This window comes from Lipotes vexillifer, unplaced genomic scaffold, assembly GCF_000442215.2.
Source record: "Lipotes vexillifer unplaced genomic scaffold, Lipotes_vexillifer_v1.1 scaffold450, whole genome shotgun sequence".
In the NCBI taxonomy this organism is placed as follows: domain Eukaryota; kingdom Metazoa; phylum Chordata; class Mammalia; order Artiodactyla; family Lipotidae; genus Lipotes; species Lipotes vexillifer.
In genome coordinates, this window is record NW_006794180.1 from 1,247,299 (window position 1) to 1,319,387 (window position 72,089).

General features: G+C 40.3%; 1 protein-coding gene across 1 annotated transcript; it reads left to right on the forward strand.

Annotated features, from left to right (window-relative positions):
* The first annotated feature begins 28,013 nt into the window (after positions 1-28,013).
* On the forward strand, positions 28,014-28,787 carry LHFPL3 (LHFPL tetraspan subfamily member 3). Its single transcript, XM_007467063.1, has one exon. It carries the CDS (start codon positions 28,014-28,016, stop codon positions 28,785-28,787), a length of 774 nt encoding a protein of 257 aa, XP_007467125.1.
* The last annotated feature ends 43,302 nt before the right edge of the window (positions 28,788-72,089 follow it).

The window sequence follows — 72,089 nt, forward strand, 5'->3', positions numbered from 1 at the left end:
GGCTTACAATTAGAGTCTTTCTTCCATAGGCATTTAATCAATCTTTTGGACAAATTGGAAAGGCTTTCTTCAGTAGTTATTGAAGTTGTCAGAAGAAATATTTCTCCAAATACCAAACTTAAACATTCTTATCAAAGAAAAAATCCCCAGGATTATATTTTAGATTCACTCTATTTTTTTCTGCCTATTCTTCACCTCAACTTCTCATAAACATGAACATGTTTTCATTTCTGGATGATTTTATTCTTCCCACTTGACAGATAACCATTTTTTTTTTCTTTCTGTGTGTATGTTTAATGGAGCTTAGATTAACACAGATACTTTTGCTTGACAGCTTCAATTTCTGAAGCTTCTTATTATAACCAAACATCTTTAATTTAATGCTATATCAGCCATTAGGAAAGAAAAATTTTTATGATGGGGGAGTGTATGTCTCATAGTTACTATTGTGAGAAAGAGAATAAAAGTAATTCACCTGATCTCACAAATGTGCTGAAAGTTTTACTTTAGGCAAAGACTGCCTCTCCCCTGTGCAAGGATTGAAGGGAGAGCCTCAGAGGGTCTGATGCTATGTATAAGCCATTCCATTCAGCCTTCACATCAACTCTGGTGGAGGGAAATGGGACCTCGACACTCTGCATTTCCAACAACGCCCTTACCTGTCCTCTTCATCCACAGGCACAGACTGTCCTGCCTGCTCTGCTTTAATAATCCCGAGACTAATTTCATTATGTTCATCTCTGTTTACTTTAATTATTGGTAGAAGCCCAGGATGCCTCTCCTCCCACCCACTCTAATTCCCAAGCAATTCTGCACATCTTCCTTTTAGATTCTACTTCATGCCTTTCCTTTCCACCAGCAATCTGAAACTCGTGTTCCACTATAAGAAACTCTCCTTAGTCTTCTCTGAACATTTCCTTCACCTTCTTGCCCTCATTAAAAGGTGGTAATCCCCTCAGGCCTCTGCTTCTGCTTTGATCCTCTCAAATGGAGGCTGTTTTCTCTCCCACACTCCTGTGCAAGTGGGATTGCAGGTTGTCCTAGCTTCTCATTGTCTTTTGTAGATGGTAGACCATTCTTCCTCTTTCCTCCCTCCCACAAAATACCAGCTTAGAACTTTGAGTCATCAGAATCTACTACCCACTACCTCACTGGTTGATATCACCTACCAACTCCCTCTCATTATTTAAAGACTTTACCTCAGGCTTTATTTAAGGTTCAGGTTGCCCATGAAACAGACTCTCAGTGAGATATTTGTATGCAGGAGACCTATTGGGAACTGCACTATGAAACAACTCTTGTAAAGCAGTGAAGGAAGCAGGATTTGACTGAGGAGAAATTGATCCATGATGTAGCTGCAAGAGAAGCTTCAGCTCATTTCAGGAGAAGCAGTGGAGTTGGTATGTTCCTTCAGATTGTCCCCAGTTGATGGAAGGGGGCCAGGACTTTGTACTTCATCATCACTTTCACGCTGGAGTTTGTGTTCTCAATCAAGGCTTCCAATATACTTAGCATTTCTTGTTCAACCAGTCTGATGAACATGATCTCATTGATACATGGATACAGTGGACCTATGTGATATTCTACAGAATGTCCAGATGCTCTAGGTCCTTCAGACTATGACAGAGAAAAAGAGAGTTAATATAGCCCTGGATGAAGGCATAAATTGTACTGTGGTCTATGCCACATTTATATAAACTACTCCTGATTCTTCTTCCTGATAGGGATGAAAAAGAATGCATTTACCAGATCAGTGGCTGCATACCACATACCTAGGCTGCATTAATCTGCCCCAGCAAAGATGCAACATCTAATACTGCAATTCCTTCTTGGTTGAGTTTGCAGTAATCTACCTTCATCCTCCACAATATATATTTGATTTTGTAGGGACCAAACTGCTGAATGACATGAGAATAAGATGGGAACTACCACCCCAGTATCCTTTATGTTTGTAAGAGTACGAGTAATCTTGGCCATTCCCTCTGGGAGGGACAGTATTTTTTATTTATTCTCTTGGCTGGGGGAGGACTCCTGAAGGCTCAGTCCTTCTGTTACTGTTGAATGCTCTCACCTCCAGAAAACTTACCTCTGGTCTCTATGTGGAGGATTGACTGAAAATTTTGTCTCCAGAGGGGCAGGCAGCCCAGTGCAGGGGCAGGAATTGTAGCCCCAGCTGCATGTCAGACTATATGTGATATCAGTTCTAGAACTGGCCATGGTATGTATCCATTACTGTTAGGTCATAGCCTGGCTGGATTAGAAGATTTATGGATTTAGAGAGGGCAAGTAGATGAAAGAGCCAACTTGTGGAGGACTTGAAAGCAACATAAAGGAAGTTGCAATCGATTGAACTAACAGTGAGGAAACCCTTGAAATTTGTTATGCAGAACAATGAGTTGATGAAAGCAGGGCTCAATGACATCAATATCCTGGCTGCAAAAGGAATGGAACATGGCAATCAACTGGGCCAAGTATGATGGAAAATATTACAGTAACAGAGGCATGAAGTGATAGGGTCATGAGCTAAGGTGGTAGCTGTAGGAATTGGAAGAATGAAATGGGAATAAGATACATTCGAAAAAAGATTTAAAAGATCTTGATAATGTAATAGGATCAGTGGATGGAGGAAAGATAGTTATTAAAAAGCGATTCCACCTTTTCACCCTGAGTGATGGAGGAATGCTATTTTCTTTAAGGTAATTCAGAAATGAAGGAGGGGGTGGAGAAGAAAAGGGGGACATTCAAAACAGAGGAGGATGAGCTTGCTTTGGAAATGTTGAGTGTGAGTTGATGGTAGAATATCCTGTTGGAATTGTCCCTTAACAATTGTAAATCTGAAGTTATGGATTCAGATAAGCATTCAACAAAACTAGAAACGTTTAAACCTATAAGAGAACTCTTTTACTGAGATCAATTAGAATATATTCAGGTGCTATAGTGAGGAATGACAGTGGTAGTTTTTAAGAAGTTATAGAATGTTTGTGAAGTTTACACCTGGATAATATTTGGAAACATTATGTCATCCCCCCAAACCTTGGTCCCCGCCCCAAACACATACACGCAGCATTTTCCTGTTCATTTCCTCCCATTAATTCAGCAGTAGACTCCGTGCTTCATTGCCTCAGGGAGAGTAAGGGGCAGGTAGAAAGTACAAAAGTGGTTTATAGGACCTAGTAATCTAAAAGCATAAATCCATTAGAAGTGGTATAAGCAAGGAAAGTGGGCTGAAAGAAACAGAAGCGAGAGAGGGTCTCCCTCTGATTAAAAGAAGACACTCTTGGGATGATGGAGAGCTGAGAGGCCTATAGGTTTCTTTATGCTTTATTTCCTGATAGCACACAGGGACTGCTAGACCCCAGAGAGAAATAACTGGATGGATTGTCCAAGGCAGTGGTGCTCAACCATGTCTGTATATCAGGTAAAATCTGGAGAGAATTTTTTGTTTTTTAGTTTTTATACCAATACCGAAGTCCACCTCCAAAGATTCTGATTTAAATGGTCTAATTTGGGCCCAGGAATAGGTATTTTTCAAAATCTCTCCAGCTAATTTTTATGGGCAAAGTTGCTGGTCTAGAGCAGAGTTTCTTAGCCTCTGCACTATTAACATTTCGGATGGATAATTCTTAGGTGGTGGGAGGGGCGGGGGACTGTCCTTGCGTTGTAGGATGTTCAGCAGCATGCCCGGCCTCTACTCACTACATTTAAGTAGCACCCACCCATTCTAGGTTGTGACAGTCAAAAATGTTTCCAGATATTGCCAAATGTTCCTTGGGGACAAAATTGCCCCAGTTGAGAGCCATTGGTTTAGGAAGACCGTAACCTCTGAGGTTCCTGGCCTCATCCATGAGTGACATGAAACTGCAGAGAGCTGGTGGACCTGGAGGACACGGTGGCCAACTCAGGGGAGATGACTGAAGACATGAGCATTGCAAACCAATGACTGATGATCAGAGTATCCTCCTGCTTCTTCTCAAGCCTAGTGCTACTCATTGTGAAAGCTTCGGAGGTCTTGGCACAACCTCGAGGTGGGGATGGAGGATGGGGGACTGGAAGGAGAACTCCAAAGGAACTAGTGTGGAATTTCCTCCCAACTTGGTAGTATGGGGGATAGAATTAAAGATGAAATATTAAAAGAAAGAGAGGGAAGAATAATATTCATCGTGTACCTGAGTTTGTGAGCTGATTTTTATGTCTTGTACAAGTTCATGTCATTCTGTCCTGTTAGTTATTAGAAATATATCACACAAAGCTCTACTATACACGCACCTCCATGACAATCCTGCAGTAGACTGGAAAGCCAAAGCAAACTGGCTAAAATGGAAGCAGAGCTGTTGCAGTGACTGGCTAAAAAGTCCATAGGAGACATCTAACCTTATCCAAAAGATATATTAATTACATTGCAAAATAATTGCTGGAAAACAAAGACCTTTGGGGGCATTTTCAGCAGCTAGAGCAATCTAGCATGTCTTGCCGGGTCCTCCAAACTCTCTTGCTGCCTGGAAGCTCAATGATCTCAGTTGAACAGCTCAGAACTCAGGTAGACAACTGAATGAGGCACCCTTTTCCCTAAGGAAGAGAGATTATTATTCCCTCAATAATCCAAGAAATTCATTTGACCCAGACAGCCTGTGCCCTCTTTTAAAGAACAGAGTAGTTTCTGTGGTGGTTTACTATACCCAGGGCACCATGTGATGACTCTGCAAGCTGTGTCCCCTGAATCCCTTCAAGGACCTGCTTCTTCTGAAGTGAAATTTCTGAGGTTTGAAGGTTTGGTGCCTCTTGGTTTCCAGAGACAAATGAACTGAGATTGAAAGTGTGGAAAAGATGGGAACAGAGCTAGTTGGTGGAGCTGTGACCAGAGCAGAAGTGGAGCCAGAGTGGAGTCAACAGGTAGCCTCAGGCACTAAAGTTATGTTGGAGTCAAAGCCAGTGGGTCACGGGACAGTAGCAATACCTCCTCCTTCTTCCAGTAGAAGTTGGAGCTGGTGTGGCGTGGGAGGTCAGCCACTTCCATGATCTGTCCTCCTTACTAGGACCACAGCCTTTGTCCCATCAGTCTTACCTAGCTCAGTTCTGGAATATACTAGGAAAACAATGAACTTAAATGAATCAATCGGGTATTCAAAGAGTTTACCTCCCAAGTACATTCGCATTTTATAGAGGACTCTTTATGGAATTAAGTATTTATTCAGACCTACCTTCCTTGGACTTTAAAACAAATGAAAATGCAGACTTGAAAAGAAGCAAAAAACAAATTAAAAAACTTTAATTTATGTTTAAACATTGACAAGTTGACAAAATTGTAGGGAACTGTCAGACACATTCTGAGAGAAAGCCTGGTCCCAAAGAGGTAAGGAAAGTCACTGAGCCCCAACGCTGCTTGAGGGCATTTGCCAGTGTTAGAAAAGATACCAGGAAGCTTGAGCTTTGATTCAGCAGCCTCAGGGGTAGGGAGACAGAAATCAAATTCTTTACCAGAAAATTCTGCTAAACGTTCAATAATGAAATATTTCAATGATGAAACAAAGTGGTTACAAACTCTTCCAGAGAATAGAAAGAGGAAACATTTTCCAACTCCTTTTGTGAAGTTAGTATATCCTTGATTCCAAAACTCAACAAGGATTGTAAGCAAAAGGAAAAATAGAGGCGAATCTCAACACATGAAAATAGTTGCCCAGGAACTAAAAACCCAGGAATGTGAGATTGGGTTAACATTAAAATCAATCAATGTAATTCATCACAACAAAAGATTAAAGTAGAAAAATCATGTGATCAACCCAAAAGATGAAGAAAATACAGCCCAAATGTCCATCAACAGTAGAGTACAATGGAATACTATACACTAATGGTAGTGAGTTAACTATAGTTAATCATTACAACATAAATGAATCATATATAATGTTAGCAAAAGAAGGAAAACGTTAAAAAATACCTATAATTCCATTTATATAAAGTCTTTTAAAATAGACAACATGTAATTATATTGTTTAGGAATGCATACACAGCTGATAAAACTATAAAGAAAAGAAGTTGTTACTGTAAATATCAAGAATGCTGTTACCTCTGGGAAAGAGAGAAGGGGCTATTAATTGTTTGTTGTTTGTTTTGTGTGTGGTACGCGGGCCTCTCACTGTTGTGGCCTCTATCGTTGCGGAGCACAGGCTCCGAACGCACAGGCCCAGCGGCCATGGCTCATGGGCCCAGCCACTCCATGGCATGTGGGATCTTCCCGGACCGGGGTACGAACCCGTGTCCCCTGCATCGGCAGGCAGACTCTCAACCACTGTGCCACCAGGGAAGCCCGGGGCTCTTAATTGGATAAGATACAGGGAGTGCTGTCAGGGTTTTATTTCTTGATTTCAGTGATGGTTTCTCAGGTGTTTACTTAGTAACTACTGTAATTGTTAAACTTTATTTATGGCTTATGCACTTCTAAATATGTATCTTGTATTTCACCCGCCCCCAATTTTTTTTTTTCTAAGAAAACCTTTCATGACCCACAGAAATAAAGCTCTAATAGTGGCATTTCAAGCACCATGTCTGACAAGCATCAGAAGAGATATTTTTGGGTAAAGTAGGCAGACTCATCATCCCTTCAACCACATTAGACACCCAGTTTATCTATTCTGCTGCTCAGATGGGCAACCTTGCCCTCCACAATCTACCACACTAGCCTGGAAAACCTGGTCCTGGTCATTTATGCAGCAGTTTATTGATTTAACCATAATCTTTCAGCACCAGCCAAACCTGTTGTCTTATGATTTTATATTTTATGGTTAGTTCAACCATAACACATCATAAATTTAAATTGAAAGCACAGTAATTATTTTCATGTCTGTTAAAAAATTTGAATTACACAAACCAGTGAACATGATCCCAAAGCAACTAAGATGATTATTCACGCCTTGTAGTTTTTCTGGTTATGGGTCATAAGAAATAAGAAATAAAATACATCCAAAAAAGTCAATAATAGAAAATAAAAACACAAAACTTATTTTTTTTTTTGAATGATAGCAACAGCTCATCAGTGAAGAGCCTGGGTGTTGTCATGGCAACAGTAATATAGGAATGTGAACCTCTAGCCTCCAAGTCTTCTTTTTCTTTTTTCTAGTACTGGCACTAAATAATAAAGAATGGTCCCAGACGATGTGTAAAACCCATAATGTTTATAAATTAGTCTCAGTAAACAGATACAACAACCTTGAGTTTCTAAACAAATAACATGCTGATGAATGTTAAGAGAGTAGAGACATCTTTGATGAATGTACAATGCATCCAGGTCCCATAAAATAAAATAATAAGCATATGGTTGGGTTTACTGGTGGCCTCTCCATATCGGGCCTGATTAGCATGATGTGTACTTTCCATTTCTGAATTTTGCTCTATCCTTATGACACTTTACTGGAATAGCTCTCATTTTAGCCCTCCTATATAGACTTTCATCCATGATCTCCAATCAACATACACTATCTGTTGTACAATAAATATGTAGTAGAGGATACTGGTTAAGATAGAGTTTGGGACCAAATAGACCTCAGCTCAAATTCTAACACTCTCACCCATTTATTGGGCAGTCTGGGGTGAGTTACTTAACACTTCTAAATTTCAAATTCCTCATCTGTAAAATGGAGATAACTATAATTATAATCCCTCTTATAGGGTAGTTGTGAGACTTAAATGAGATAATGTGTGTAAAAGGACTTAGCGCAGAACCTGGCATACATTAAACACTCTAAATACTAGTTTTTTTATTATTATACATAAAATACTGTCTATGGCCTATAATCATAGGTATTTCAAGAAGTTTTTTAAAGTCACAGAAAAAATTTTCAGCCACGTTTTTTCTACTTCTGTTTCTGTTCCTGATTTAGTATGATTTATTTCTCAGTTAATACTTGGGAGCACTATTCAGAGACCACTCAGCCAGGTTTCCTCTGTAGCTCTCACTGCTCTCTGATGCTTCTGCTCGAGCCCAGTCTCAGTCATAACTAAGAGTGGCAAGTTCTGAGAGACAAGGCTTAGTTTAACTCCTGTTTTGGCTGTAGTTTGGTAAGTGAGATAAATAGAGGGTATAAGCATGTCACGTCTATGAGTATAAAAAAATAGGAGATCGGGCAACAGCTGGCAAAAAGCTCAAACCAATAACGATAATGTGAGATGACAATCCCACAGCAAGAATTAGTCCAAAATGTGCAGAAAAAGCTTGGTAAGGTCTAATGAGTAGAAGCAGAATTACAGTAAGGCTTAGAGTGTCCACTCATTCTCCTGTAGAAGGCTAAGAAAGGTCATAACCAGCCAACTAAGGTCACAGTCATTTGGTTTCAGAGCTTTTAAAAGTATAACAGAGTAGGATTTGGAGAACAAAGGGTGTGTCTTGATCTCAAAATAAAACCTTTACCATCATCTAACAGCTATGGATTCGGGGTATAGACTTGTGCCAAGTTGCTTGCCGTAAAGAAAAAAAAATTGAAGTATAATGTACATACAGAAGCAAAGTATTCTGTGCACAACTTAATGAATTTTCACAAAGTGAGCACACTCATGTACCCAGATTTAGAAATAGAACATTATCTACCTTAGGCCACTTCCCAGTCATTACTGCTTTCAGCAGTAACCATTTTCCTCTCCCTGTCAATTAGATCTGCCTATCTTTTAACACTGTAAACAGAATCACACAATGTATACTTCTGTCTTCGGTTTCCTTTCATCAACAATATTCTTGTGAGACTGTGATATTGTGATTTACAGGAAGAAATATATATTTGGTCTTCAACCCATTCCTGACACACAGCTCCTAAAACTCTTGGAAATGCCTGGTAAGAGCCCAAAAATTGTCTTTTGTTATGTTAGTGAGGTGACTTCTGGAAAGTTCTTTGGTAATCTAAGGATGGGGGCTGGTTGCCAGGGGAACCAACAATGTGATTAGAGGGTTGGAACTTTCAGTCCCACATCTCCAATCTCAAGGGAGAGGAGAGAGGCTGGAGGTTGACTCAGCCGCCAATGGCCAATGATTTAATCAATCAGGACTACAGAATGAAGCCTCCATAAAACCCCAAAAAGACAGGGCTCATAGAGTCTCTGGGTTGGTGAGCACACGGAGCGTCTGGAAGAGCAATGCTCCTGGAGAAGGCAGGGCAACTCTGCACCCTTTCCCCATACCTTGCCCTGTGTATCTCTTCCGTCTGGTTATTCCTGAGTTATATAGCCTTTTATAATAAGCCAGTGATCTTGCAAGTAAAACGTTTCTCTGAATTCTGTGAGCTGATTAGCAAACTAATCAGACTCAGAGAGGGGTTCGTAGGACCTTCCAGTCTATAGCAGGTAGGTCAGAAGCACACATGACAATCTGGACTGGCAACTGGTATCTGAAGTTGGATACCAGGCAGTCTTGTAGGAGTGACCCCTTGACCTGTGGGATCTGATGCTATCTCATCAGATGCTATCTGTAGATAGTGTCAGAATTGAGGTAAATTGTAGTGTTTGAGAATTTCTTCTTGTTGTGTGGAACTGCCCCTCTCCCCACACACGTTGGAATTGGTGACCAGAACCTTTAGAGACTCACCCATGTTGTGTGCAGTTGTGGTTTGCTTATTCTCATTGTTATAGAGTATTCCATTGTATGAATATTAAATAAAAATTTAAAAATCCATTTACTGTTGGTGGGCATTTGGGTTATTTCCATTGGGGGAGTTTTACAGCATGGTGCAATAAACATTCTTGTATGTGTCTTTTGGTATACATTTTTTTTTTTTAAATATAATCTGCAGATTGCTTTCATCTTGTGTTATTTATTTATTTATTTATTTATTGGCTGTGTTGGGTCTTCATTTCTGTGCGAGGGCTTTCTCTAGTTGTGGCAAGTGGGGGCCACTCCTCATCGCGGTGCGCGGGCCTCTCACTATCATGGCCTCTCTTGTTGCGGAGCACAGGCTCCAGACACGCAGGCTCAGTAATTGTGGCCCACGGGCCTAGCCGCTCCGCGGCATGTGGGATCTTCCCAAACCAGGGCTTGAACCCATGTCCCCTGCATTGGCAGGCAGATTCTCAACCACTGTGCCACCAGGGAAGCCCCTGGTATACATTTATACAGAATCCCCTGCATTTCTGTTAGGGGACATACCTACGGGTGGAAATGCTGGATCACAGAGTATGCAAGTGTTTAGCTTTAGCAGATACTGGCAAACCAGTATCTTCACTTCGACAAAGTGGTTTTGCCAAATTGCACTCTTGCCAGCATAATATTAGACTTTCAGATGCTTTTCATCCTCACTAACACTTGGTATGTCTATCTTTTTAATTTTAGCCTTACTGGGGGGTATGCAGTGGTATCTCACTATGGTTTTAATTTTTATTTTCATTTTTTAAAATTTATCTATTTAATTTATTTATTTTTGGCTGCGCTGTGTCTTCGTGGCTTCGTGTGGGCTTTTCCTAGTTGCAGTGAGCGGGGGCTACCCTTCGCTGCAGTGCACGGGCCTCTCATTGCGGTGGCCTCTCCCACTGCGGAACACAGGCTCCAGGCGAGCAGGCTCAGTATTTGTGGCTCGCGGGCTCCAGAGCGCAGGCTCAGTAGTTGTGGCGCATGGGCCTAGCTGCTCTGCAGCATGTGGGATCTTCCCGGACCAGGGCTTGAACCCGTGTCCCCTGCATTGGCAGGCGGACTCTCAACCACTGCACCACCAGGGAAGCCCTATTTTCATTTTTATTTTAACATTACCTGTTTTTATTTATTTTTATTGAAGTATAGTTGACTTACAATATTGTGTTAGTTTCAGGTATACAACAAAGTCATTCAGTTATATATATACATTTTTTTCAGATTGTTTTCCATTATAGGTTATTACGAGATATTGAATATGGCTCCCTGTGGTATACAGTAAATCCTTGTTGCTTATCTATGTTACATATAATGATTTGTATCTGTTAATTCCATACTCCTAATTCATCCTTCCCCTCCTCCCTTTCCCCTTTGGTAACCATAAGTTTGCTTTCTATGTCTGTGAGTCTGTTTCTGTTTTGTATATATTCAATAGATTCATCACACTGAGCAGGGCTGTTCTTCACCTGGTGAACTTGTAAAACTGCAACAATCCTGAAGACAACAGAAGTGGGAAGGGGAATGTTTTTTTTTGTCCTACCTGGTTACATGGAGATCTTTCTTGCAGCTTTGGTTGTATAAGAGATCTTCTGCTACTTTTCCGCTGGTTTTCTGTGAGACTTGTTCCACATGTATGTTTGTGGGAGAGGTGAGCTCCGTGTCCTTCTACTCCACCATCTTAATCCCTGACTCTGGAAGGGGAATGATTTGATATGGTGAGAAGTAGTCTTAAAAATTGTAAACTGACTCATTTCTTTCAAGATTGTTTCACACACACCATCTTTCCCTAAGGGTCATGCAGAGATTGGCCATCTAGAATGAAACCGGAAGCAATGAGTCATGACACATACAATGCAAGCATTGGACTTACTGAGCACTTTTTATGGCCAAGCACCTGTTCAATGCTTCATGTGAATTATCTCTTTTAACCTCCCCAACAATCCTCCAGAATGGGTACCATTTTGTACCCATTGTAAAGCTAAAGAAACTGAGCCTTGGAAAGAATAAGTGATTTGCCCACAGTGACATAATTAATAAATGGTAAGCTAAGATTCAAACCCAGGTAGCCAGACTCAGGATCTGGCATTCTTTATTCACAATATACTATGCTCTCTTTGCATCCTGTCAGTAGACATTTAACGTTTGAGGGGAGACTGGAGCAGGGCTTTTCAAGGTGTACTCCAGAGAGAAATTAGTTATATGCCCCCTATCACAAACATGATAACCTTATCAGCTTAATCAGCAGCCGTGTTGCAGAGAATCCATGAAGTTCCCCAACTTGCATATATCTAGTAAGACACATGCCACAAACATGCAAAAGTAAAATCAAGACCCTAAACAATTCCAGACACTTTTGTTCAGAAGAGATGTTGCTGCAAATTCATTTGATCAGTTATTTCTATTATCCTTGTAATAATCTTTTAGCTGTTTCTCTACCGATCACAAAATTATCATTGCAAAAATTGGAACAAGACAATTTAGTAGATTTAAATAGCATAAGATAGGAAAGACTAAAGAAGAATAAAGGAGTGGACAGAAATAAAGTATAGAGTTGGGATCTAGACTGGGTGAAAAGGCATAAATCCTTTATATTACTATGATTTCTCTGTGACTTTTTAAAATTTATTTTTTATTGAAGTATAGTTGAATTACAACGTTGTGTTTTTGTGATTCTTTTATGTGCTGTTTTGATGGTTGCTTTGCTCTATTCCATTATTTAAATGGTTGATTGAAAAACACTTTATGAGTGACCAAATATTCATTCTGATTTAGCGATCTTGACAACCTAATCTGGGTATCTTGTCACTTAAGTATGAATCTCTTTTACTATATGTTCCAGTTATCTCTTGATGTGTAACAAACTACCCCAAAATTTCCTGTCTTAAATCAATAGCAATTGTTTATTTGGGGGGCAGGGCTTTGCAGAGGTGGACTCATCACTGCTCCACATAGTACAAGCTGTGGTGGCTGAACTGGGGGCTGCAGGGTCCATTTTCAAGGTGACTCCTACACTGGATGCAATACAGTGCTGGCTGTCAGCTGGGAGTTCAGACAGGGCTGTGGAATGGGGGGTCTCAGTTCTTCATTGTGGACTTTCTCATGGCTTGGTGGCTGAGTTCCAAGTCTAAAAGTCTCAAAAGAACCAGGCAGCAGCTGTTGCCTTTTATGGCCTCAGAAGTCACATAGCTTCATTTCTGCTGTAATCACATGCCTTCCTGGACTCAAGAGGAGGGAACACAATTACCACCTCTCAACAGCAGGAACATTAAAGCCACACATTAAGAAAAGCGTGTGGGATGGGGGAGATATTATTGTGGCCAGTTTTGGAAAGTGCAACCTGACACACTGTATGCGTTCATTCATTCATTCAATAAATCTTTATTGATCACTGGATGAGGAGTTAAGTTGTCAGTGGTGAGGAAAAATATACATTTACTATCTGGTGAGAGAAGTAGGCATTATTCAAACATCACATAAATTGATATATGATTATAAGTCTGATAAATAGTGCAAATGAGAGATCATGAGGGAGTATAAGGAGGTGTAAGAGGTCGGTAAAGGCTTCCTTCTGGAAGAACAAATAAGAGTGAAACAAATAAGGTTGAGAAAGTTAAGTTTCTCCAAGAGCATTCCATGCACAGCGGACAGCATGTGGAAAGGCCCTGTGGTAGAGGGACAGGAAATAGTAAGAACAAAGACATGAAGGCCTGTGTGGCTGAAGAAGTGAGTGAGAAGGACAGAGTCAAATAAATTGAGGCTGAAGAGGCTGGTAGAAGCATCCAGACCAGGCAGGAGCATGATAAGACATTTTGCCTTTAGTCTCAGAGAAGTGAGAAGCCACTGAAGTGTTCTAAACAGAGGCAATGGCTTAATCAGATTTGCATTTCAAAAAGTACTCTGTCCTCAGTGTGAAGGATAAATGGGAGAGGGTGAAAGCAAGGAGAACAAAGATGTGGCTATTGCAGTAGTTCAGGCAAGAGGTGATTAATAACTTAGCCTGGTGGTAAAGAAGGAGAGAATTGAACAGATTCAAGAAATAGATAGGAGATCCTGCATTTATTTAGGTCTCTCCTAAACCACTGGACTCCGGTTCCTCTAGAGTAATGGGGGTCAAATCTTTATAACCTTTGAATCCATACCACTTAGCCCAGCATCTGGAATTTAAGAGATAATTTAACACTGAGTATTTGTTGGATGAATTGATGATGGATGGATGGAGGGATGAATAAGAAAATGGGCACATCTCTCTTCAGTTCCAAGTTCCCTAGTTCTTTCCTGCCTTAATGCCTTTACCGGTTTTGCTGCCTCTTCTTGTAACATCTTCCCTGCTTGTTCTCACCTCTCTCTATCCCCTCATCAATCCATCCCTCATCAAGGGAGCTTTCTTGGATTTAAGGCTAGTTAGATGCTTCCCTTCTGTGCCTTCAGAATGCACCTCTATCCGATGTTGGAACTTACCACAATGCATTGCAATACTCAATTTGTCTCTCTTTTACCTGATAGTGTGTGCCTCCTCAGTCAGGGACTGTATCTCGCTTACATCCATAACTCCAACAATTAGCACACTGTACAAACTACAGGAGGCACTAATTAGTATTTGTTTATGTCAATGAATCCGATGTGTATAAGACCCCCAAACACAAAGGTGTCAGGGCTGACATTCTGTGGGGGAAGATTAGGAGTACAACTAGTCTTCTTCCCCAAGGGGTTGCCATTGCCTCTGCCAATGGAAGAGACGAGAAAGTTGCTGGTGAGCTGTCTTATTTATTTATTTTTTTAAGACCTCATTCTTTTTTTTTTTTTATCTTCACTTTTTATTTTTAATTTTTTTTGGCCATGCTGCACGGCTAGCGGGATCTTAGTTCCCTGACCAGGGATGGAACCCACGCTCTCAGCAGTGAAAGCATGGAGTCCTAATCACTTTACCTCCAGGGAATTCCCCAGTGAGCTGTCTTTGTTCCCTGCACGGCTAGCGGATCTTAGTTCCCTGACCAGGGATGGAACCCACGCTCTCAGCAGTGAAAGCATGGAGTCCTAATCACTTTACCTCCAGGGAATTCCCCAGTGAGCTGTCTTTGTTCCCTGCTCTCCCTCCCCAGTGTCCAGCTACCCCTCCACCGCTGGTCAAGAATCTGCTTCAGCATTTGAAGAAATACTCAACTGAGATTTCAGAATTCTCCATAATAAAACACAGTAGGAATGAATCAAGCCTGAAAAATCATTAAAAGCATGGGTTTTCAATGAAAAAATGTATTAAGTAGAATACCCCTCCCAACAGAACACTTAGCTGGAGCACTATTTCATGCTTTTAGTGAGGACACTAATGAAATATAAATGCTCATGAAACTGCAGAATACTGTCAGGTGAAATGTGTAATGATTTAGGCCAGTGCTTCTTTTTAAAATATTTTATTTATTTATTTGGCTGCGCCAGACCTTAGTTGCGGCATGCAGGATCTTTAGTTGTGGCATGTGGGACCTAGTTCCTTGACTAGGGATCTAACCTGGGCCCCCTGCATTGGGAGCATGGAGTCTTAGCCACTGGACCACCACGGAAGTCCCTAGGCCAGTGCTTCTTAAACTGAGATCCACACAACACATTCTTCAGCCTTTTTGAGTTCTGTAGAAGAATTTTTAATTTTAGTTTTTAATTAGGTGCTAATTTAAAAGTTAATACAAGCATATTTCAAATTATCTGATACACTTATTGTCTGTTGAGGAGACAGGCTGAAAGACTGCACTGACGAACAGTTTTAGATCAGGGGAGGGCTCCATATTTATGATTGCATTTATGCTGAGGGATCCACCAAAGAGTTTAGTTTTAAATGTGTTGGTAAGGATGTCCAGCCCTACTACACATCCTGATGTCAAGAAGATAACACTTATCCCACAACTACTATTACACAACTCTTATTAGTTTCAAATACAGGGAAAAAATTTCACTCTTCTTTTTTACAGTGATAATTTGCAATTGAAAATCATTTTCATAGAATAAAATGTTGATTTCTTATTTAGTGACTATGATACTGTCATTTGAAAATGGTACATAAAAGGCCTGTACTCAGAAAACTATGACACTAATGAAAGAAATCACAGATGACACAAACAGATGGAGAGATATACCACGTTCTTGGATTGGAAAAATCAATATTATGAAAATGCCTCTACTACCCAAAGCAATCTACAGATTCAATGCAATCCCTATCAAACTACCAATGACATTTTTCACAGAACTAGAACAAAAAATCTTAAAATTTGTGTGGAGACACAAAAGACCCCAAATAGCCAAAGCAGTCTTGAGGGAAAAAAACGGAGCTGGAGTAATCAGACTCCCCAACTTCAGACTATACTACAAAGCTACGGTAATCAAGACAATATGGTACTGGGACAAAAACAGAAACATAGATCAATGGAACAGGATAGAAAGCCCAGAGACAAACCTATGCACTTATTATCAACTAATCTGTGACAAAGGAGGCAAGGATATACAATGGAGAAAAACCAGTCCTTCAATAAGTGATGTTGGGAAAATTGGACAGCTACATGTAACAGAATGAAATTAGAACACTCCCTAACACCGTACACAAAAATAAACTCAAAATGGATTAAAGACCTAAATGTAAGACTGGACACTATAAAACTCTTAGAGGAAAACATAGGAAGAACACTCTTTGACATAAATCACAGCAAGATCTTTTTTGATCCACCTCCTAGAGTAGTGGAAATAAAAACAAAAATAATAAAATGGGACCTAATGAAACTTAAAAGCTTTTGCACAGCAAAGGAGACTATAAACAAAATGAAAAGGCAACCCTCAGAATGGGAGAAAATATTTGCAAATGAATCAATGGACAAAGGACTAATCTCCAAAATACATAAACAGCTCATGCAGCTCAATATTAAAAAAACAAATAACCCAATCCAGAAATGGGCAGAAGACCTAAATAGACAACTCTCCAAAGAAGACGTATAGATGGCCAAGAGGCACATGAAAAGCTGCTCAATATCACTAATTATTAGAGAAATGAAAATCAAAACTACAATGAGGTATCACCTAACACCAGTCAGAATGGCCATCATCAAAAAATCTACAAACAACAAATGCTGGAGAGGGTGTGGAGAAAAGGGAACCTTCTTGCACTGTTGGTGGGAATGTAAATTGATACAGCCACTATGGAGAACAGTATGGAGGTTCCTTAAGACACTAAAACTAGAACTACCATATGACCCAGCCATCCCACTACTGGTCATATACTCAGAGAAAACCATAATTCAGAAAGATACATGCACCCCAATGTTCATTGCAGCACTCTTTACAGTAGCCAGGTCATGGAAGCAACCTAAATGCCCATCGAAAGACAAATGGATAAAGAAGATGTGGTACATATATACAATGGAATATTACTCAGACATAAAAGGGAATGAAATTGGGTCATTTGTAGAGACATGGATGGACCTAGAGACTGTCATACAGAGTGAAATAAGTCAGAAAGAGAAAAACAAATATGGTATATTAACGTATATATGTGGAATCTAGAAAAACAGTACAGATGAACCTGTCTGCAAGGCAGAAATAGAGACACAGATGTAGAGAACAAACGTATGGACACCAAGGGGGGAAAGTGGGAGGGGGTGGTGGTGGGATGAACTGCGAGATTGTGATTAACATATATACACTAATATGTATACAATAGATAACTAATAAGAACCTGCTGTATAAAAAATAAATAAAATAAAATTTAAAAATTAAAAAAGAAAAAGAAGTAAATGATACAGTACACCAGAGTAATATTGTGAAGTAATAATACATAATAGAGTGGTCTTTATGTGTAAAGTCACTCATTTATGCTTTTGATATCTGCAATATGCCATGTACTACCGTTCTATGCTTTGGGGACACAGCAGTGAATCAGAAAAAGTTCCCGGTCCTGTGGAGCTTACATTCTAGTGAATGAGGTCTAAGCACCAAGTAAAGCCAAAGCACATTATGGTTCAACTGTGCAAGGGAGAGTTTTGCAGTAGTTTGGAGGGAGAAAATTGGTGAGATAATTGAGTTGCCACAGGGCACATTGCAGTCCAGGCATTGCAGCCTCTAAAAAACCTGTGCCAGATCAACCATGGCCAAATTTATAGTGAGAGAGGACTTCTTGAGTTGATCTTGTCTTTATGCATATCAACTTGTATTAGTATAAGTGAATAAATAATATTTAAGAAGATTTTCATTAGGTGGTATCTTTAAGTTTCTCAGTTGTGTCCTAGAAATGTTAATTTGAACTTTATTAGTTTGGTGATTTGACTATATTTAATTTGTAGATGACTTTTGGATTGGTAATTGTATGAGTAGGTTTCAAAAGAAGTATAAGAATAGGGACTTAATTAAACTTAATTTGGTAAACAGTTTTATTGAAGTATAATTTACATGCCATAAAATTCGAGCATTGTAAATGTGCAGTTCCAGGATTTTTTTTAGTAAACTTCTACAGTTATGCAACCATCATCATAATCCAGTTTTAGAACATTTAAATTTCCCCCCAAAGTTTTCTTGTGCCCATTTGAATCAATCCCTGCTCCCACCTCCAGCTGCAGGCTATCACTAATCTACTCGCTCTAGGTATTTTACTTTTCTGGAAATTTCATATAAATGGAATCTTTTGCAACTGGGTTCTTTATCTTAGCATAATGCTTTTAAGCTTCATCCATCTTGAAGCGTGTATCAGTAGCTTTTTCATGTCTGTGGTTGAATAAATTCTGTTGTACAGATAAAAACACATTTTGTTTATCCAGTTCACAGACGTTTAGATTGTTTTCTAGCCAGTCTGACAATCTCTGTATTTTTATTGAGGTTTGGTCCATTCACTTTGTTTTTTTTTTTGTTTTTTAAGTTTAAATATGTATATCTTTACATAGAATTTTTAGAATTAAACTTTTTATTTTGAGATAATTGTAGATTCACATGCAATTATAAGAAATAATACAGAGATTCTTGTGTACCCTTCACGCAGTTTTCCCCCAGTTGGTAACATTTTGCAGAACTATAGCACTACAGCACAACTAGAATATTGACATTGATACAGTCAAGATACAAAACATTACCATCAATACAAGGATCCCCTCCCAATTACCTTTTTATAGCCACACCCACTTCCCTCAGATACCCACTCCCTCCTTAACCCCTAACAGCTGTTAATCTGTTCTCCACTTCTATAATTTTTTTAATTTTAACAATGTTATATAAATAGAAGCACAAAGTATAAAATCTTCTGGGAATTCCCTGGCCACCCTGACTCCACCCTCCCACTGCCAAGGGCCTGGGTTTGATTCCCTGGTCTGGGAACTAAGATCCCACAAACAGTGCTGTGCGGCCCCCAAAAAAGTATATACAGTAATCTTCTGGGATTGGCTTTTCTTCACTCAGCATAATTCATTCAAGCTACTCCATGTATCAATAGTTTGCTTCTTTTTTGAAATTGCTGAGTGATATTCAGTTTTGTTTTTTGTTTTTTTTTCTTTTTGGCTGCATTGTGTCTTCCTTGCTGCATGCGGGCTTTCTTTAGTTACGGCAAGGGGGGGGCTACTCCTCATTGCAGTGCATGGGCTTTTCATTGTGGTGGCTTCTCTTGTTGCAGAGCACGGGCTCTAGGTGTGCAGGCTTCAGTAGTTGTGGCTCACAGGCTCCAGAGCTCAGGCTCAGTTGTTGTGGCACATGGGCTTTATTGCTCCGTAGCATGTGAGATCTTCCTGGACCAGGGATCAAACCCGTGTCCCCTGTGTTGGCAGGCAGATTCTTAATAACCAGGGAAGTCCCGATATTCAGTTTTGAAGGACAGCTTCCCTGAATATAGACTTCTTGATTCACAGTTATTTTTTCTTTTAGCATATTGAATGTGTCATCCCAATGCCACTGGCCTCCATTGTTTCTGATGAGAAATTAGCCATAGATTGTATTGTTCCAGTGTTCCTATGAAGTGTTTTTCTCTTGCTGTTTTCAACGTTTCCTCCTTTTCAGCTTCAGCAGTTTAACTATGATATGCCTAGATATGGATCTCTTTGTATTTATCCAAATTGGTATTTATTGACCTTCTTGGATATGTAATGTTTTTCATCAAATGTGGACAGTTTTGTGCCATTATTTCTTCAGATAAACTGTTTGCCCCTATATGGGACTCTCATTACACATCTTTGGTACACTTGATATTGTCTCACAGATCTCCAAAGCTCTGCTTATTTTTCTTTAATCTTTTTTTTTGTTTGTTTTCCTCTATCTTCTTCAGATTGGATACTTTCTCTTGATTTATCTTCAAATTCGCTGTTGCTTTCTGGTATCATATCAAATCTGCTACTGAACCTATCTAATGAATTTGTCATTTCAGTTATTGAATTTTTCAACTCTAGAATCACCATTTGGTTCTTTTTTATAGTTTCTATTTCTCTATTGAAATTTTCTATTTGTTATGTAATAGTTATTATACTTTTAGGTAAGTCTTAAACATGGTTTCCTTTCATTTTTTAAAACATATTTTTTAAATTTATTTTTGTATTGATCTGTAGTTGATTTACAATATTGTATTAGTTTCAGGTGTACAGCAAAGTGATTCATATATGTATATATTTCAGATTATTTTCTATTATAGGTTAGTATACGATTTTGAATATGGTTCCCTGTGCTACACAATATATCTTTGTTGCTTATTTACTTTATGTATAGCAGTTCATTCTTTTGTATGGCTGAGTAATATTCCATTGCATATATATACCACATCTTCTTAAGCCAATCATCTGTTAATGTATGTTCAGGTTGCTGCCATGTATTGGCTATTGTAAATAGTGCTAACTATGAACATTGGGGTGCATGTATCTTTTTCAATTACAGTTTTCATCTTTTCCAGATATATACCCAAGAGAGAGATTGCAGGGTCATATAGTAACTCTATTTTTAGTTTTTTAAGGAACCTCCATACTGTTCTCCATAGTGGCTGCACCAATTTATATTCCCATCAACAGAGCAGGAGGGGTATCTTTTCTACACACCCTCTCCGGCGTTTATTATTTGTAGACTTTTTGATGAAAGCCATTCTGACCAGTGTGATACCTCATTGTGGTTTTGATTTACATCTCTCTAACAATTAGTGATGTTGAGTATCTTTTCATGTGCCTGTTGGCCATCTATATGTCTTCTTCGGAGAAATATCTATTTAGGTCTTCTGCCCACTTTTTGATTAGGTTTTTTTTTTTGTTGATATTGAGTTGTATGAGCTGTCTGTATATTTTGGATATTAACCTCTTGTTGGTGTATGGTTAAAACATTTTAAATAGCTGCTTTGAAGTTTTTGTGCACTAAAACCAATATTTGGGCCTACTGGGGACTTCCCTGGTGGCACAGTGGTTAAGAATCCGCCTGCCAATGCAGGGGACACGGGTTCAATTCCTGGTCCAGGAAGATCCCAAATGCCCTGGAGCAACTAAGCCCGTGCGCCACAACTACTGAGCCTGTGCTCTAGAGCCCGCGAGCCACAACTACTGAGCTTGCGTACCGCAATTACTGAAGTCTGCGTGCCTAGAGCCTGTGCTATGCAACAAGAGAAGCCACTGCAATGAGAAGCCCACGCGCAGCAATGAAGAGCAGCCCCTGCTCGCTGCAACTAGAGAAAGCCTGCATGCAGCAACAAAGACCCAACACAGCCAAAAATAATAAATTAATTAAAAATATATATATATATTAAATAAATAAAACACTATTGTGTCAAAAAAAAAAACAACATCTGGGCCCACTCAAAGTCACTTTCTACTGACCGATTTTTCTCCTTAGTGAGGGTTAGACTTTACTATTTCTTTGCATGTCTCTTTCTTGTTGCTGTTGTTGAAAGCTGAGCCTTTTAAATAATAAATTATAGCAACTCTCGATTCTCATTTCTCCCTCCTGAGGCATTTTTTTTCAGTAATTTGCTAGGACTTAGCTTGCAGAATCTGTTTCCCTCATGGTGTGTGGCTGCTAATATCTCTGCTCAGTTTTTATTATTATTATTATATTTATTTTTTAGCTTGCCTTCCTAGAGTTTTCCCTTAAGTGTGCATAGCTTTGTGGTCAGGAAATGATTTGGGTAGAGACTGTGCTCAAATACATCAAACCTGTAAGGCTTCAATCCGCTGACAATGGATTCCTCCAGCATTTCTCAAGTCTTCCTCAACTTTTACTTTCCATCAAATCCTTTTTTTTTTCTCCTCTGAATGTGCATGTCATTCCTTGGCCGGAGGTGTGTGGAGAGTTTCTCTAGCTTTTCTATGGCTCTCTCATTTCCAGGGTATCCCTATTGGGCCTAGGTTCAGTCCCTGGTCAGTAGATCTGTCCACGGTGGGAAGGTCATTCTTCCTCCCAGAAGACCCTGATGGGGTAGAGTCAGGATGAAGGGCTTTCCGAAGCCCAACTGTCTTGCCTTAATCATAGTCACTCCTTGAGTGGGAGTCCTGCAAGCCTCACAGCCAAAAAAAAAAAAAGACCAGTGAGTGGGGTGAAGTATTTATTCAAAATGAAATAGTCTACAGCCTTAAAACAAAAATCATATATGCATATAGTCTTCCCAGGAAGTTGAACTGTTTGAAAAGTAAGTTGGTATTAAAGTTTTATCAGAGGATGGATGTGATGGATTTGATTAAAGTTCTTAATTTTTCACACATTTGTTTCCTGGTAAGAGGATTATATGCCCCCAGCACTTTCACTTTTGGCTTTTTCTTATGACATGCTTTGGCCAATGGAGTATGAGATGACATGCTGCATGCTATATTTGAACAGAAGTTTTTAGATACAGTTTTATAATTTGCCTTAGCCTCTTACATTTCTGTCCTTATGCCAAAAACATGCCCCAGATAGGAGCTGCTCCTTCAACTTGGACTTCAGAATGAGAATACAAGCAGACCTGCAGTCAGGTTTACTGCCTGGACCTTGGTTAGCCACCAGCAACCATTGTGTGATGTGGGTTAAAAGAAAATGCTTGTGTTTATAAGCAACTGAGAGTTTGGTTTGCTTCTCTAGAAAAAGCTGACTAAAATCGGCATGAAAATGTGCCCCTTCAATAAAAGTACTGAATTATCAAGATTAATATTTTTGTGTCACTATAGTAGTAAAAGAAAGCATCTGGGTGGGTTTTCTTCGTATTTAGAGGGGTGTTTGGGACTATAAGACTTAAAGTATACAGTATGTGGCTTGGGGGAGAGTCTCACCAAGGCCAAACCTGAGATTTGAGAGACTCAAGTGATTGCCTAGTAGGAGAGACAAGTTTTGTGGATAAAGATGCCTTTAGCAGAGAATTCAAGTAGCAGTTTCAAATATGAGCCCAATACTAAAAATACAAGTGTAGATGTTCCAAATGAAAATGTTGATTTTCAGTCAAGGTGCATCTTGAATGGGAAACTCCGTGAAGCAGGTTCAGAATGAACAGCAGATAGAATTCATTTTTTTTGAAGATCAGGAAGCCCAATCAGCACTAACTTGAAAGAGAACAGAACCTACATACTGAACTTAAAACTTTAATATGATAGCACTCCATCATCCCTCAAGTGATGGTCACGTTTTCATAGTATTTTACTCAATAGAGGTTACTACTTACCTTCAGACAGAATTGTTCTGAAATCCTCAAGGGCTTAAAAGGGTTAACAGAGAGATAGCTCTTCTAACATAGGCTGCTGGAGGTGTTTAGCCTTATAAGAAAATAGCCTATGGTTTTAGCTGGTTCTGGAAACATGAAAAGAACTTATAAAAGGGATAACTCTTACACAGAATCCAATTCAAACTAGAGGAAAAAGGTCAGGAAAGAGAATGACTGATATTTCTATTTCCCACTTTTCTCTGTATGTGGAGGTCCACATCTCATTGCAAAGTGGTATAGACCAAGGTGCAGTGAAATCAGAGCCTTGTGATCATTTGATCTTGATTTGTATGGGGCATTGAAACACTCCATCCATCTGATTGCCAATGCTAACCTAGTGACTAAGAAATGTTTCATGATTTCTGTAAAGCTCTTAAAAAAAAAAAAAAGGATTGAGGGAGGGGCAGAGGGAAACCCTTGGTGAGTGAAGAGAGCTTCATTTTTAGAATCTTTATATTCTGGAGTGGGATCTAATATTGGCCCTAATCATTGATTAAGTAAGAGATTTTAGAAATCACCTTTTTCTCCATTTTCCAAGGTCATAGCAATGACTCACCTGAAAATACTAAGTACCCACTGCCTGAAAAATTATAACAATCCTCAGAAAGGATTCTCAATTTTAAATAAAATGTTTGCATCATCAGAGTCTGATATCTCTTGTTAGGTCTCATGTCATTTTTTTTTTTTCAAGTACTGCATTTTATCTTTTTTTTTGCAAAGTCATCCTGGAATAGTCTTTGTAGAACAGAATAGAATTTTACTGTAGAAAGGGACCTTCGAATTCCTCTGATGTCCCTCCCCTCTTCCTCACCATAATTCTAGAGACGAGGAAAGGACCCCCAAGAGCCTTGGTTTCTCATGATTAGGTGAAGACGGTGCTGGGTTTGGATCCCAAGTCCCTTGTCCTGCAAAACATTTATACTCTCCCAAGCCGTCACAGATTAGTTTGGGATCAAAACATTTAGTCCTTTTACTCACCAGGAATCTTTTGAGTAGTGTTACACAGCCCAACTATTCTTCTTCTGTTTTCTCTTTTATAGCCCTAACATTAAAACACAGTTTGGGGTAAAACTGGGTCTCACTACTGACCCTTGGTGGCAGAAAGAGAAAAACATTTTTAACAGTGAAGTTTGAGATTTGAGTGCTCAGTGTTTCTAATTTGATGCTGTCAATGCCACTGACTTCTACTAGTTATTTAGCACATATGAATCATGTTATAGTTTCAAAATACTTTTCTATCAATAGTAACTTCTTAGCATGAACCAGGCTAGATTTATTATTTCCCCTTCCCCCAAACAGCTGTCCTGGTCACATCACATTTGATGAATGTAATTAGTTGCCCAGATGCTTAGCTGTCTGAGCTCCTAAAATCTGCATGGTGCCAGACTAAAGCTTTAGATTAAGGATAGGGACAGTCTTATCTCTGGGGTTTCTGGTTGCCAAGGGCAAGGTTGGAGATGGGCAACGGGGGGATTTTGGAAGAAATAGAAGGACAATCTGCATTCATCGATGGCAACTGAAGAGTTTACATGTATTCCAGTTCTTCCCTGATTCCAAGAGTCTTGGGAGATCCTGCTTTACCCTGGAAATCTTTTGTAGTGCAGGGAAGGATAAAAGTGGGGAGAAAGGCCATTGGAAGGGTCCAGTACACCCTTGAGTGACCCCTCACCTCAAGGAGCAACAACTCTGATTCTCACGGGGAAGGGGTCACTTTAGGTCAGCAATACACCAACACTGGTCTGTTCCTAGTTGCTGTTGATAAGAGGGGACACCTTGAGTGTGTCCCTTGGCATAGTGATACTGAGCATGAACCCAGAGGCAATTCCAAAACTGAAATAGGAATAAGGCTCTCCTTGGGCACGACTCAAATAGAAAAGCTCTTTGAATCACGACATTTTAATCTGAGTCACTCGCCAGTCTTTTCTTGGTCCTGTAAAGTCAATTTAAGCACTGAGATCTAAACCAGGCTTTTTGATTCTCATCCTTTCCCCTCTCAGCAACCTTCCATCTCAACCACCCTAGGGGAACAGTAAGATCTCTTTTAGGCACTGATTTTAAAGAAAGACCACTTTTTTTTTTTTTTTTTGCGGTACGCGGGCCTCTCACTGCTGTGGCCTCTCCCGTTGCGGAGCAACAGGCTCCGGACGCACAGGCTCAGCGGCCATGGCTCATGGGCCTAGCCGCTCCGCAGCATGTGGGATCTTCCCGGACTGGGGCACGAACTCATATCCCCTGCATCGGCAGGTGGACTCTCAACCACTGTGCCACCAGGGAAGCCCAGAAAGACCACTTTATACAAGCAGGTTTGGGGGGATTTGAGGGCTTGGAAGAGTCACTAGAAATTACTGTCAGTTCTTGCTGTAAAGCTATCTCTGCCCCGGGGACACATGGCCTGCCAGATGGCCCCATAAATCCAATTACCCTCACCTTTCCTCTTCCTCCTTCCATGTTAAAACACTTCTGATTTTCTGATTTAACAGCAATTTCAGGGGAGTTAAAACAGATGCAACCTAACAGAAGTCCTGACCCTCCATTGCCACCAGTGCACTGACGGAGCATCATCACGAATTATATTTTTAGAGACTTGCAAGTGTTATATTGGGCTGGCTCATATTTAGGTCATCTTCCCTCCCCATCCCCCTCCCCAATCCCTCTGATTTTTAAAAGACCTTCTGAGAGTCTACAACCAGATTTGTAAGTTCTTAGTCATCGCCTAAGCTTTCAGGTCTCATGCTACTGTTTAACGCTGTCCTCTTGACTTCCAAAGTCCTGCCTTGTGGACCTTGAACTTCACGCCTATAGGAAAAACTGAATGTAAGATTCCAACACTCACCCTTTTAAATTCTTTCCCAGTGTCAATCCCTTACTTAGCTTCTGCGTCCCACATCCCTATTTCCACTACCTCCCCTCTCTCCCCATACAATCGTAAATCTTCAGGTTATTAGATGAGGGACATGGTTGGTCTTCACCACTTAGGGTGTGACCCCTCTTCCATATAATAGCCACTTATGTAGCCGAATGCCTTTTGGAGCTTTCCTTCCTTGGTCCCCAGTAGCCACCCCTCCAAACCGAACCATTCTGAGTGTTCTTACCTCTTCCTGCTAACTTCATGTTCTACGTGGTATCTCACGTGTCTCACTGTCCTATTAAGAAGCTGGGCAGATTGGGCATAATGGCAAGACAGTGTCAAGGAGCTTACGTATGTTTCTGCATTATAATAAGGTGTGTGATTGAGTGTAGATTTAAGGGTCAAATTCTAACTGAACTCTCTCCCTTCTGCTCAGAGAATTCAGCAGTCATATGGTTCAAAATGGCTTGTTACCAAAATCTGATGCTGCCATTGAATATTCTGGTTTCACTGCTTTGAGTAGGGGTTACACGTTTTATATCAGAGTCAGAAGGAACCAAAAAAGTAACAAATAGAAACAAAGAAAGGGAGTTTGAAAGGCAGGGACTGTTAAAAGAGCAACAGAAAGACTGCAAAGTGAAAACATTAAGCTAAGGAAACAGCACAAAGTGCAGGCGTGTGTAACAGCAATGCCACATGAAAATGTAAGGGGTTATATATGGATAATTTAGAGGAAATTACTCTGAAAAGAACTTTCTGGTTAGTTGTGGGGTGGGTGAAATACCTGGACAAGGAACGAAAACAACTATCTGCTGTCGTCGTAGTATCCTTAGCACCCAGCCCAGTGCTGCCAATGAATATTTGTATAAGAATTAGAACACTGGCCAAAATACCAGATGTTTTCAGAAAAACTATACATTTCGGTGACACAGCCACTTCTATGCCCCACAGGCCCCATCTATGGCAGGATTTGTGGCGAAAATGACCTGACTTAAAGGAAAGTATAGAGCATCAATAGGCTACAGTTCATCTGGCTGCATGGGGGGCGGGGCGGCGGGACGCGAAGAGGAAATAAGCTCTGCTGAGCTGGTATGAGACCACCCTTGAGGTGTGCCTTTTACGTTATTGTCTGCCAGTTTCCTGGCTAACTTCTGTCTCCACCTCGTCGACCCGAGGCCACCGAAGAGTTAGCCGGGGGCGGTGTTCTGTGGTTGTCACTGGGAGCCTCTTGGGGCACCACGCCTCTATTCCCCTGGCGTCTCTCGCCTTCACCTGCCGCGCTGCCCCTAGCGCGTCTGCAAAGATGCAGAGGTCGAAGCACGTTGCCGTGCGGTGCTTGAAACGCTCTCAGAACGAGCCTCCGGCGCCCGGCCACTAACACCAACGGGATCCTGGGATCGCCTCTAGGATCCCTGTGGGTGCTCCCGCCCCCTCCTGAGGTCCCCCCTCCCCAACTCTAGGCTTGCGTCCCCGGCCCAAGCCCGCCACTTGAGGGTCGTCCCAGGGTCGCTGAGGTTCTCCGCGCCGCTGGGCTCGCGGCGTGAAGGGAGGCGGAAGGCGGGAACCGAGGGGGGGCGCCCGAGCTCGCGCGCCACGCCGCCCAGCGCGGGATTTGCCGCTTTCAGCTGCAGCAGCTGCAGCGGCGGCGGCGGCGGGAAGAGGGGCGGAGGGCGGTGAGGAGGGCTGCAGCCCGGACCAGGAGGGAGGGAGGGGGGCCGGGAGGCTGTGCCAGGCGAGCCGGAGGGGTGCTCGGCGCTCCCCCGCCCTCCTTCCGGGAGCGAGGATGCAGACTCTGGAACTGGCGCTGCTGGGCTGAGGAGGAGGCAGGGGAGTTGCAGCGCGCGCGGCTCGGTGAGTGTGTCTCCTGAGCGCGGACAGGCGGGGGGAGGCGGAGGACGAGGAGGAGGAGGAGGAGGAGGAGGGGGAGAATGCCCGGAGCCGCCGCCGCTGCCGCCGCCGCCGCCGCGATGCTCCCGGCTCAGGAGGCTGCCAAGCTGTACCACACCAACTATGTGCGGAACTCGCGGGCCATCGGCGTGCTGTGGGCCATCTTCACCATCTGCTTTGCCATCGTCAACGTGGTGTGCTTCATCCAGCCCTACTGGATCGGCGACGGCGTGGACACCCCGCAAGCCGGCTATTTCGGGCTCTTCCACTACTGCATCGGCAACGGCTTCTCTCGGGAGCTGACCTGCAGGGGCAGCTTCACGGACTTCTCCACGCTGCCCTCGGGAGCCTTCAAAGCCGCCTCCTTCTTTATCGGCCTCTCCATGATGCTCATCATCGCCTGCATCATTTGCTTTACCCTCTTCTTCTTCTGCAACACGGCTACGGTGTACAAGATCTGTGCCTGGATGCAGCTCACCTCCGGTGAGTGCGCGCTCCCCTCCGCGGAGGCGGGGGGACCCGGGGCGCTCGAGCCGGGGAGGGGCGGGAGTGGGAGGGACAGGGGGGACCGTGCGCTCCGCTGGGGGCCGAGCAACTTGAATCCGCTCAGGCGTGAGCCCTTGGAGGCCGGAGTCCCCGGGGTTCCCCAGCCTCGACACCAGCGTCTCGTCCCGGGGCTTTCGAGAGCCTCCAAAGTGTGGGGCACGCCACCCAGAGGGGACGCGATGGAGGCAGGGCGGTTGCTGGGCCGAGTCCCCTACGAACTAGAGATGCGGAGAAGAAGCGGGGGCTCAGGGCGCGAGCTGAGGGACTAAGCAGGAGCTGGCAGCGAGGCGAAAAGCGGATTTGGAGTGATTGTAGTGCAGGGAGGGTCAGCCTGCTCTGCGGCTCTCTGGGACGGTTTCAGTCACCGCTTCTTGAGGGTGGTTGAGAGCTGGAGTGAAGTTGCTTGTCCCGGGAAGTTATAACATTTTTATCGTCCATCTGGAGGTGAAGAAATTCGAATTCCGTTTTGGGTTTTACCCTTTTAAGAAAAAATGTAGCTAAGAATGTTCCTTCGCGATTCCCCAATGTCACGTCTTCAGTTTGCTTCCTTGTCAGAGCACAGGTCCTTCCATTTCATCTTTAAACAGAGAAATCTTGGGGGAATCAAGATTTCTCAAGATCTCGGTTTTGGGGAAGTGGCTTTAGGAAGATGGGCAGAGAGGAAAGCTTGTTTCATTGGTGTCTCTGATCACTCTTTGCCTGTGAATGATAGATGGTTGCTAGCTAGAGAACATGAGAGTACTTTTTCTGAGCATCAAAGTTACTTTTAACCCAGAAAGGATGGGGGTGCATTTCCTGGTGGCTTTGGAGAATCCTGAAACAAAACTGACTCCTTTCCCCACCTCCCGTGATCCCGATTCCCTTTCTGCTAGTCACCTTGGGTGCCCTGCCTTCTAAAGGCAGACTCCATCCTCCAACACTTGACACCCTCCTGTTTGTGTTTTGATTTTATGGATGGTCTGGTTGTGAAGGGATATAGGATGTCTCAGGCAGCCACATTCTCATTTGTATTTTGTTTTATTTTATTGTTCTCTTAAAGGTGTTACCTTCAAGATTTTGTAGTTTTTCCTATGCTTGGGAAGGTTTTCTGGGGAGTAGGGCTTTGATCCCTGAGTTTACCAGAATGTTACAGGAAGATTAAGTCCTGAAGGGGGCCGGACAAGAGCATTAAGTTCATGATCTTATACTGCTAGTTTACTATAGGAGAAGCTTGTGGGAGAATGAACTTGTTTGGAAGTATTTGCTTTGTGTTAAGTATGCCTCAGCTGGTTTTGATTTGCCATATACGGTGAACATGTGCATATGAGAGGCAAGAAATGCACACCAGTAGAGAACACCCCCCCCAGAAAATATACCATTATTCTTCTGAAATATGAGTTTTCTGCTTTTCCTTCTGTCCTTCCACCCCCAGCTTCTTGAAGCACCCCTCCCCCCCATTTTTATATATAATGTTGTCTTTTATGGCCATTTCAAGAGCAGACTAACTTTGAGATTTGGAATAAATTCATATATTATTGTTGTTCTTGGCACTTAGCTCTGGTTTGACTTTGAAGATAGCAGGACGTTGAGGATGCAGATGCTTTAGAAAAAAAGAATTGACCCTGCACAGCTAATTTTAATTTTTCTAAGTTAAATGACCTATTTAGACTGGTGATTCAAATTAGATTCTTTTTCAAAGGTCTGAAAGTAATTTGCAGGTGATTTCTCAACATGTTACAAGATATTTTATTTTTATGAGATTTTGTGCTCTAAGCCAAAGTTGTTGTTGTTTTAAAAAGGAAAGAAAACTATCTTTGGTAAAGAATTACCATTTTGAAGTTAATACAAACTGCAACTATTACAATGTTTTTTTCTTTCCTCTTCCTGGAATAGAGCACACAAAAATCATTTATTCTGCAGTAGTGAAATATGATGTCATGTTTTCAGAAACTTGACATCAGTATACTGTCCTGTTTCCCATATATCAATGTAAAATGTAATGATAACCTTTGTACTGATGAAGATATAAGGACATTTACTTCATTTTCGGAGAAGTCCAGATCCCTATGTCTCTGGCATACTTTAAAAATCTTTATTTTCAATTTATTTTGTATTTTATTTCTAGGTAAACCACAGAAGGACATAATCTTATTTATTACTGAAGTATATTAATTAAAAAAGAATTGATTATGAATCAGTCAATTATATTAAGAGTTAAAGTCAGTTTTATTCACAGATGTTTTTAAAGGATGGGATAAAGAAGGTATATCTGAAGAAAGTCTTGTTTAACATGCTTTTAAGGTTTTTAAAATCTCATGACACTAACAGTAAATTTAACATAATGTATTGTAAGTTACTGTCAAAGTTTAGTTTCTAAACTTTAGGCTATTTCTTTTTAATGTTAAGAAGGCTTCTCATAATTTAAGTGTACCTAGGCCTCTCAAGTGTAATTTTCTAACTATTAAGATGAGACTTAATGTGCCGTTTGCTTGAGACTGTTTAACCTTCATTGGAAGTCAAGTGATTAAGTTGTGTATTTAGTTATCTAAGTATTTTACTAAACCTCGTATATCAGAGCCAGGTGGAATATCCCATATGAAATGATACCCTAAGATGATGAAGCAGGAGACTTTCTTGTGGCAATACAACATCAAGAATTATTCTTTTTATGATTCTGAACAATGAACTAGAAAAAGTACTTTATTTATTGGACCTGAAAATGATGTTGCTTTCTACCTAGATGTGCAAAGCGCACATAATTAATGGTGCTATTATGAACACCTGCCCTCTCCGCACTCTCCCCTCTGAATCATCAACCTCAGTGGAGTGAAACTACAGAATTAGGAGCTAATATGTCACACTTCTTCCAGATGTAATCCTATACTTAGGGACTATGCCAAACATAAAGACTGAAGACAGAAAAATAATGTGTAAAATAAATAATAATAATTAGAGATGCAAAATTTCCCCAATTCACAGAGAGACAACTTCTTGAGAAGAGAGATGTTTCTTCTTTCTGTATGATTTCTCTACTAATAAGAAAGAGGTAGATCTGTACTTGTCAAGCAGGGCAATAAAGTACAGATCTTTTTTTTTTTTTTAAATCAGGATGGCAAGGGGATTTTGTCTTTCTGGGAGCTTGACTCTCTGCTTTCATGTATTTGTTTTCAAATCAGTATTTCAATCTGTTTCCAAGTCTATTAACAGCCAAGTTTCATAAAGGTGGGGTTTTGTTTGTTTTATTGAGTATCAACCATGTCTTTAATTGTTTTCAGAAACGCAAGTTTTACCCATTATAGGCCAATGAAATCTTTTATTTTTTTAATAAGCTAAAGCATTAAGGCAGAATTTAAGGGTTTTAGACATCCACCACAGACTTTTTGGTGGAAAACTGCAGATGAGGAGGTACTTGGTTTCATCTGTGAATAAGGGGCACCGGATCCAGTTAGATTTCCATATTTGGTAGGGATAAGATAGGAGGAGAGGGTTGCATTCACCAGATCCCTATCTCTGGTCATTCTGAGTGTACCAACAGGGAGGGCCACCAAGATGGCGAGGCTCTGTGGCAAGGGTTAAGGGCTGAATTGCTTAGTTACCTTCCCCAGCCTCCCGGCCTTAGTTTTCCCCAGCTCTTTTTAATCAGCTTGCTTTCTTAAATTTTATACCTTTGTCATTTATTTGAGATGAAAATCACCTGAGGTAATTACTGCATTTCTTAGCCTGCAGGAAGAGCCTTGGCAATGTTATACCATTCTCTCAGGGCACCTTGCTCTTTTCTTATATATCTTATCAGTATTTGAGATTACAAATGTGTTTGTTTGTTTATTTGTTTAATGTCTGTCTTTTCCAGTATACTGTAAGTTCTTTAAATCCATGTCTGTTTTTCATATAGCATAGAGGTCAAGATCATGGACACTGGAGTAAAAAGATGTGGGTTTGAACCCTGGCTCTGGTACTCATTGACTGTATGACCTAGGGAATTAATTTCTCTGTACTTCAGTTGCTCATCTGCAGAGTGAGCATATAATTGTACTTAACCTCAGGAGATTGGTGCAAGGATTAAATAAGCCAAGGTATACAGGAGAATAGTGTCTGGCACAAAGTAGGCAAGCAGTATAGTTGTGTTAGGTAGGGTTACTGTTCTTATGTTATTATTACTACTGTATCTTGGCACACAGTAGTACGTATATGTCTGGCACATAATAGGTGTTCATTTTTATTGAGTTAATGAATAAAAAAATGAATAATTAATGACATGAAGAATGAAAAGAGAAGGAAGTGACTTAAAATGTCCCACATGCCATGTTGAGAAGTGAATACCATATACTTTGAAAGCCATGATGCTGATCTTTCTCACTGGTTTGTGGCATCAGCAGTAATTGCACTAAAGGAATTCTTCCAAAATTCTTTGATGGCAGTGGTTGTGACTTGACAGCCTAATTCATGATGAGCTTATTCCCAAATGGAGGGTTTTTTCTGATGCATAGGTAATGATCTTTATTACAATGCTAGGATATAATTAATTATATCTTAGGATTCAGCAAAATTTCCCTTACCTTTTAGTTTCTCATGAAAAAAAAAGTCATGTTATTCAAAATGGAGGTTTTATGTAAGTTTCAAAAGGTCAGGCTTTCTTTCATAAGAGAGGGGACTCCTGTTCCAGGTTGGAGGAGCCTATAGGAGCAATAGGAGCAATCTGGACAGGAGAAGAGGATATGTCTTCCAGGCTTTCCTTTCTTCTTTCTGGGCGTCAGAGCAGATGTGCTCTTCTTGGACGTGCAGGCTGGCTCAGATGGATGGCCCAGCATGTGCAGAGCTCTGATGGGGACCTCTGAAGAGAGGACAAGGTCTGGATTTACTCAAGTTCAGGACCATCATGATCAGTTCTTTATTTGGGTGGTGCTGAGCTTGTGAGAAAGTGAGGTCTTGCCTCTTGGAGCTGATAATCCATCCTAAGTTCAGAGTTATGGAATGGCCCTGAAGAGGGGTTTTTCCTCTGCCAGAGCATTTCAAATACTCCCCCAGATTGCAGAGAAGAATGTGTACCCCCAGGGAAGGCAGTTTTCATTTTCTTACAACACATTTCACTTATAAGAATTTTCGATTTACCAAGCCAAACTTACCAGAAAATGATTTGAAATGAGAATTTAGAAACTTTTTTTTTTTTTTGCTTTTATGTAGTATGACAAGGACTATGATAATGAAGAGATGTTGGAAAACATATTAATGTGAATATCAAATGATTTTTATAACAGTGAGATTTTAAGTGAACATTTGTGGAAAATAACAGACCCCATATAACCCATAGGTATATTATTAGGTGGTTTTTTTCTTGGTGTGAGGCTCCACATTTAACAGCTTTTTTCCATTGTAAAAATGTTAGAAAGGTGCTTATATGCATTTATAAATAATATATATATACACATACATACATAACCAGAATATGGTATCAGGTGCTTAACATGAAAATGATTATTTAGTGATTGGTGCTTCTGTTTGGTGTGATGATATCATGCAGTAAAGAGAATCCAGGTGGCCAGGCCAGTATGTTACATTTTATGTACATACCTTAGATATCTTAAAAGTGAGTAAAATTTTAAATGAAAAAAAACCCAAAACCAAAAACCAAAAAACCCCAAACCCAGCAGAGCATACAGCTATAGCTATGTGGCTCAATATATAGCTATATTGAGCTATGTGGCTCAATGCCCTTCTGCGTGTAGTGTGAGGAGATAAACTATGGGGAGAGGAGTAGAGAGAACTTCAGATCGCACTGGCATGAAACAAAGAACACTCCAGGAGAATTCTAATTTGGGGGCTTCATAGCATTATAACTGGGAGAGTTTTAAAGTGCAATTTCCATAATATATTTGAACTTTGGGGGTCAGCACCAACTTTAATTAATGTGATTTTTCCTTATAATGAGTCAAGTGGAGTTTTTATTTGATATGAGGAAAGACCAAGGTGCTGACCTTTATTCTTAATAATAATAATAAGATATTAATAATGACAGAAAGCTAAGAGGCTAAGAGGCTGGTTCACATAGCAAATAGTAGGTAAGTTATTTGATGATTTAAACATAAAGCTGTTATGAAAAGTCATTAGGGCATTTTGAGGAAGGAAAGAAACAACACCATCCTCCCCCAGCATCCTAAATGTTTACATAATTAATATCATGCAGCTCTCAAATTATGTGATTCTGTGACGCTTGTACTGCACAAGGTCACAGCACCATCCATAGTTAAATTGTCCTAACTGTAATCTTGAGCACATTTCTCATTGCTTCTGCTAAAATAAAACAGAAGAATGAGTAGCTTGCAAGAGGAAGATAAATAATTTTTTGATCAATATAGACATGAACCATATCTAATTACTATTGAGCAGAGTGAAAAAAGAAAAGCAAACTTTTTTGAAATGGAGTTGCTGTCATGGAATTGCCAGGATGGGTCTCTCGTGCCTGGAATCTGATATCATTCCTAATGAAACCAGGTCTGCAGTAGTGTAGGGACTGTTTGTGTGTCCTTAATAGGAGAAAAGATCCTAAATGATAGGCTGTGTGAAGTTAGTCTAATTGCATGAAATTTTGAGATTATGACTTATCAATGAAAGGGCTAGTGGAAGAGTAGTGAAAGGTAGTGAAATGAATAATAAATAGTTGTAGATCAGAAAAGAGGCCTTAGCTCAAAGGCAAACATGCAGAACTTAACTAATCAGAAAAGTTTCACACTAGAAAATGATGGCAAACAGGAGCTTGAAGGGAACTCAACTTTGGCTTTAGTACAGAATGCATCATAGGCCCGTTTACTTAAGTGTCTGGAAACTCCTGCGGTGGGGTACTTTGTATGGCCTTTTTTTGTTTTCAGTGAAGATCAAGAGTGAGGTTGTAAAAATCAGAGTGGGAAATATGTATCATCATTGACAGGAGGCTCAGTATTTGAAACACAGGTAAATAGATCCAAATGTGAAGAATGACAGGGACATAGAAGAGTGACAGCAAAAATAAATGAAGTATGAATAGAGAAGACATGAAGAAATTCAAGGTTGAAAAGCCTGTGAAATTTGATAACATCAAAAGCCCGTTGAATTTGATATCATCAATGTCTTAAAAATGTATTGACACAGGAAAAGCAGAAAGCTGGAATATGCATTACAGTGCAAAGCTGTGTGCAAATCCCAATTGTCAAGAAAGAAAAATTATGGCTCCACCCTCCTGTAGGAAGTTGCAGTAGATTCTAAAATCAAGCTATACAAAGAGAGAGATGATAGAGGTTCTTGTATGGCAGATGCAAACACAGAGGATTAAATAAGTCAACCTAAGAAAGAAAAGGTCATTGTAAAATTTGATAAATAGCATTCCTCCAGTTTCTCTTTGAAATTCTAGTTCCAGATTGTGAAGCGAAATTGATTTCTATAACACCTTTAGTGGGGAAAGGGAACTTACAGTGAGCATTTAGGGTAAATATGTTTGCAGAGCATTTTAAGAACATATATAGTTATAAGCTAGATTAATTGAATTTATCTAAATTTCAGATGATTAATAACCAGCAATATTGTGATCTGTGTAATGCTACATATTATTTAACTGAATCTCCATGTCTTAACCAGTTGAATGGACAAGATGTAGTACTGACCAGTTGGCATTTTTAAAAAACCTTCATAAAGAATTGCTGTACTGTAGCATTTTACAAACCATGGTTGGTGACCCTTTGATAGGTCATGATATCAGTTTAGTAGATAATGATCAGCGTTAAAGCTTGGATTAAAAAAGAATAGAAAATGTGAATGCAATGCAGATAATAAGGGTTTTGTGAAAACTTTATTTCCTAAAATATTTACATATGTGTATGTGGACTAGACTGCAATGTATTGCTTACTATGGGCTGTATTCAAAATGTGTGAAAGGTACTATTCCAGAGAAAAGATGATGTAGTATGAAGTTAGAAAAATAATTCCTCTTGTTTGGAAAACTGTGAAAGTTTGCACCAATTCTTAGGTAATTTTGCATTAAAGGGTAGATTAGGTTTTTACCTATACTTAATCTAAACAATTTGAGACATTTTTCTTATCTCACTTCCGTTAATGCTAATGTACCCCAATTAAATTGTGGGTTGAATGAAAATAAGAATTATTTTTTCTAGATGTGATTTGATTGACCATTTATGTGAAAAAAATGACATGGTCATAAAGCAACAATCTGTCTAAGCAAACATTTAAATAAGTATGATTAACCCAGTGCCAAGTGAATATAGACTTACAGGCTTTTAGAAGTTGGAGGGATATTAAAAATTATTTAGCAGTCTCCTCGTTTCCTCGATAAAGAAATAATAATGGTAAATACTATTAAGCAACTACCATTTGCGAAAACCTTAGTATATTTAGTTTATATATTTAACCTTCACAACAAACCTACAAGGTTAGAATTATTATATACATTTGCATATGAAGAAATTGAGGCTTAAAAAATTGTTCAAGGTCACAGAGCCAGTAAATGGTTTGAACCAAAATCAGACTCTCCCCCTGTCTGACAGAATATTTTGCGTCTGAGGCTAAGAGAAATTGTCTTGCCAAAATTACACCTTGATAGAGTTGAAACTAACACATCTGATTCCCGGTGCAGTGCCTTTTCTATCACTTTCTTTTTCCTCCTAACTTAAATGTGCATTTGCAACATTTGGTATCAACATGAAAGGAAGGATCTGGTATTTACAGGGAAAACATCTACATGTTTATCAGGCTTCCCTCTTCAAGCATACTTAGGTGTGATGAGGTACTCCTCGTCCTATCCTTCTCATTTTCATAATCTAGAGCCTGAGTGGTTCTTTACCCACCTTGTCCCCTTGGTTATATCTCAGATCTCCTTGCTGTTATTCTTAGAGTGTGAATTCCTATAGGAATGTCTGCATTACTGGCTCTGTGTCATCCATTTCTGCCCTGCGTCAAATGTAGAAACATTCTTAATAGGTTTGCTTATTGATGGCAATGGTGAAGGTAGTGATGGTAGACAGGATCACCAGGTCACAGACACAGTTCCAGAAAGGGTAAAAATAGACTTGGGCAGCTTTTGGAGGCATTAGGGAACTGGGTGTAGATTTACATCTTGACTTGGCTGCTTATTGGCTGAATGATTTTGGCCAAGTCGTCTAACTACTCTTGACTTTCCATTTTCTTGATGTCATTTTTCTAAAGTTAAAATAATTGTATTTTGGATACGTAAAAAGAGACTGTAGGTTATGGACATTAAAAACATATCATCTGCTAACCAAGTGTTGCTGTGCCTTTATCAATAAAGTGAATATTAGGAAAACCGTCAAAGACAGGGTGAAATTAAAGGAGGAAGCGTAGGGAACAATTATAGACAGATATCTAGAGTTAGATTTCCTCAGTATAATGAGACTTTAAATAAAAACACCTGGGACTTCCCTGGTGGCACACTGTGGTTAAGAATTCGCCTGCCAATGCAGGGGACACAGGTTCGATCCCTCGTCCGGGAAGATCCCACATGCCGCGGAGCAACTAAGCCCGTGTCCCACTACTACTGAGCCTGCACTCTAGAGCCCAAGAGCCACAACTACTGAGCCCACGTACCACAACTACTGAAGCGTGCACGCCTAGAGCCTGTGCTCCACAAGAAGGGAAGCCACTGCAATGAGAAGCCCACGCACTGCAACGAAGAGTAGCCCCCACTCGCCACGACTAGAGAAAGCCAGCATGCAACAACGAAGGCCCAATGCAGCCAAAAATAAATAAATTAATTAAAATAAATAAATAAAAACACCTGTGTTCTCAGGATTATTGAATTAATGCATGTAAAACACTTAAAACTGGACCTGGCACACAATAAGCACTCAATAAACGTTAGCTATGATTGGCGTTGTTGTTGTTACTACTACTAAAGAGAGCAGGGCTGGAGAAGTGGTTAGTATTCAGAAAATTTAGTAGACAGAACAATTGGACTCACAATACACAACCTAAAGAAGGATAATTTCATTTCACGACCTGTATATGCCAGACCTACCTCATTCTGAGGATCAAGAAAGATAATGGCTGTGAAAGCCTTTTAGAAACTGCAGTGTTATATAAATGCCATTGTGATTCCTAGAATAAATTTTGTACATTACTAAGAAAACACCATAATCAATTAAGAGTTTAATTTTGTGTTGACAGAGTCTAGCTCTTCCATTTTATTTGTCTACAGCAGTGACTCAAAGGTAACAAGAGGGCTTCCCTGGTGGCGCAGTGGTTGGGAGTCCGTCTGCCGATGCAGGGGACATGGGTTTGTGCCCCGGTCTGGGAGGATCCCACATGCCGCGGAGCGGCTGGTCCCGTGAGCCATGGCCGCTGGGCCTGCGCGTCTGGAGCCTGTGCTCCACAGCGGGAGAGGCCGCAACAGTGAGAGGCCCGTGTACCGCAAAAAAAAAAAAAGTAACAAGAATATATTTTGGAGATAATGTTGAACTATTTAATAAGTTCAACTGAACTAACCTGAAAAAAGAAGCCATGTTTTGAAGGCAATGTGGACCAGACAATCTTCTGATTATGTCAAAACCTAAGCACTTAGGCATTCTTGTTAAGTTTCCCCCCGCCAACTGACAGAGAAATATTATCAGGTATTACCCTCTTCACAAAAGAAAAATTGAATATTCTCTATCTCTAATAACATCATGTAACAGGAACAAATCAGAAGAAGCATTTTATTCTGTATTATTTTACAGGTAACTGTAATATATTGAAAATTAGGTTTCTCAATATGATATCTGTGAATCTTTATTTTTCCTCCTAAAGAAAATAGTGATTTAAGATTCTCAGATTTATGCTCAAATGAAGATTGTGTTGCTGTGTTTTTCATTAGCATGTTAATTCCTTGTATTTCTTTAGCTTTTCTAAAGAAGGTTTTAAAAAAGCTCAACATTGTTTCTTATTAATAGTCTCCTTTCAGAGTCATGTACCAAAATGTTCATTGCAGCTCTATTTACAATAGCCAGGAGATGGAAACAACCTAAGTGTCCGTCATCGGATGAATGGATAAAGAAGATGCAGCACATATATACAATGGAATATTACTCAGCCATAAAAAGAAATGAAATTGAGCTATTTGTAATGAGGTGGATGGACCTAGAGTCTGTCATACAGAGTGAAGTAAGTCAGAAAGAGAAAGACAAATACTGTATGCTAACACATATATATGGAATTTAATTTAAAAAAAATGTCATGAAGAACCTAGGGGTAAGACAGGAATAAAGACACAGACCTACTAGAGAATGGACTTGAGGATATGGGGAGGGGGAAGGGTAAGCTGTGACAAAGTGAGAGAGTGGCATGGACATATATACACTACCAAATGTAAAATAGATAGCTAGTGGGAGGCAGCCGCATAGCACAGGGAGATCAGCTCAGTGCTTTGTGACCACCTAGAGGGGTGGGATAGGGAGGGTGGGAGGGAGGGAGACGCAAGAGGGAAGAGATATGGGAACATATGTATATGTATAACTGATTCACTTTGTTATAAAGCAGAAACTAACACACCATTGTAAAGCAATTATCCTCCAATAAAGATGTAAAAAAAAAGTCTCCTTTCAGGTTTAAAGTCATCAGCTTATTGTAAAATGAGAGTATCCATTTGTTATGACTACATCTATGACTGTGACCCAAACTGCTGGATTGAATAATGAACAAATGAACATTCTCTGTTCTACATAGTATCAAGATCCCTTTTGTGGTGAATATCCAGAGCTGAGGTTGACAAGAGAACTTATTAAATAAGCATTCTCGATCAGACCATTTGCTTCTAGAGATGCTGGTGAAGAGATGCTGGTGAGCACTGCTGGGCAGCCTCCCAGCTGCATCCTGCAGGGGATGGTGAATAGCTCTGCTTTTGCAGACCTCTCAGTCTGCTGGAAAGGGCTCTCCAGCAAGATGAGCTGGGATGGGGAAATGGGCCAGGATCCATCCAGCTCTGGTTCAGTTTCCTGAAGACCTCTCCATGCACTGCAAGATGGGCTCTAGAGGGAGCTCCAGCCCTGTCATCTTCTCAGAACTTTCCTTTTTATAGGGTCAGGTCCAGAGTCATTTTCCCCCTGACACTATGTGTAAGATAGCATTTTAGAGCATGGAGGGTGGAGGATAAACTATGAAGGCTGAAAAAGAATAGGCATTCATCCAAAATGTAAGCAGTAGACGGGAACACTCATTTACCTATGAGGAAAAAGCCAGCTCCTCCTGGACTTTTTTGCAGTCCCTTGCCTTGATATAAATTCTTTGAAATTACTCTCTATAACTTATCTGACTTGTTAAGAAGCTGTTGTGACTTTCCACTGACCTACTCTTTTTAGAGGACTCATTGGGATGGTCTTTCTCCCCTCTGAACATTTTGGCTATGGTTTCTCAGCTTGAAGATGGACACTTTGGAATAACTTGGACATCCCCGGAGAATTGGCAGGTCACTGGAGACCTGCTAATAGTAGGTTACTGTAGAATTCAAAAGAAGTTGAGGCATACAGAACTGCAGGATTCTAAATAGCTGTTTGATCTTGGTGGTCATGAATGATGCATTATGGTTGCAGGTTGCGTCTCTGTGTTACTGAACCAAGCTTGGGTCCACTCACCCACTCGAAATAAAGCCAATCTGCTGACACCAGGTTGTGGTGAAGGAAAGTGCAGTGCTAACTGTAGGGCGCCAAGCAAGGAGTTCAGGACAGCTACTGCTCAAAACACCTGAACTCCCTGATGGGTTTCAGCAAAGTATTTTTAAAGGCAAGGTGAGGGAGGGGTGTGCATGTGATCAGCTCATGCACAGTTCTCTGGCTGATGGTGAGGACAGGGCAGTGTCACAGGTTAACTTTATCAGTCCTTAGGCGCCAGTAGGGCTGGGGGCTATGTGCTCATGATCAAGTAGTTAATTTCTTCCATTTGGCGGTGGTTTTAGCGTCTGTAAAACAACTCAGGAAATGTGCATCAGATATTATTATCTAGGTACTTCAAAGAGGAGCTACAGCAGAGGATATGGGGGAGGGGTCTGTCCTGGGAAGATTCCATAGGGTTCTGCTTGGTTACATCGGCAGCAGCCTGAGCATGTTTTGAAATTAAAAAAAAAAAAAAAAGTAGAATTGGACATGCCATTTCTTGGGAAACTTTAGGGACTTTGCAGAATTTAAAAATAATGTTTACAATAACTTAGAACATGGACCCCAGCCATAAGCAAGTAATGCTTCACATGATCAGAATGAAAAACTGGGCATCTAATTTCGTTACTAGTGCCTACCTACATATTCCAGTCTCCATTTCCTTAAACACAACAGTAACAAAAAAGAGAATGAATGAGTGCCTGCTATATTCATACATACCTTTCTCCACTGGAAGCCACTCAAAGAACACACAAATTCCGTTCTTTTCTTTTTTTCTTTTTTCTTTAAAAAAAAAAATGGAACCTGAACCCAGTCTTGTTTCTATTTTGTCTCTTTGGGAACCAGAAGTACAGAAAGTTCTCTAGAGGAAAACTTTCAAAAAGCACACTTCCCTGCTCAATATCAAGCCTTTTTTTTCCCATCTCGTGCTTAGAAAGCATTCTTTTTAATCCTCCTCAGATTTTCCCCTCATTAGCGCCAATGTTCCACTCTGCCCCCAGTGCCCTCTAAAGTGTCTGTGCCTGAACAGACCAAGCAGAAAATCTGGAACTGTCTGGATATTGTGGTTCAATAGAGCACACTAAGTATTGCTGTGGGGCCTCTTAGAATTTGGGGGCTGAATTTAACGTGCATAGAACAAAGGGGAAGAATTCTGCAATCAATGTGAGTTCATTTGATGAAGACTGTTCCTTTCCTTTGTGTACTATTAAAGAATTGATTTTTTTACAAAAGGTTTCTAAAAGACCAATCTAAAGATGCAGGAGGTGGTCCCTTTACACTGAAGTTTTAATTGTGATAGATTTACTCAGGAAATAGAATGTCTCATATATAATTTTTTCTCTCTAAGTCTCACTGGGATGTGAGCAGTTCATTTGGAATTTATTCCCAAATGTGTTAAACTATGACCTAAGTTTAGTGTAGAAATATGACGTATATGAAGGCAAGCATGAACTTGTACAATGGAAGATAAGGTGATTTAAATTTCTATTGTAGTTACAATGTTATTTAGACTAGCCATCATTCTGGATTTGTTTAACATTTGCAGAATGAATCATTGTTTCAGTTCAACTGCAAACATTGTATGAATAATATGTTTTATATTGTGTGTATGTGCCTGTGTGTGTTTGTGTATAGAGTTTAAAAACAATAATGACCATTTGTGTATCTGCTATCCACTTTCCTGGTTATAACCACCCAGAGGTAGCCACTTCTCTGAGTTTTGTGTTATTACCCTACATTCCTTATAGTTGTATCACTAACGTACATATTCCCGAGTAACATGTTGTTTAATTTTCGTCTTTTTCTGTTTTTAAAGGAAATGTTTTTAATATTTCACTATTTAGCATGACATATGCTGTAGATTTTTTTTGCAAATACTATTTATTAGGTTAAGGAAGTTCTCTTGTATTCCTACATTGATAAGGAGTTTTTAGATTGTGAATATATATTGAAATTTATTGAATGAATTTTCTGTAGCTATTGAGGTAATCAAATGACTTCTGACTAGTATATATTGATGAGATGAATTACAATACTGGATTTTCTGATTTGAAATACTGCATTTTTTAAAACAAAGCCAACTTTCACGTACATTGTGAGACTCAGCAGTCTCTAATATTTTATTTATTATTTTTGAAGTATTTTCATGAGTAAGGCTTTTGTTTTTTTGCATTGTCATACTGTCATTATCTAGTTTGGGTATCAGAGTTATGTAAAATTCATAAAAGTATTTGAGAAGTCTCTTTCTTTTCTTTGAAAGAATTTGTGAACCTTTGGAATTACCCGTTCCTTGAATGTTTAATAGAATTACCTTGTAAAACTGTCTGGGCCTGGTGTTTCCTTAAGGAAGATTTTAAACTACTGATTACATTTCTTTAATTGTTATAGAATCATTCAGGTGTTTCATTTTATCTTCAGTCAGTTTTTAAAGATATATTTTTCTAAGAATTTGTCTATTTCATCTACCCTGTCAAATTTACTGGCATAAAGTTGTTCATTCTATACTCTTAAAATCGTTGGAGTTGTTCATTGGCATCCTATTTTCTTTAGATAAATTTTGCCAAAAGTTTGTCAGATTTATTAGTCTTTTTATTTATTTGTTTTTAATTTTTTTTAATTAGTCTTTTTAAAAGAACCAACTTTGTTGTTCTTCTCCATTACATTCCTCTGTTCTATAGCATTAAGTTTTGTTTTTGTTTTTTTTTGCGATACGCGGGTCTCTCACTGTTGTGGCGTCTCCCGTTGCGGAGCACAGGCTCTGGATGCACAGGCCCAGCGGCCATGGCTCACGGGCCCAGCCGCTCCGCGGCATGTGGGTTCTTCCCAGACCGGGGCACGAACCTGTGTCCCTTGCATCGGCAGGCGGACTCTCAACCACTGTGCCACCAGGGAAGCCCTATAGCATTAAGTTTTGTTTTTATTTTTTATTTCATTTCTTCTATTTTCTTTGGGCTTATTCTTTTTTTCTTTTTATAACTTCTTAGTTGGTTACTGAGCTCATTGATTTTTAGCTGCTACAAACTTACAGAAAAAATGGCTTATCCATAATGAGACTTTTGAAGAGATCGTATTTAAAAGGTTTTATTAGGAATTGCATGCAACCATCTCAAGTATGACATAAAATGAAAAAATATATACACTCATGAAAGAAAGTTCAAGTTACTTTAAAAATATTTACAAATATTCTAATGGCAGGTTTATACAAATTCAGTTTATTTAATATTGGATATATATTCAATACATTTAATACTTTATAATTTATTTTTCTTATATAAAGTAAATATAATGAATGTTTTTGCAAAGTTACATATAAATGCTCCCAAATACTTTCCCATTTATTCTAGCAATTGATATTATAATAATTTCATTTTTGATGTGTATCATGGTATGAAAAACATGAGAAAAAACCCTCACCCAGTAAGGGTCAGTTGATGCCACCAAGGTCATTGTTAGCTTTGGTGTTCAATTTCTTCTCTGAAATTTTTCTTACCTGTATGGATTTCTCTTACTTTACTATTGCTAAGCCATGCACATTAAAAATATTTTTAAAATTTTATCCAGCATTTTTAGGTATTCTATTTGGGATATTTTGTGGGGTGTGGAGGGACATTTGACCTGCCGTGTTGCCCAAAATGTAAATCCTATGGGTAATATTTAGTTGACATTGCTTAGTTCTATGGCCACGTAGAACTAAACTTCAAAGTGCCCAGTCAGCCAATTTATGCCATTGCTAAAAGGGGTACATGATTGGAGAAGTGTAGACTGATGCATGCAAACCAGTTTTAATTTCTGAACCCACTGCTCGAGACTCATGAATCTCCCATGGCAAATTAGCATCATATTTTTCCAAGATGAGCTATATATTAGGAGCAAAGAAGTGAAGGTCTCCACTTCCAATGACATATGCATGTAATGTAGATTTCTCTTAGTTTTTTTTTTTTGACCCGAATTTTACTTTTTTTAATGGAATTAAAATCTTAAGGTGTGGTATTTTAGTTTCTCTTTGTGTTTTTTTTTTTGGTTTGTTTGTTTTTTCTCTTAGTTTTAATATAAAAGTACCAAATTAGAAAACAGAAATACTGTGAGTTTTTAGTTTTTCTTTTATTCTTTATTCATTTATCCTTCCTTATTGTGTGCCTGTTATGTGGACTAGAGATGATATGAAGACTAAAATGCTTTCTAATATTAAGGATCTCTTTGTGATTGTTTTTCTTCTCAGGATTGGAAAGAATATTGCATTGCTAAGAAGAAAAACATGGAGGCAGCTCTATCATACTAGATGAGTGTATAAGCTCTGAAACCAGAATACCTGGGTTTGTGTGGTGGCTGCTTCATTTACAAGGTCATTGTATGACCTTGGACAAATTCTTTAGCCTATCTATGCCTCAGTTTCCTCATCTGTAAAATGAGGATAAAAATAGTACCTTTCTGGGCTTTCCTGGTGGTGCAGTGGTTGAGAGTCCGCCTGCCAATGCAGGGGACACGGGTTCGTGCCCTGGACCAAGAGGATCCCACATACCGCGGAACTGCTGGGCCCGTGAGCCATGGCCGCTGGGCCTGTGCGTCCGGAGCCTGTGCTCCGCAACGGGAGAGGCCACAACAGTGAGAGGCCCGCGTACCACAAAAAAAAAAAAAAAATACCTTTCTCATCTGAAACCTGGAAGACACTCATAAATGTTAGATATTACTATCACCATTATGATGGCTGTGTCATCATTATCACTCTAGAAAGGCAGTCCCAGAAGAAACAAAAAAAAGTGTAAAGAACACAGTAGGTTGCTGTTCTATAAAACTCCCACATGACCTCGAAATTTTATTTCTCTTTTAATCTAGAAAAGGAATCTTGTACATTTTGAAGCTGTCAATTCATTGCTACTCCATTTTTTGTTGGGTGAGGTTAGCCCTTTCATTCTAGGCCTTTGTGAGGATTTTAATGCACCTTCCAGTGCATTAAACGTATGCCACAATACAAAGCTCTATCCTAGGAATTGATCTAAAGACAATTTCACAGCTCTTTTTAGAGAAGGGGTCAACATAGGGATTTCCCCACAGAGTCAGTGCAACTAGAGTTCCTACCACTTCTGTATGATTTAAGCTCTTCTTAAGAAAACAGGTCCTATTTTTATTTCACGTTTCAAAACAATGAACTATGAACCAAACTTGATTATGCTTTACTATCTTGTGTGTAGGAATATGGAATGACACATTCTAAATGGCTCACCTTGACCAGAGAAATTTGGCACTGAACAAACAGATGTTTTATTAAAATCAGATATGTGGACCCTATGCTTTGTGATTTTTACCTTTAACACAAAGAATGAAAATGTTACAGAACCAAGTAAACATTAACATATGTGAGTATAAACCTTGTTTTTAAACAGGCTGTTTTCTAAAAGAAATTCTTTTAGTTCTCAGCCTTCAAGGTAATGACCATAAAATCTGAGAGTAGAGCAAGATGGGATGATCTAGAAGACAAAGGAGGAAGACAGAAGAGAGCAATACAGTTCAAGGAGCTAGACAGATGGGTCTGTCATGTGACAGAGGCAGGAATAATCTTCTGTGGTCTCTGCCATCCCTGCTCCGGTTACGGACATTTATATAATGGTAGCAAGAGGAGAGCTGATCGGGTAAAGTCTAATCAGGGAGCAAAATAATCTTTCTTAATCCTCCTCTGCCCCATCCTCCTCCTCTTCTTTGCAAATTTGGCATGACATTCAAATTCTCTGGGAAGGAAGAAAAGCATGAGTATATATAAAAAATAAAACCTGTAGAGAGGGAAAGAACATTTTATTTGGAGGCTCACAAAAATACACAATACTAAAAAATTAATTCAAGCCTCCTTCAAAGCACAATAACATCAGTTTGCTGCTTCCTAGGGCAATAATAAAGTGGTGTCATAAGCTATCCTTCATAATCCTGTTTTTTTATAAAATAATTGTTTTACTTTTTCATTGTTATGAGTTCTTAGAAGACATCTAAATAAACCCTCAGAAATAAGAAAAATGTGTAGAATCTTGGGTGTAAAGTAGAGATGGGAAACTGGAGAAAATTGTTGGGAAATGAACTGTTCTAAATGATAAACCCCAAACATACAAGGGAGCCCTTTCATGATATTGCTCAGTTACATTGTTCACAAGGATTATTTAAGAAGATGCTCATTGTTTTTGATTTTGAAATGACTTTGTGATGTCTGGCTGCTATGGTAACTGCTCTTTTATTAAAGAGTAACATTTACAGTCAATTAAAATTGTCAACTTGTTGGCATGCGATTCTAGATTTCCCTTACATTTACCCTATTTTCTGAATTATCACATATTTGATATAATCTTACTTTCTGGAAATGCCTAAGTTTCCCTTTGCTTAATTATATGTTAGATTAATATTGTTGTTATGTCTCAATAAGGATTCAGTGTTACTGCAAAGCCAGCTCCTTTTGCCTGCAATAGTACCACTTACTGAGAGCTCACTATGTACCAGGTACTGTTTTAGGGTACTGCATTTTGCCTGATTTAATTCTTACAAAATCCTGTGGGTGCTGCTACTGCTGTCATTGTTATTATTATTATTGTTATTATTACCATTTCACTAATGAGGAAATGGAGGCACAGAGAGATTAATAAATCTTGTCTAGGATTACACAGCTAGAACTGTGCTGTCCAATACAGTAACCTCTAGTTACATGCAGCTAGTTAAATTTAAATTTAAGTTAAACTAAATAAAAAATTCAGTTCCTCAGTCACACTAGCCACACTCGAAGTGCTCACTAGGTCCTTGTGGCTTGTGTCTACTCTATTGGACAGTGTAGAACAGAAGATTCCTATCATGGCAGAAAGTTCTGTTGGGCAGTGCTGTCGTGAAGCCAGGCTTGAAGCCAGGTGGTTTGCTTCAGGGGTCCACACTCAGAACTGCACTGAACTATCTTATTTTCCCCCTTCCAGTAACAATCAAGGGGCTGGTACCAAGAGTCTATGTGTTGATGTTAACCTAAAGGATAAAGGGAAGACTCATAACTAAAGATGGAATGGGCCATTTATTCATTCATTCCACAAATATTTATAGAGTAGAGCCCCTGAGGAGTGATAGATATTGTTCTAGATGCTGTTGATGGTGCAGCAGTGAACCAGGCAGATGGATTCTCTGACCTCACAGAGCTTACATTCTGCTGGGGGCAGACAGACACACACAACTAAATATATAATATATCAAGTGCAGTAAGTGCTGTGGAGAAAGCAAAGCATGGTAAGAATGATGATGGGGAGTGTTGATGAAAAGTCTTTCTGATAAGACCCTATTTAAGAAGAGACCTGGGAGAAAGAAGACATAGACAGGTGGGAGAGGAGCAAGCCGGGCAGTGGGAGTAGCAGTGCAAGGGCCCTGAGGCAGAGATCAGTGTGTTCAGTTAACCTGTTCAGTGCCACATAAGATGGCAGGCATCCACAGAAATTCCTTCTCTTCCCTGTTGTCATATCTCATCTCTTCAGCCTTTCTCACCCTTGGTGTGATGTCACCTTTCTTTCCCAGTTTCTGTACATTTTCCTTTGAGCCAGATATTATTGATTTTGTAGTTTGCAGACTTTGCAACACAAAGCAAATCTTGGCACCCCTCTATGATTAACCTTGTCTCAGTGGGATTACAGGATCATATTTGTTGGAAAAGTCTTTTGGCTTTTCTTGGCCCCCTCCCGCCAATAAATATAGACAAGGCTACCAGATCAGAAGTTACTATATGTAAAGCCAGGCTGATAAAATTCTTCTTAGAAGAAAATTAATGGTGGGGGGGGGGATAAATTAGGAGTTTGGGATTAACATATATACGCTACTATATATAAAATAGATAGTCAACAAGGACCTACTATATAGCATGGGGGACTCTACTTAATATTCTGTAATAACATATGTAAAAAGAATCTGAAAAAGAATAGATATATGTATTTATAACTGAATCACTTTGCTGTACACCTGAAGCTAACACAACATTGTAAATCAACTATACTCCAATATAAAATAAAAATTAAATTTAAAAAAAGAAAATTAAGCTGAAAAGAAACTAAATCATGGTCTAAAATTTTACTCCTGGAATCAACAGACTTACGATTTTAATTGTTAATTGTTAATAGTTTCATCAAATATAGAAAATGAATCCCAAGTCTCTGAGTAAATTTAAATTTTTTAAAACAGCCACCTTGACACCCCCTAAGGATACATTCAGCTTCTCATTTGCCAAGTATTTGGAAAGCTTTAATTCGTAAGGCAATTCCTAGGACTTCCTGTGCACCCTCCCTTCCTGACTATGGCACTGTTCCTTACATCCTGTAAGTCCAAGTCCATGCTTTCCTTTTCTCTAAGATGTAGTACAACTGGATGACTACTCCCCTTTCTTCTTATTTGTGAGGACCAAGTAAGTTAATGAATTAATATAAAGTATTACTTTTATATTTGTATTCCAAGCAATTTACATGTAAGTTACTTGTACATGTAAAATTCTTTGAATACTACCAAGTACATGCTAATAGCTGTTATCATTATTACCCCTAATAGTCTATTCCCTTTCTCTGCTTTGTTTAAGCAGGTCTTGTCTCTAGCATACTACCCTTTCTTGCTGTAGCCCACCTGTGTCTTCCATCCTGCCCCTGTACCCGACGACTCATACACGGAACATGTCTCCTTTGGTGAGCACTGATCCTCCTCCTAATTCTTCTAATCTATCCTGCACGTTTCAGGAGTTCCTATACCCTGAAAACCCTTTAATATCCTGTACTAGGGCACTGTTGAGATTTCACCTGTTTGTAACCTAAAGGGAAGGCCTCAAGGCAGAAGACAATAAGCCTGTTTCTCCAGAGGTGGAGCTTTCTCCAGTCTTTACCCTCAATGTAGGGGGGATCATGTGGGCCCAAAACCAGGACTCCAGCCACGAGTCTGGGTCCAGTGAGTGTGGGCAGGATCCAGGTAGAACCAGCCACATGCTCCTGGCTAATCTTCCAGTAACAGTTGGGGTTCCCCAACCCCATTTAAAAACAATCTAAAAAAGCTTGAAAGTTGGCACCTGAGAGGAGGTGAGTCTCCAACTGCACTGGATAGGCGCCTGATTTCCGTGGGGTGCCTGTGAGGGCTACACAGAAAGGCTGTGTTTCCTCTGCTGTTCTGGATGCCTCACAGAGGCTTGGAAGGGGTTGAAATGTACTGATTTCTGTTTGCAGTGGATTTGTGAGGAAGCACTAAAAGCTCTGACGAGTTCATGAGAACAGTTTATATTGCATATGTATGTAATATAGTATATATATATAATTTGTATATGGGTATATATGCATATCTATCACACTGTCACACTATGGGCCACTCTGTGAGGAAAGGTAAGATAGATATGCAGCAGGAGACAGTGTTGGAGGAATTCACCTTTTAAAGCTACCTGAGCTTATAGGCAGCGGCACTGAAGAGGGGGTAAATTAGGGTGCGCCGTGCTGCCAGAGATGTTCGATGAGACTAAATGAGGAATATAATATGTGGGAGGGATCACAGTTTTCTCAGAACTTCTGAATATTCTGTCATTGAATCACATTAGTTTTTTTTTTAAACATCTTTATTGGAGTATAATTGCTTTACAATGGCATGTTAGTTTCTGCTTTATAACAAAGTGAATCAGCTATAGTTCTTTTTATTTATGTTTCCTCAGGCCTTAGTTTGGGTCTGTGTCTCTGATAGATACAGTGATAAATTATTCATTTGTACAGTATATACGCAGAGAGAGAAGATTCTGTATGGAAGAAGTATTTGCAGAGTGAGAGTAATTCCTGTAAGATAAAGGATAATCCTTTCAAACTACCTAAAATCTGAATTATGTCCCCTTATTTTCTTCCTCGATGCCTGGTTCGCCTGGAGTTAAGCTGTGAGCATCAGTGCCTAATAGAGCAGGAGCATGTGCTTCAAAGGGTGGCAGAACCTGTATAAACTCCAAGCGATAATCGTTGTTGCCATTTAAGGAGCCCTGGGATATAACGGTGCTGTGCTGGGTGCTTTATATGTGGCACCCTGACTTTTCTTAACAGTCCTTCAAGATAGATTTTGTTATTTGCTGATGATGTCACTGAAGCTCAGAGAGGTTATGCCCCTTGTCCACAGCCACCATGGTAAGTGCAAAAGCAAGGCTTGATTCTGTCTCTCTTCTTTGATATATTTTTTCTAGTTAGTCCCTTTTTTCCTCATTTCCCCCTCCCATAGCCTTCCTCACCCACTGACAAACCACTGTAACGAGTCTGAAGTGTATCCTTTTGATTGTATGGATTCTTGTAAAAAATGACTTCTCTTTTGTGTTCCTCTACTTTTAATTTCAGTAAATGGTATTCTGCTATAGATTTCTCTCTCTCTTATCCATGTACCTAGTTAAAACTTTTTTCTGTGCAGCACCAGGTTTTGAAGATCCATCCATTGGCTGTAGGGACTTCTGGTCCATTGTTACCGACACCTGTGCAGTACTCCACAGTGGTATCCACCATATTTCATCTGGTGACACCCCGATTGCCTCTAGGTCTCCACCCTGCACTGAGCATCTTGTCCACATCCCTTGATGAACCTGTGTGGGATTGTTTGGGAATTGCAGGACTGTAGGGCACACACATGCTAGCTTTGACTGTTTTGGGTCAGTGTGCCATTTGGGCAGGCCACTCCAGTCCACATGTCCACCTGCAGGGCAGGAGTGCTCCTGGACCCTCTCATCTCCACTGGCATCTCCAGTTTTCTCATCTTTTTGTAATTTTCTAATTTTGGTCAGTCTGTATGTGTAATGTCATATCTCCTTGTTTTAATTTACATTTCTCTAGATTTTTAATGGTTTTAAAAAATCATCTCTTTATATGCTTGTTAGCTGAAATTTTTCTGCTGTTAAACTGTGTTCCAGGGCTTCTCTGGTGGTGCAGTGGTTGAGAGTCTGCCTGCAGATCCAGGGGACACGGGTTTGTGCCCCGGTCCGGGAAGAACTCACAGGCCACAGAGCGGCTGGGCCTGCGCGTCCGGAGCCTGTGCTCCGCAACAGAGAGGCCACACAGTGAGAGGCCCGCTTACCGCAAGAAACAAAAAAAACAAAAAAACTGTGTTCCAGTTCATGGGGTGAAGGCCATGGTCAGAGCTTTGCCCATCTCTCTATATAAGCATTGTCCATTCAAAATATGATATAAGCCACATATGTAATTTCAGATGTTCTAGTAGCCACATTAAAAAAAGGTAAAAAGAGACAGGTGAAATTAATCTCAATAATGTATCTTATTTAACTCAATAGATATGTTTTTGTTTCCATATGTAATTGATAAAACAATTGTTCATGAGATATTTAATATTCTTTTGTCCATAATAAGTCTTCAGAATCCTATCCATATTTAACAAGAAAGCACATCTCAGTTCAGATGCTAAATTTTCAGTGACTGAAGTGAAATGCCACTTTGTACAAGTAAAGATTTGTTTAACAGAAAAATACTTTACATTGTTTATAAAATTTTAGATATGTCTGATTATTAGAAAGCCCTTCTTATATTGAGCCAAAATCTGCTTCTCTCTAATTTCTACTCATTTGTACTAATACTGCTTTCCACGACCACACATAAAATGTGTAATCTGTCTTTTTTTTTTTTTATTGGAGTTCAGTTGCTTTACACTGCTGTGTCAGTTTCTGCTGTACAGCAAAGTGAATCAGCCATACGGTTACATATATCCCCTCTTTTTTGGATTTCCTTCCCATTTAGGTCACCACGGAGCACTGAGTAGAGTTCCCTGTGCTATACAGTAGGTTCTCATTAGTTATCTATTTTATACATAGTACTGTATATATGTCAGTCCCAATCTCCCAATTCATCCCACCCCCCGCCTCCCCCTTGCTATCCATATGTTTGTTCTCTACATCTGTGTCTCTATTTCTGCTGTGCAAATAAGATCATCTATACCATTTTTCTAGATTCCACATATATGTGTTAATATACAATATTTGCTTTTTGCTTTCTGACTTACTTCACTCTGTATGACAGTCTCTAGGTCCATACATGTCTCTGCAAATGACCCAGTTTTGTTCCTTTTTATGGCTGAGTAATACTCCATTGTATATATGTACCACATCTTCTTTATCCATTCATCTGTTGATGGACATTTAGATTGCTTCCATGTCCTGGCTATTGTAGATAGTGCTGCAGTGAACATTGGGGTGCATGTATCTTTCTGAATTATGGTTTTCTCTGGGTATATGCCCAGTAGTGGGATTGCTGGGTCGTATGGTAGTTCTATTTTTAGTTTTTTAAGGAACCTCCATACTGTTCTCCATAGTGGCTGTATCAATTTACATTCCCACCAACAGTGCAAGAGGGTTCCCTTTTCTCCACACCCTCTGCAGCATTTATTGTTTGTAGATTTTTTGACGATGGCCATATGTATTTTTACCATAATTAAAAAATAATCAAATGTTATTGTCATTTAGCAGTGCTCTGCATAGCCAACTGCAGAGGGCCCACATTGGAACACACCTGTTATTGTGGGTTGGTTAGGTGTAATTTAAAAGTGCCAATTTGTTGTGTTTACCTTTGTTTAAGCAAGGGATTCAGGTCCTTGACAAGGGGCAGCCTCAGCTCCCTTACACACTTGAGATGGACATTGTTCAAGCCTATTGTTCTGAATCCCCAGCTTATAATGTGAGGGCACAGGCAGGCTTTGCTTAGACAGCTTGAAAGCATACTGAGTAGTAAAGATAATACAGAATTGGGTGGCTTTCACAGAGCCAGTGATGAAGATCTGCAGATACAGGGAGCTTCTGTTTAGAGTGCACCGATTGGAAAGACGGTCATGAATCTCTGGGCTGTCAGAAAACTGAGGTTTAGCTTGGCTGTTGTACTTGGGTTCCTGGGAATATGTTACTGCCATGGCTCTTTTCTTCATAGTAAATGCTTTTCAGGCTCGCTTTTTATTGGGAACTGTGATGTGTGGGTCCTTTCCTCTGTGTATAGCATGAGCTCTCACTTGCTGTACAGTGGATGTCAGCATAATGATCCTTTTGCAGTGGTGACAGTTCAGAGAAATGTTTTTCAAATTTGTTGCTACTGACAGACAGAGATGAATTCCCAGCTAGAGTTATGGATCACCAAGAAAATGGGTTCTGACAGTGCCCTGGGGCCAGGGAGTAAAATGGGCCTTCCCTGGAAGAGGCTGCGTGGAGCATATGTTCAGAGACAACATGCAGAGCCGCACAAAGAGGGCCAGCTTGGGATGTCCTTCTGTTCGTGTTCATGCTTCTTCCTTCTCAACTGGAAACAACACATTGCATGTCTAATGTTCCCAATACAGAGATTTTCTCCTTGGAAATATTTTCAGGTTTTTTAGAAGCAACGTTAAGTATTTGAAGTTGTGAAGGAAAAATTTATTTACTGGCATAAGCGGGACTTCAGACAACTCAAAGAATCTTTGGGAGGTCTTATGTTGGGCTACCTTTGTGTCATTTTTACAAGTTGAAAATGAAATTTAAAAGTTACTATTAACCATCATATATGCTGATTTCATTTGCTGATTTCAGCCTTTAAAAAACAAATTTTAGACAAAATAAATTTTTTGAGGTGTGAATGTTCCCATCCTTAACGACTCAGTAAACATATAAAAAAGCTGAGTACAATTTGATGTGGTCCTTTCCACAAAACTGAATCAGCAAACTTACACATCTCAGGCCTCCTTCGGTTTATTCAGGTCTCTGAGTCCTGCATGTGGGAACCTAGCAGCAGCTTTATACTTAATAGAGGGAGAATTCTGCCTGACTGTATCAACCTTGGCCACCGTTAAGGTCCATGCTTCAGGCTGGCCTATCTCTAGGGGACACCTATTGAAAGATGATTATTTGAGTGTGATGTAGTATGTTGGATGTCTGAGATGTGCAAGGCACTCTTTACATATGATTTTACTTTTTCTTTTTTTTAAATATAATACAAATATTTTTTCTGTCCTTTAATTTACAAAGTGCATTCATTTACATTTGACTGACTGACAGTATATGAATATTCCTTTACAATAGGCCAGGACATCTATGTCAGAACCTTTTTTTTTTTTTTTTAGATTCCACATATATGTGATAGCATATGGTATGTTTTTCTCTTTCTGACTTACTTCACTCTGTGTGACAGACTCTAGGTCCATCCACCTCACTACAAATAACTCAGTTTCATTTCTTTTTATGGCTGAGTAATATTCCATTGAATATATGTGCCATATCTCCTTTATCCATTCATCTATCGATGGACACTTAGGTTGCTTCCATGTTCTGCTATTGTAAATAGTGCTTCAATGAACATTGTGGTACATGACTCTTTGAAGTACGATTTTCTCAGGGTATATGCCCAGTAGTGGGATTGCTGGGTCATATGGTAGTTCTATTTATAGTTTTTTAAGGAAACTCCATACTGTTCTCCATAGTGGCTGTATCAATTTACATTCCCACCAACAGTGCAAGAGGGTCCCCTTTTCTCCACACCCTCTCCAGCATTTATTGTTTGTAGATTTTTTGATGATGGCCATTCTGACTGGTGTGAGGTGATACCTCATTGTAGTTTTTTTTTTTTTTTTTTTTTTTGCGTGGTATGTGGGCCTCTAGCTGTTGTGGCCTCTCCCATTGTGGAGCACAGGCTCCAGACGCGCAGGCTCAACGGCCATGGCTCACGGGCCCAGCCGCTCCGCGGCATGTGGGATCTTCCCAGACCGACCGGGGCACGAACCTGTGTCCCCTGCATCGGCCGGCGGACTCGCAACCACTGCACCACCAGGGAAGCCCTCATGGTAGTTTTGATTTGCATTTCTCTAATGATTAGTGATGTTGAGCATCCTTTCATGTGTTTGTTGGCAATCTGTCTATCTTCTTTGGACAAATGTCTATTTAGGTCTTCTGCCTGTTTTTGGATTGGGCTGTTTGTTTTTTTGATATTGAGCTGCATGAGCTGCTTGTATATTCAGGAGATTAATCCTTTGTCAGTTGCTTCATTTGCAAATATTTTCTCCCATTCTCAGGGCTGTCTTTTCATCTTTTTTGTGGTTTCCTTTGCTGTGCAAAAGCTTTTAAGTTTCACTAGGTCCCATTTGTTGTCTGTTTTTCGGTTATTTATTTATTTTTGCGGTACACGGGCCTCTCACTATTGTGGCCTCTGCCGTTGCAGAGCACAGACTCTGGGCGCGCAGGCTCAGCAGCCATGGCTCACGGGCCTAGCCGCTCCACGGCATGGGGGATCTTCCCGTACAGGGGCACGAACCCACGTCCCCTGCATCCACAGGCAGATTCTCAATCACTGCGCCACCAGGGAAGCACCCCATTTGTTTATTTTTGATTTATTTCCATCTCTCCAGGAGGTGGGTCAAAAAGGATCTTGCTGTGATTTATGTCATAGAGTGTTCTGCCTATGTTTTCCTCTAAGAGTTTTATAGGGTCTGGCCTTACATTTAGGTCTTTAATCCATTTTGAGTTTATTTTTGTGTATGGTGTTAGGACCTGTTGTAATTTCATTCTTTTACATGGAGCTGTCTAGTTTTCCCAGCACCACTTATTGAAGAGGCTGTCTTTTCTCCATTGTATATTCTTGCCTCCTTTATCAAAGACAAGGTGACGATATATGCGTGGGTTTATCGCTGGGCTTTCTATCCTGTTCCATTGATCTATATTTCTGTTTTTGTGTCAGTACCATACTGTCTTGATTACTTTAGCTTTGTAGTATAGTCTGAAGTCAGGGAGCCTGATTCCTCCAGCTCTGTTTTTCTTTCTCAAGATTGCTTTGGCTATTCGGGGTCTTTTGTGTTTCCATACAAATTGTGAAATTTTTTGCTCTAGCTCTGTGAAAAATGCCATTGGTAGTTTGGTAGGGATTGCATTGAATCTGTAGATTGCTTTGGGTAGTATAGTCATTTTCACAATGTTGATTCTTCCAATCCAAGAACATGGTATATCTCTCCATCTGTTTGTATCATCTTTAATTTCTTTCATCAGTGTCTTATAGTTTTCTGCATACAGGTCTTTTGTCTCCTTAGCTAGGTTTATTCCTAGGTATTTTATTCTTTTTGTTGCAGTGGTAAATGGGAGTGTTTCCTTAATTTCTCTTTCAGATTTTTCATCATTAGTGTATAGGAATGTAAGAGATTTCTGTGCATTAATTTTGTATCCTGCTACTTTACCAAATTCATTGATTAGCTCTAGTAGTTTTCTGATAGCATCTTTAGTATTCTCTATGTATAGTATCATGTCATATGCAAACAGTGACAGCTTTACTTCTACTTTTCTGATTTGGATTCCTTTTATTTCTTTTTCTTCTCTGATTGCTGTGGCTAAAACTTCCAAAATTATGTTGAATAATAGTGGTGAGAATGGGCAAACTTGTCTTGTTCCTGATCTTAGAGGAAATGGTTTCAATTTTTCACCTTTGAGAACAACGTTGGCTGTAGGTTTGTTATATATGGCCTTTATTATGTTGAGGTAAGTTGCCTCTATGCCTACTTTATGGAGCGTTTTTATTATAAATGGGTGTTGGATTTTGTCAAAAGCTTTTTCTGCTTTTGAGATGATCATATGGTTTTTCTCCTTCAATTTGTTAATACAGTATATCACATTGATCGATTTGCCTATAATGAAGAATCCTTGCATTCCTGGGATAAATACCACTTGATCATGGTGTAAGCTCCTTTTAATATGCTGTTGGATTCTGTTTGCTAGTATTTCATTGAGGATTTTAGCATCTATGTTCATCAGTGATATTGGTCTGTAGTTTTCTTTCTTTGTGACATCTTTGTCTGTTTTTGGTTTCCTGGTGTTGTTGGCCTTGTACAATGAGTTTGGGAGTGTTCCTCCCTCTGGTATATTTTGGAAGAGTTTGAAAAGAATAGGTGTTAGCTCTTCTCTAAATGTTTGATAGAATTCACCTGTGAAGCCGTCTGGTCCTGGACTTTTGTTTGTTGGAAGGTTTTTTTTTTTTGCGGTACGCGGGCCTCTCACTGCTGTGGCCTCTCCCGCTGCAGAGCACAGGCTCTGGACGCGCAGGCCCAGCAGCCGTGGCTCACGGGCCCAGCTGCTCCATGGCATGTGGGATCCTCCCGGACTGGGGCACGAATCTGTGTCCCCTGCATCGGCAGGCGGACTTTCAACCACTGCACCACCAGGGAAGCCCTGTTAGAAGATTTTTAATCACAGTTTCAATTTCAGTGCTTGCAATCAGTCTGTTTATATTTTTTCTTTCTTCCTGGTTTAGTCTTGGAAGGTTGTGCTTTTCTAAGAATTTGTGCATTTCTTTCAGGTTGTCCATTTCATTGGCATATCGTTGCTTTTAGTAATCTCTCGTGATCCTTTGTATTCCTGCAGTGTCAGTTGTTACTGCTCCTTTTTCATTTCTAATTCTGTTGATTTGAGTCTTCTCCCTTTTTTTCTTGGTCAGTCTGGCTAATAGTTTATCAATTTTGATTATCTTCTCAGGGAACCAGCTTTTAGTTTCATTGATCTTTGCTATTGTTTCCTTCACTTCCTTTTCAGTTATTTTTGATCTGATCTTTATGATTTTTTCTTCTGCTAACCTTGGGGTGTTTTTGTTTTTCTTTCTCTAATTGATTTAGGTGTAAGTTAGGTGTTTCTTTCTTGAGGTAGGATTGTATTGCTATAAACTTCCCTCTTAGAACTGCTTTTGCTGCATCCCATAGGTTTTGGGTTGTCGTGTTTTCATTGTCATTTGTGTCTAGGTAATTTTTGATTTCCTCTTTGATTTCTTCACTGATCTCTTGGTTCTTTAGTAGTATATTGTTTAGCCTCCATGTGTTTGTATTTTTTTACAGATTTTTTCCTGGAATTGATATCTAGTGTAGAGCATTGTGGTCGGAACAGATACTTGGTACGATTTTAATTTTCTTAAATTTACCAAGGTTTGATTTGTGACCCAAGATATCATCTTTCCTGGAGAATGTTCCATGAGCACTTGAGAAGAAAGTGTATTCTGTTGTTTTTGGATGGAGAGTCCTATAAATATCAATTAAGTCCATCTTGTTTAATGTATCATTTAAAGCTTGTGTTTCCTTATTTATTTTCATTTTGGATGATCTGTCTTTGATGAAAGTGGGGTGTGAAAGTCCCCTACTCTGATTGTGTTACTGTCGATTTCCCCTTTTATGGCTGTTAGCATTTGCCTTATGTATTGAGGTGCTCCTATGTTGGGTGCATAAGTATTTACAATTGTTATATCTTCTTGGATCGACCCCTTGACCATTATGTAGTGTCCTTCTTTGTCGCTTGTAATAGTCTTTATTTTAAAGTCTATTTTGTCTGAAATGAGAATTGCTACTCTGGCTTTCTTTTGATTTCCATTTGCATGGAATATCTTTTTCCATCCCCTCATTTCATTCTGTATGTGTCCCTACGTCTGAAGTGGGTCTCTTGTAGACAGCATATATATGGGTCTTGTTTTTGTATCCGTTCAGCCAGTCTGTGTCTTTTGTTTGGAGCACTTAATCCATTTACATTTAAGGTAATTATCAATATGTATCTTCCTATTACCATTTTCTTAATTGTTTTGGGTTTGTTTCTGTAGGTCTTTTCTTTCTCTTGTGTTTCCTGCCCAGAGAAGTTCCTTCATCATTTGTTGTAAAGCTGGTTTGGTGCTGTTGATTTCTCTTAGCTTTTGCTTGTCTGTAAAGGTTTTAATTTCTCTGTCGAATCTGAATGAGATCCTTGCTGGGTCGAGTAATCTTGGTTGTAGGTTTTCCCTTTCATCACTTTAAATATGGCCTGCCACTCCCTTCAGGCCTGCAGGGTTTCTGCTGAAAAATCAGCTGTTAACCTTATGGGGATTCCCTTGTATATTATTTGTTGCTTTTCCCTTACTGCTTTTAATATTTTTTCTTTGTATTTAATTTTTCATAGTTTGATTAATGTGTTTCGGTGTGTTTCTCTTTGGGTTTATCCTGTATGGGACTCTCTGTGCTTCCTGGACTTGATTGACTATTTCCTTTCCCATGTTAGGGGAGTTTTCAACTGTAATCTCTTCAAATATTTTCTCAGACCCTTTCTATTTCTCTTCTTCTGCGATCCCTATAATTCGAATGTTGGTGCATTTAATGTTGTCCTAGAGGTCTCTGAGACTGTCCTCAAATCTTTTCATTCTTTTTTCCTTATTCTGCTGACCAGCAGTTATTTCCACCATTTTATCTTCCAGGTCACTTATCCATTCTTCTGCCTCAGTTATTCTATTATTGATTCCTTCTAGAGTGTTTTCAATTTCAGTATTTGTGTTGTTCCTCACTGTTTGTTTGCTCTTTAGTTCTTCTAGATCCTTGTTAAATGTTTCTTGTATTTTCTCCATTTTGTTTCCAAGATTTTGGATCACCTTAACTATCATTACTCTGAATTCTTTTTCAGGTAGTTTGCCGATTTTGTCTTCATTTATTTGGTCTTGTAGGTTTTTTACATTGCTCCCTTGTCTTTGTCTGTAACATATTTTTTTAACCTTTCCTTTTTTTTCATGGGTTGTTTGGCCTGAGACGTCCAGCACTGGTATTTTCAGGCAGTTAGATAGAGCTGGTTTTTGGTGCTGAAATGAGGACCTCTGGCAGGGCTCACTGTGATTGATATTTCCTGGGGTGAGGTTCTCTGTTAGTCCAGCAGATTGGATTTGGAGCTCCTGCCACAGGAGCTCAGGCCCGACCTCTGACCTGCGAACCAAGATCCCTCAAGCTTTGTGGTGTGGTTAAAAAAAAAAAAAAAAAGGAAGAAAGAAAAAAAGCAGTATAGTATCAAAAAATAAAAAATAAAATAAAATTAGAGAGATAAAAAATATATTAGGAAAAATAAAACTATAAATGAAACAACTCCAACAAGGTAAAATGAAACCACAGTAGAGAAAAGAAAATAAAAGGGGGAGAGGGCAACAAGCCAAAAGGAGAGATCACTTCCAAAGTATAAAGAATAAAATAAAATTAGAAAAATAAAAGATTTATTAGGAAAAATGAAAATATAAAAGAATCAACAGCAATGAATCAACAAAGTAAAACAGAACCCCAATCTAAAAGAGGAAAAAAGAAAAGAAGAGAAAAAAAAGCATTGGCTATGGGGGTGGAGTTTAGGTGGGGGGGTGGAACTTAGGCAAGTGTGGGATTTAGGGTGGGTTGGGACCTAAGCAGGTGGGTGGGTGATGTTTGAACGTAGGGCGGGGCTAGGCGGGGCAATGTTCAAGCTGAGGCAGGGCCTATACTTAGGACCTGTGCAGAAGGGGAAAGGAGGACCTCTGGAGTGTGGAGTTCTGGAATTTGGAGGTCAGGCCCTGAGTGAGGGTGTGTGGGTGGGGTTTAGGCCCAGCTCATTGGAGGGGTCTCAGAAGGGGTCTCCGAGTATAGAGGTGGGGCCCTGTGTGGGGGTGTAGGGGTGGGGCTTGGTCTCTGCGTAGCAGGAGGGAGGCTCCAGGGCAGAGGATTAGGCCCAGGAGCCCAACAGGCTCCCTGATGCCTTTGTGGACAGGGAAAGTGCTGGCCCCGTTGCCTTCCGTTCCTTCATGCCCTTCATGCACTGTCTCCCCCAGGGTCTCCCCTGTCACCGCTGTACGCCTAATGGTGGGTGGGTCCCACTGGGTGTAGGAACTCCTCCCCTCCCCCAGCTGCCCCTCAGGGGTGCTGGTCCCAGAGGTCCGGCCTTTACTTTTGCTCCCCCATCCCTTCCTCCCACTCCCTCAGGACCCACACAGCTGGAGGGGGCCTTGGTGGGCAGAGGATCAGGCCTGGGATCTCAACAGGCTCCTGGGGGGCCCAAGTGGGCAAGGGAGACCTGGCCACGCTCCCTTTTGATCTTCTGCCCTCCCATTGGTTCCCCAATTTCCCCCTTTGAGCGTGGGATCCCTTCCCCTCCCCAGCTGCCCCTGAGGGGTGCCGGTCCCATCCCGCCTCCACTTTTCCTTCCCCGTCACTCCCCGCCACGCCCCACATCCTACTCGGTCACTGGGGGTTCCTCCCATCCCCTCAGGTGTCCGTGGTCCCCCACTAGTGCCTGGTAGGTGCCCTAGTTGTGAGAAGACGTGAATTCCGCGTCCTCCTAGTATGCCATCTTGACTCCGCCCCTCTGCATATATTTTAAAAATCTCTTTATTTCCATTCCATCCTTTTAGCTGAACTTTATTAATACAACATCTGCGCTTCTTCTTGTATTCCCCTCTCTTGTGGAAGGCATCACTATCCAGTCATGTAAGCCAGCTCTCCTTTGTCATCCGCCTACCAACAGCCATCAAGTGCTAGCAATACATCTTCCTAAATCTCTCTGGAATTGATTTCTTCCCCATTAGAGTTCCCTTTTGCAAGTCCATTTATTCGTAAGTCTGACATGTGAGCTCTTAATTGCTCTGCAGCAATTTTTTTTTCTTCAGTCAGTGGTCGCAACAGCATCAGTTCCAGCTTATCAACCTCTGCCTCCATGTTGAATATTTGCCATTCCCCTGATTTTACTTTTTCTAACAGTTTTGTGCACTATGCATCATATCATAGAACTGACACTCAGAAAAGTGAATAACTCCCTCAAAGTCACACTGATAGTGTCAGGGTTGACTTCAAACCCAGGACAGTCTGATTCTCAAACTCTGTTACTTTGCACCATTCTTTTTTTTTTTTAAATTAATTAATTAATTTATTTTTGGCTGAGTTGGGCCTTTGTTGTTGTGTGCAGGCTTTCTGTAGTTTCAGCAAGCTGGGACTACTCTTCGTTGCGGTGCACGGGCTTTTCATTGCAGTGGCTTCTCTTGTTGCAGAGCACAGGCTCTAGGCACGCAGGCTTCCGTAGTTGTGGCACTAGGGCTCAGTAGTTGTGGTGCACGGGCTTAGTTGCTCCACGGAATGTGGGATCTTCCTGGACCAGGGATCAAACCCATGTCCTCTGCATTGGCAGGCAGATTCTTAACCACTGCACCACCAGGGGAGTCCTTGCCTTGCACCATTCTAGCAAGGTTTTTAGCCATAGAGCTAATGTCTGAGTCTGTTCAAGCTGCTATAACAAAATACCACAGACTGGGTTGCTTATAAACAACTGAAATTTATTGCTCACAGTTCTGAAGACTGGAAGTCTAAGACCAGGATGCCAGTATGGTTGGGTGAGAGCACTTTTCAGGGTCACAGACTTCTCCTTGTATCCCTACATGGTGGAAGGTGCAGGCAAGCTCCTGGGGCCTCTTTTGTAAGGCAGTAATCCCATTCATGAGGGTTCTACCCTCATGAATTAAGCATGTTCCAAAGGCCTTGCCTCCCAGTGCCATCACCTTTGGGGTTTAGGATTTTAACATATGAATTTTGAGAGGGACACAAACATTCAGCCCATAGCATCTAGTCACCAGAAAGCAAGGCACAGAGCACCTACAGTTTTAAAGGAGACGGCAATCCAGCGGATGTTTCCTGATAGAAGACCAGGGCAATGGCAAGTGATTTACTTGAAGAGTTTCTGTTCTCTTAGAAAACACACCTTAAGCATAACCTCCTCTTTGGAGCCTTGTGTTCCCAGGTGTCATGTCCCACAGTTAACCACACCCTCCCCAGTGCTGGCTGTACACCCGCCTATGTGTCTATAGTCATACTTGTCATCATTTATGGTGTCTGGCACAGAGCCTGGCATAGAATTTAAGACCTGAATGAATGTGTATTGAATTAATCAGGTGAAGGCATCCAGGTGCATCTTGGATGAAGGGAAGGCCAGAGGGAGACTGGGCAGGGGAAGTAGGAGACCAGGGGTGAGCTAACCGGACTTGAAGACAAGCCACCAATTTCTATGCCTGAGGATGGATCAGCTGGCACCTGAAATATAAATGCAATGACAGACTTGAAGATAAAATCCAGCCTTTCCATTCATAGTATTTTTAGCTTTAGGGAAGTGGATTTCCACAGTGGATATATGTATTTTAAATAAGTGCTTTCTGTTTTTTGTGTGTGTGTGTGTGTGTGTGTGTGTGTGTGTGTGTGTGCGCGCGCTTAAACATTTACATACATTCTTGCCCAAGATGAAAACAATGAAAGAGTACAGAGAAAGACTTCAGGGAGAGTGAAAATGGGGAGATCATCTGCTCTGTTGACTCAAAAATCCCCATTTTGGCCTCTAAGCTAGTAACTGGGCAACTGTAGAGCCTGTGGGTCAAATCCCTCTTGCTGTCTGTTTTTGTACAGTTCTACAAAAACTGAGCTAAGAATGATCTTTACATTGTTTAGTGGTTGAAAAAATTAAAAGAAGAATATTTATGACTTGAAAATTGTATGAAATTTAAATGTCAGTGTTCATAAATAAAGTTTTATTGGAACCCAGCCACGCCCATTCATTTATGGCTGTTTTTGCTACGAGAGCAGACGTTGAGTAGTTGCAACAGTGACCTTATGGCCCACAAAGCCTAAAATATTTACTATCTGGTTCTTTGCAGAAAAAATTTGCCAATCTCTGCTTTAAGCCACAGTAGTGTCATCCCCTTTTAAAGCTGGTGGGAAAACAATAGCATTGTTTCAGGAGCCTTTTAGCAGAGCAGACTGATCGCATTTATAGATTTCTGTTGATTTTTATGGTGCAACTTTAATGTGTGTTGGCGTGAAGGGCTGGAATAATTGTACATTGTGAAGGTACATTCTAAATAGCATCTGGAAAATCTCTCATGATTGATCTGGGTAAAAGAACTTTAATTTTTCAATTGCTTTTGAACTTTTCCATCTGAGAGTGGGCACTGAAGAGAAAGGGTGGGATGGGTAACAGCAGCCCTTTGCCCCACGCTACCTCAGAGGCTGCCGTGAGAATTTATGAGATAATGTATAGGCAGTGTTTGTGCTTCTTGAGGAAACGCGGCGATCAGTATAAGACATTATTTTTAATGGCACACAGAGGGCCCTGAGGTAATGATCTTCATCTCTGACTCACATAATAATAGGTTTCTAGTAAAACAATTCAGATTTGATGATTAAATGTGTGTTTGTAATGCGGCCAAACTAGCAAAGAAATCTTGGAGCCATGAGGGAGACTATTGTTACTTCAAGATACATAAATCTGTCTTGATTTGTAGAAAGACAGTTTTGGGGAGGCACTCCTGAAAAACAAAAGTGAGGAGCAGGGAGATTAGGAGAAGGAAGAGGAAAAGACAATAGAGGGTGTTTTCCTGGGATAAAATCCAGGCTTTCTATTATATCTCTTCAGGGATGGTTAACCTGTGGACAACCTGGACTCCATCTTCTTGGGACCCTCTGAGGCTCTGGGTAGAGTAAGCCTCGGATTCCTAAGGAGGTTGGAATTAGTTGTGCCAGGACCTTTGCCTAAGTAATTTTGTTTAATTCTGAAAAAATCTGGAAGAAAAAGTATCTTTAGTCGCATTTTACAAGAAACCAAGGAGTTAGTATAAATTACATGAAGTCGCTTAGCTGGTAAGTTTTAGGCCAAGGATACAGATCCACGTCTGCCTGACAGCCCCACTCATGCTTTTTCCTCTATGCTGTGTAAGAATAGAATTGCCTCCTACTAAAATTTTAAGTTTTTAATTTGTAATGTTGGGAGGATGAGTGTATGTTGGGAGGTTATGTTGCAGTAACAAATAACCCTCAAAATCTCAGTGATTTAACCACAACTTAACTCCTCTCACCACATGTCCGTGTGGGTGGCAGGGTGGCTTCATGTGGATAGCATCCTCCCTTGGGGATCCAGGCTCATGGGGCAGCGGCTATGGTGGTGCTGGCTCTAGGGTGAGGCCAGCGAGGCACCACTGGCACTCACTCTCAGGGTCCTACAAGAGCCAACCCTGCATTTCCATGACCCAGGGGATGAGTGTCTCCTACGTCTTATACTATAGGCACCTCGCCTCGTTTACCATAGTTCGGTCCAAGGGGCAGAGGGAAGAGGGCTTGGTGAAGTACATGTAGGCTCTTAAAGCTTTTACCGAGGGTTGACATATGCTAGTTCTGCTCACATTTCATTGAAAAACTGGGAAGGACACCAGATGTTGGTGAATGATAATAGAGTCTCCCAGAGTAGGCTTGATTTAATTTATTTTCACAAGTTTCCTCCTTTCCTTGTTAATAGGTTAACTAGTTTAAGCTATTAAGGAGGTCATTATGGCTTGGAATATATTTAATTCAGATGCTGACTTTCCTATGTGGACTCATGAAAATTCAGAGAAACCAAGTGCTGTAGCTGAAAGTTCCTATATTTCAGTCTTAGAAGCAGAGTAACAAGGAGGATGCTCTGTAAATGTTCCTGCCCCCAAATCAGCAGCCCAAACCTAATCTTGGGATTTAGCCGTTTCCTAGATGGCCTGGAGACAGAGGAGACAGACAGGCAATTATTACTCAAAGATTTTTGTATTGAACATGTAATAAGAGCCTTTGGCAGTAGGCACAGTTTGATAATATTACAGCATGATGGAGGTGGGGAGCTTGTTTATGAGTGGTTGCCCTTTTCAGCATGTGTTCCAGCAACTCCTTTAGTTGTGGGCTGCATTTTCTCTGTGAGCTGGAAACACAACCAAACAGAATAAATGTAAAAGGAACATTAGCTACACACAGAAACACACACAGCACATGCATTTTGAAGAGGTTTTGCCAGAAGAAAAATGGCTTTGAACAAGTAATAGCAAAGCTGATAGTAGATATTAGATTTTTATGTCTGCTTAGCCCTGTTCAGAAGTCCAAAGAACCCAGATCATCTACCAAAATTCTACTCTTGTCTTGGGGGCAAGTTCTAAAGTGGAAAATGGTGCGGCAGTCATGATTAGAATTTAGGTGTTGGAGAGAGCAGTGTTAGGAGGAAGGGAATCATCAGAGTTGTAGCGTCCTTGTGTTTAGGTACACTCTCACATGCACAAATTATGTAACTTTGCTTTCTTCACTTGTAAGGTGAAACTGGAGGAGGACATTGTAGCTCGAAATTTGGCAATGAAAATAAAGCAAGGGGTTGTCAGTTTAGAGGGACAGTAGGACTGAGAAATTTCTTTTTAGACTAGAAGAGACTTCAGAGTATTTGTACTTAGACTGAGAGGAGGAGTTAGTTGAGAGGGTTACTGAAGGTGCAGGAGAAAGAAAATTTCTGCTGTAGCAAGGTTGTGAAGGAGGTGGGAGAGAGTGACATCAGGAGATCAATGTGGAAGATTCAGTCCAGAAAGGTGAGACAGGCTGGAGCGGGGGCCACAGTGGGTGGAGATACGGGTAGTGAACAGGATGAGGTGGCGTCAGGAAGATAAAAGGCTTCGTGCCAGCTTGGTCATCTGCCTAGGATATGTGGGCAGGAAGGGGAGATGGACATAGTAAGGAGTAGAGAAAAAGTTTGGAACAACTGTGTGGAGCGGAATCAAGAGAGTTACCAAGAGGGGGATAGAAACATTTTGGAGCACCTCAAGGACTCACGTGGAATTGAACAACAGGAATGGTGATGTACTCAGTTACCATATTTTTCATACTTTGACACACAAGGACAAGGGTGGAGGGAGCCCGAATGGAAGACGGGGCCACCTTGGAATAACTGCCCTTAGCAACTTGGCTTGGGAGGAAAACAGAAGTTTTCTGTGGTCTCTATGAGGGAGTAGAGAAGGATCAGTTGGAAGGAGAGGATGTCTTGAACATGCAGGAAGCATTGGAGGCAAAACAGTACTCAGCCAAGATGCTTTAAGACCCGTGAGTGATTGAAATAGAGTGGGAATTACATTCTCTTTTTGAGAAGGTCGAGGAATAGGGAGGGCATAGGACTTGACTATGAGCCCATTAAGGCCAGGGCCAAAAGTCTCTTTTATTTTGATATCCCAGCCCTCAGTATATCGTCGGGCACAGAGTAGATGCTCAGTCGATCTTCTTGGAAGCAAAGTAAGCTGAATGCTGTCTATGATGATGGCAAAAGATGAAATCAGGAAAAAATTTCTGCAGTGACCAGGGTGTAGACCAGTTTTGACACATGAAGTTCTCATCTCATTCAGAGGAGATGACCTAGTTTCTCCTGCCAAGTACCCCATCCAGGGCTTTCCTTTCCTCTCTTTATGACTGGCTCCACCATAAGGGGTAATTTCCCTAACTATAGCAGCCTTACCTCCCACTTCTATAGGAAGCGTTTCTGCTCTTACCCTGATACAAAATCATATCCTTCTGCTTGCCAGCATGAATACATTTTATGGTCATGGCTTTGACTGTATTCTTGATAAAGAGTCATTTCAGGAGATTCAGTAAATATGTACAGAGAAATGAGAACTCAGCTAACTTATGTTAGAGATGGGTGAATCCATTTGTGGATTGTTGAATTTTGCAAAATAGCCAGGAAAGAGAAAACAAATCAAACAGCCAGCACTGCCGAATGTAGGTTTTTTTTTCATTTATTTTGCCAAGTGTGGATGGTCGTTAATTACATATTTATGAAAATACTTCATAGCTTTGTTGTGAATGTCCTGAAGCATGTTTTCTAAATGTAATGAAGTCTGGACTGCATGGGGCCCTCTTGCCCCATTATTTTGCTATTAAAATTTTTCTGAGAAGTGGTTTAAGTTTGCTCTGGAGTTTGTGAGTTAATTATATTGGGGTGCATTTAGCTAGGTTCTGATGATCAAACTAAAATATCAGAGAGACTTTTTTAATTTTTGAGAGGTTCTATGAAGTTTCTACCTTTACTGCATAGAAATAACATGTTTGATCATCAGGGAGAACTATTTTGATGCTGAGTTCTGAGAGCCTTATGGGCTATAAATGTCAGGGTAGCCCCTTTATTTCCAGCTTGGAGATTAAATGCCCTGTATTTAAGTCGTCACCTGAGTGAACATCTTCCTTATTCTCCTGTTTCCACATTAGTGAATTGGTGTGTTGTTGCACTCAAACTTTGTCTTAAGATGGGATTCAACTTTAACCCCTACCTAGTATTAATGTTAGGTCAGATACAATGGGCTGTTTATGGTTTTGGGATATAGATTATTAGATTTTAAGCAGGTCAAAGAGGGAGGCTGCTGTCATAATGATGACCACAGTAAAATATAGTGGAATTGGAAACATCAGCACAATGGATATATGTTTTCCAACTTGGAAATTCTAGAGCTATTCACATCATGTTAGAAAAAGTATGTTTTGGTTTATTTGTTTGTTTTTGTTTCTGGCTGCCCAGGCAAATAAAATTGAGTTTTTGTGACTTGCAGATGAAAGTGGCCATTGCTGAGGGACTGATGGGACTTAAGGACGGGAGAGTATCCCACAGGAAAAATTTTTTAGAATTTCATCTAAAGATACAAGGAAAACATTTTATGTCTGTAATGGTTCATTTACTAGAAGTAGCTATATCCCCAGTGCTTACTTTCCCCCTTGTACTTCTGAACTTTAAGCCTTTAGCCCAGAAGCACTTAGAAATTTGTCATTGTAATTCTTTGGCTATCATTTCTTGCCTGTGAACCCAGCTTTCCTCTCATTGGGCATTCAGTGCTTTGCTCGGTTGTTTATCCATAGAGAGCAGTATTGAGTGAAGCTGTCAGCTGGTTAGCAGCAGGGCATGTGATTTAGGTATACTGTGGAATTCAGGAGGGCTATATTAGGACACCTCGCCAGGCAGCCTTTGCTATGGGTCCTGCACTTTATTTTCCCCAGCAGGACAATTTGGGTTTGAATAACATTTTCCTTGTGGTTAAAACCTCTGTCCAGCTTCTTTTGAAAGAAAATGTGAGGGAGAAAGGAAGAAAGGGACCTGAATGGTTCAGTTTGGGACTTTCAAGGCTCCGATTTTAGCTTAGCAGGAAGTTGCAGGACCTTGGCCAAGGCAAGATGCTTGTAGACACTGACCTACCTGAATGGAGTGGGGGAGGTGGGGACCCACTTCTCTGGTTTGCAGTCTGTCCCTTTATGCTCACCAGCACTTCCTGACTTTCATTTATTTCTTTGTTCCTGCTGCTGCCTAAGTCTTTCCTCTCCTTTCCTGTCCCTGACTCCCAGCCCCAGTATCTTTGTCCTGTTTCGAAATATGGTTGGTGTGTGTGTGTGTGTGTGTGTGTGTGTGTGTGCGTGTGCGTGTGTTGTTTTGTTTTTCTTTGCATAGCACTCCCACACCAATGGTTCTATGGTTTTGGTATGGATGCCTCCGTACCAGCCTCTTAGAAGGGCATGGCCAGCTTGTTCCACACTGATACCTACTATGTGCCAAGAGCAATGTACGTACAATGTTTAATTTGTGGTAGAACAAAGTAATATAATGTAAGAGTTAACACTTACATAGTACTTACTACGTGCCTGGTGCTATTCTACACACCTCCTACATATTAACTTGTTTTATATTCACAGCTGCCCTATGAGGGTTATATCTGTCAGGTCTATCTAGAAGACAGAAACCATACCATTTTAATAGCTTTGTTAGGTATAATTTATATACCATAAAATTTATCCATCACAAGTTTATGGTTTATAAGTTTACATCATAAGTTTACATAAGTGATTTTTAGTAAATTTATAGACGTGTGCAGTTGTCACCATAATCCAGTTTTAGAGCATTTCCATCACCCCCCAGAACTCCCTAGAGTCTGTTTACAGTCAATACTTGCTCCCATTCCTAGCCTCATGCAACTACTCATTTCCTCAATATCCATATAGATACACCTTTTCTGGATATTTCATAAATACGGAATCCTACAGTCTGTGGTATTTTGTGTCTGGTGTCTTTCACTAGAATAATGCTTTTGAACATCACACACGTAGTTGCATGTATCGGAAGTTCATTTCTTTTCATTGCTGAGTTGAATTTTATTATATGGTTGTACTGTTTTTGTTTATTAATTCCCCAGTTGATGGACATTTACATTTTTTCCAGTTTGAGTATTATGAATAATGTGTGGGCATATGTTTTCATTTCTTTTGGGTAGATACCTAGGACTGGAATTACTTTGTTATATGGTAAGTTTATGAGTAACTTTTTAAGAAACTGCCAAACTATTTTCCAGCATGTATGTACCATTTTACATTCCTATGATCAATGTATGAGAGTTCCAGTTTCTCCACGTTCTTGTCCATACTTGGTTTTATCTGTCCTTTTGACTATAGCATTACTAATAGGTGTTTAGTGGTATCTCATTGTGGTTTTGATTTGCATTCTCAAAAAGAATAATGATTTTGAGCACTTTTTATGTGCCTGCTAGCCATTCACTTATCTTATTTGGTAAATTGTCTATTCAAGTCTCTTGTTTGTTATCTTCCTATTTTTGAGTTGGAAGTCTTCTTTATTTATCAGATACATAATTTGCAAATGTTTTCTCCCAGGCTCTAGCTGGTCTTTTCCCACATCAATTATTTTAATAGAGAGAATTTAATATGAAGAATTATTAACCATGTTATTAACCTTATTATGTGTTAATTATTATGTGTTAACCATGTACTGAAGAACTGAAAAGGCAAAAAAAGAATGCAAAAGCTTCATGGAGGCACCCACTGCAAGAAGTAGCAAACACGTCTAAGGATGGAGGAACAAAGGGAAGAGGTTAAAATTATAAGGCTTAGAAGCTTAGAGAAGGAGCTCAGAGAACTTAGAGAACTGCTGCCCAGTTGATGCCGGTGTCTATGAGGGGGTACAGTGAAGCTAGTTCTTGGAGTTGGAAAAACTGCAAACTGGAGTTAACTGCAAATACTGGAACTAACTGCCACTAATGGGAAGAAGAAAGATTAGGGCAACTGAAAGGAAGATCAAGAAGTCCCTTTTTCCTCCTCCAGCCTTCCATTCTCTTCCTCCCCCCTCCCCCCACATTGGCAGAGCCAAAAAGGAGGATAATGACGAAGTAGAAACGTGGCTTGCAGAGTCCTAGCCCCAGCATCAAAGAATAGAGTATAAAAAGGAGAGTTTGAAGTCTTCCTTCAAGATAATAGCTTAGGGACTTCCCTGGTGTCACAGTGGTTAAGAATCCTCCTGCCAATGCAGGGAACATGGGTTCGAGCCCTGGTCCAGGAAGATCTCACATGCTGCAGAGCAACTAAGCCTCTGTACCACAACTACTGAGCCTGTGCTCTAGAGCCCGTGCTCCACAGCAAGAG

Coding starts and splice junctions, on each gene's coding strand:
- LHFPL3 (XM_007467063.1), top strand. CDS start 28,014: ATGCCCGGAGCCGCCGCCGCTGCCGCCGCCGCCGCCGCGATGCTCCCG.